The sequence below is a fragment of the Borostomias antarcticus genome, assembly GCF_949987555.1.
Source record: "Borostomias antarcticus genome assembly, chromosome: 15".
Taxonomy (NCBI): domain Eukaryota; kingdom Metazoa; phylum Chordata; class Actinopteri; order Stomiiformes; family Stomiidae; genus Borostomias; species Borostomias antarcticus.
The window spans coordinates 16032884-16093831 of NC_140248.1; the positions used below are offsets into that span (position 1 = coordinate 16032884).

Below are 60948 nucleotides of genomic sequence, written 5' to 3' on the forward strand. Positions count from 1 at the left end.
TCATACTGAGACTGAGGTATCTCTTATGAAAAAGTCATATCACCAATAAGCACCGATTTTATGGAGGCTTCACTACTTGAACGTTTTTAAGAAGTTGTGATGTCATCCAGCAAAGCACAGCCAGCTCAACCACAATGGTTGGTTTTCTAATTCCATTTCAAACTGATAAAGCTTGCACCAGCATTAAACAAGGTAAAATAATTACAATAGAAACAATTTAAAGATGACTATTGTTCATAAAATAAATCAATATAGAAAGCAAACCATACTAAAATGTCTTATTTACTGCCATTATAGGGTTATATTCATTTATTTATCCAGATATTATTGACTATCATTGTAATCTGGATGCGAAGTTCAAACGGCATGACTACGGAGGCCTACTGTGGCATCAGTCCAAAAAGACGCTATATACTCATAATTGCTAATTTCTTAATGAACATATACAGTATGAGGAATTTATTGGATTTAATGTGTTATGGCAGCATTTTTTTTATATTCCAAAGAGTTCAAGCGCACAACACGCGCATGTAGGACCTTGCAACCCCCGTAAGAGGCGCAGCCAATAATGATTTAGGACCCATCGATTTAAGATTGAGATTAAGTATAGCATAGTGATTTGCTTTAGATAAGCGAACACAACTATCAGAAATAGTCTGGTTCCAAATCAGACGGGCTGTAGTGTGTGGCCCTTTAGCTCACCGATTACGCACGTCCTGATTTTCGGCCACTAACGTGTCTATAGTGAAATACATAAGTTAGTTTTTTATCAAATAAAGGTTATTTTATAACACAATTGATACATGCCGACAGTATCTTCACAATCCCGTTGAAATATTTGAACTATAATGTGAAATATTAAAGAATATCTGACATTTCGCAGACAGGCCGCAGGCTTGCAGATGAGTGATATGACGCACACACACGCGCGCGCGTGCACACACAAACACACATACACAAACGCATGGACACGCGCTTACGCACACACGCACGCACGCACGCGCGCACACACACTCACACACATACACGCACACACACACACACACACACACACACACACACACACACACACACACACACACAGTTATCCATCCAGTGGCACCTCGAGGAAATCACGTTTCCAAGGTCAAGTGCCTTAGATGGTTCGAATGAACTGGTAGCCTACAGGCAAAATGGGTCACATCTTTTGCGTTAACCTCAAAGAGTTTGGAGATGTCCGTGCGTATCTTTTTGGATTAATTAAATATGTAAATAGGATGGTCTAATCTGTGTTTATGATGTAGAGGAATAGTTTCAAAAACTTTACGGATTAGATTTTTAAAAAGCCTATAGTCTGCCCCGCAAAACGCGCGTCTGATCAATATGAGCAACAAAGCTCTCAGATTAAGTTCTATGGGCTCCTGCGCCGAAGTTGGATTGGAAAACATCATGTTTAACTAACTCTGCAACTCTGTTATTAATCAAACATCGGTATTGTGCCATAATCAAGATATGTGTCTTCTTTGATAAGCTATGGGTGGGCATGGGCGTTATCTTGGCCCATCTGAAATAGTCTATAACAATAAAGGATGGCATTCATTTTCTTAAACATGGTTCCAAAAATCAGACCAGATGGGCAGTTTTTCTTTCATCAGTGGAACTAATTCTGCTGTCTTTTATATTTTTAGCTAATGGTATTGGCTAAACGCTGGCTAGCTCTGTGCAAAGCAGATGTTAATGTAGCATATCAATTTAATTCAACAGACACCAGACACTGTGTATGCATATTAACATGAAATGCATTAGGATAGCCTATAGGCCTAGATATCCTCCAGAAATTCATATTTGGGGTCACTCTGACAAAAGAAAAAAGACGCCTTGTTGCAATTGGGGGCCTATTTCGGTTTCGGACATGTTTCGGGCCAACAAGTGCTGTATGGTAAGGAATTTTGGCATTGTCCGAAGAAATGGACAAGGCAGTTAAAATGTGTTTTGAGGTTTGAATGCCATGTCCTCTTATTCTAAGAATTGGCCTAATGAAATGTACTGTGCGCGCTATAGGTCGGCTGTTGGCTATATATCCCCAGATGTTCAAGGGAATTGAGCAATATTTTGTCTAAATTCGGAATTCTATGAAGGTTCTTGACCATCGTCTAGCTAGATAATATCTTGAAATACTGATGTAGAAGGATAGCACATTCATCCTAGTTGAAGATAAAACTCTAAAACAATTTGGGGGTGAAGGTAGGCGCCGATATAGAGAAGAATGACAGATGGGCAACTTCGCACGTCACGATAGTGAGCAGCGCGTCTTTTTTGTCGAATGTATCGTTAACTGACTAAGAAGACGAATTTGTTAGTCCAGAGTTGGAACGTATCCTTTGACTTGACGTTAGGATTAATAGAACATCTGACATGATTGAATGGATAAAGTTTTAGATTGGACTGTGTTGCCTATTTGAGACGAAATTCTTAATAATTGGAATGGAACTCAGTGCAACATTTTTTTCTATTATCACCACATGCTTAAGCCTTACACTCTTGTTAAGTTTCGTTTATTGTGAATAACTGACACTACTCCTATTTTAAATTGGCTTATAGATACTATATGAGCACCCGCCCCTTTCTACTTTTCCTAATTTCTTACCTGCTGTCCAAAGCGTGTCCTCCTCGGCGACAGCGGTCAACAGCCTTCCCGGTTTTTCCCCGGCAAAGCCTCGAGTTTTTAATATTTTCCCTTACTTTGTTTCATTTCTCACTTCCATCTTCTTTCATCTCATCAATAAACACACGCTGCAGCCTACCTTCATAGAGGACCTCAGTTCAAGTGTGCCCTCCCATTTTTTAACTATACGTTGAATATTTTGGGCAGGCACGCCTTTTCACTTACGATTGGAACAGGACGCACAGTCTTGAGCGGTGTAGGTTGGATCATAAATCGGTCAACATTATTATGCCCCAATCGTAGAGCTGCTCACCCTTCCTACGGAGCACAGTGGGACGTTGAAACTAACTCCATTGTGGCTCCGAAATAGTAAATGTTCCTCCTACGCAAACAGGGGATTTGTTTGATCCAATATGGACAGTAGAAGACAATAGTTTCCAAATCAATTTTCACTCTCAATATTTAAATGTTCATTCATGCACAATGTGTATGCTTAGCTTATATTGTCTCCATGGCTCCATCCGTTTTTGATTGCATTACCTACAGTAGGTTAGCCTATTAAATCACGCTCAGATAGCCTACTATAGAGTAAATAGTAGCTAGTTGAAGCCATGACTCTCAGGATATACTGTTAAACCAGAATGCACTTTCCATTAGACTGTCTTGATCAGAAGGGCAGTCAACTGTGAACTGCATATATAATGCATGTCTCTGTACGTCCTATTGGTCAAAGTCGTTGTCAGTAACGCTCCCCATTGGTTTTGCAGCTTCCTATTGGATGAGGTACCTGCCTATCATTTTTTGGACCAACAAGCTAGATTGCCTGCCGCGTCTTTTACTTTCTACGCATTTCTATTTTCTCATTTATTTATTTTTTAACGTCCCGAGCTGACCTCAAGCCAACAGAAAAAAATGGTGACGATTTAGCGGGCCAATCAGAATGAGTAAAGCGATATTGAATTTTTTTTGTTCTCCAATGCGTTCACAGATATCGTCTGACTGGCATAGAATAAAGCAATAGGGTCGCGTGGGATCCCCCCCTCCCCCCTTTCGCCTTCATGCCCCCTCCCTGTCTAGACAGTGACAGGTGTGTGTGTGTGTGTGTGTGTGTGCGTGTGTGTGTGCGTGCGTGCGTGCGTGCGTGTGTGTGTGCGTGCGTGCGTGCGCTTGTCTGATGTCTAGACTGGAATAATCAGCGGCAAAACTGATTTTAATGTTTAGATTATATCGCCAAAATATAAAAACCTTTAGAGTGTAGCCACACGAGGTCATTTACAGTGTAAAGTGGGATGATACAGTATCTGGAATTCAGGTCAAACGAGTTTACGCAATAACAGGCCAAATGTGAATATGAATATGCCCTAGGTCTATTTGATTATCAAACTGGGACCGTGTGAACTATTGTAGATCTACTTCTAATAAAACGCTCATATTCTCTTTAGCTTTAACTCGAATACAGCCAGTGTCACGCTAATGAAACGTCATTCTCGTGGTGAACGACAGTATAGCCTACAGTTCACCTAAACCGGATTTTGTGAGAGCTGTTTGGTTGATTACGCGCGCCATCTGCTGGAAATTCGCACAGACCTTCATCGCAGGTTCAAGGGAGGACACACTCCGTCACCACATTAACCTACATTATACGTCAGCAAATAGGCCGAATGTTTGATCCCTGACATTAAACCAATTTGATATCGGCCTAATTCTGATGTTTAACCTGCCCTAGTGACTTTCTATTTTAATTATTTAACCTATGTTTTTTGAAAAAGTTTTTTTTTTAAATGAAAGTAATGAAATAGCTGCTCTTTCAGTGACCCCTAAAGCCTCTAACCCAAAGTAACTTAATCATTTTACATTGTTGCATATTAATATGCCTGTGTGTAGAGAATTGGCCATAGAATGTCTTGCACTGGCTCTGGCCCACATCTTATCGCCTTCCTGCAATGACTTCACAAAAGGTCTTGTTTACAGTTGCTGGGGAAACATCCATACCCAACCGGCACATGGCGCATTCTATTGGCGTTGTTAAAGTGGAAAGCTCCGTAGGCTGTCTGGCAGTGGCTATTTAGAGGACACGAAGAAACACCATAGCTCATACGTAGGCTACAGGAAAGGTTGACGGTCGGTGGAATATTCAGGAATTTGTTTTTACTCGGCATAATAATCCAATACCTGTGAGTTCCATTTAGGCTCCCTGTTGGTTTCATTTAGCTTAAATACTAGGCTACTACTACTACTACTACTACTACTACTACTACTACTACTACTACTACTACTACTACTACATTACTACTACTACTACTACTACTACTACTACTACTACTACTACTACTAATAATAATAATAATAATAATAATAATTATTATTATTATTATAATTATAATAACAATAATAGTAGGCTAATCAATAATTTGTTTTTATTTATAAATCACTTTTCATTGCTAAAACAATCTCAAAATAGGCCTAACGTTAGGCTACAAATGCACATGATGTACAAATGTTTGGCCTAAGTCATTTCAGCTCTCATTCCCAGTGTGCCTGAAGTCATGTATGGGCCCATGTGGCCTACAATGAGCATGTGATCCGTTCTTCCCTCAGATGGCCAACCCAGAAGCCACAGACAATGTCCTCATAACAGAGACTGAAGACCTGTCGTCCCGCTCTGCCCGCCCCTACATGGACCCCTATGAACGCTCTGTAAGATACATGGAAAGTCACAACATTCTTCAGATCTTCCAGGTAGGCTTCCCAGAATCCTCTACTGACCTTAGAATGTTGTTGTCATGTAGTTGTCATGTAGTATCTCTTGGTAGCCTGCTTAAATACCACAGGCAGGCACCATCTTGCCATTTTGAACTGATAGGCTATCTATTGGAACAGATTGAATCGGAATAATTGCAGTTTAAGTAGCCTAACAAATAGAATGAAAGTCACATGATAATCATGTTTGCGCTTATCTTTCCACAGGAGATAACAGAGAATCTGGTTTTTGACAGGCCTGAGGATCCCCTTCAGTTTATGTTAGAGCAGGTGAGATGACTGGGGTTGTGTTTTTGAGACCTTTATATTGCATACCTCTCCCAACCTCTTGGAGATGGACTAATAACCCTGTCAGCCATTGACTTCCTACGTACTAAATGCACGCTGTAGACCTCCAGCATGTCTTCTCCTCTTTTTTTATATAGCCTACAGTCATAGTGTCATGGACTGAGCTCATTAATAGTTCAATCTGCTGTGGCATCATACTGTATACTGTGAATAGTTCTGCAGTACAGTAAAGGGTATTGAACTCTTTTTTTTTTTTGCCACACCTCTCAAAACACTACAATACAGTTATATACAGTAGTGTTACAGCGGACTCTATTAAGTGGCGTAGTTGACCGTTAGCCGTGGGAGGATCTGTTCTGAGGCTGAGTGGGGCAGACGGGGCTTCTCTTGTCAAGGCCTGGGGGACATCACGTGTTCTTGGCAGACACACACCCAACTCATGGACAGGAAGCTGGATCTTCTGGGCAGACACACACCCAACTGAGGCTTGCTCTTCGTCCAACTGTTCCTGCGACAGTCGCCCTCCCGGGTACGGTCTGCTCTGGCCAACGCTGCCATCACTGACCGCCGTGCTCTGGCTAGAGAGGCCGATAGAGACTTCCTGACTGGTCAACAACGCTGTTTCCTTCCCCCGCTGACTGGAGACACAACGGTCAACGCCACCACCGCAGCTCCTGGTCAGCGGCAGGACACAAAGACATGTTACTGAACGGGCCTACCGGGCCCAGGCCGAGGGGCCCAAGAGCTCAGGGGCCCTTTGTATTTCTTGTCGCATAGTCAAAAGGCTTAGTCGTTCATTCAATAACAGAGCCTCAAAAATTCTGCTGAAAAACTGAAGCAATAGCCTAAACATTTACTTTGAAGACGTCACAAGAAAGAAACCATCATGATACCTGTAGTTTTTAAGTGAGTGTTTATAGTATTTTAGAGGGGCTGAGTACTCCATGCAATACGTGCCCTTCAACTCTTTTGATGAAAAATCCAAAAAGTAAGTCCTCCCCACAGAGTTGAGGTCCCTCGAGTCAAAACCGAGCGTACCTTCAGCTTGGAGGTCCTTGGCCTCTGGCTCCCCATTCCACACTTCCATTTCCTGCTGGAGAGCCGTGATGTCACAGCGTTCGTGGACCAGAAGCCCCTCTGGTTCGCCACGTCTAAGGTGACTGAACCATGGTCCTCCCGCCAGCAGCGACAGCGGGGGTCGTCCACTTGGGACTGGACTACACATGCATGGCAGCAGAGCGGGGGTCGTCCACTTTGGACTGGACTACACATGCATGGCAGCAGATCAGACCACCGGACCCAGTGTGCAGGTTCAACGGACGGCTGTCGCCGGGCTGCAGTTCTGCTGGTCTCACACTACAGGAGTTCTGGGCCCATTTATCCCCAATTCACCCTTCTCGACAATCGGAGGAGAAATCTTGTCTGGAACGTTGGTCGGTACCGATGTTCGGCCCAGATGATCTTGTAATGTGAGGGGTTTACAGATCCAATTTTAAACCTCCTGATCAGCTCACAAACCCATTGAGGTGGCCCCGATAATATCAAACATGTTTGATATTTAGATTATTTCGTCATTACTTTACAAGTGAGATGGCGAGACCAGTGGTTCGTTGCTCACTCGGGCACGATAATATCCTGTAGTGTGTGATGAGCCGTTGTTTTCAAATCTTCTCGTGTGTGCTTGTTTGAGATAAGATTCTCCTTATATGCGTGATGCAACCCAATTTTGAAATTGGTTAGGATTTTAAATATCCTGTAGTGTGAACCCGGCGTTAGAAGATACAGATTTCGATGACTCTAGCACCAGCGAGGACGACAGGTTAGCCCTGGACCGCTGCCCCCACCTGATGGAGGGGCAGTATGTCCCATGCTGTCCACTGTCTCTCTCACCCAGACACCTGATGGAGGGGCAGTATGTCCCATGCTGTCCACTGTCTCTATCACCCAGACACCTGATGGAGGGGCAGTATGTCCCATGCTGTCCACTGTCTCTCTCACCCAGACACCTGATGGAGGGACAGTATGTCCCATGCTGTCTGTCCACTGTCTCTCTCACCCAGACACCTGATGGAGGGGCACTATGTCCCATGCTGTTTGTCCACTGTCTCTCTCACCCAGACACCTGATGGAGGGGCAGTATGTCCCATGCTGTCCACTGTCTCTCTCACCCAGACACCTGATGGAGGGGCAGTATGTCCCATGCTGTCTGTCCACTGTCTCTCTCACCCAGACACCTGATGGAGGGGCAGTATGTCCCATGCTGTCCACTGTCTCTCTCACCCAGACACCTGATGGAGGGGCACTATGTCCCATGCTGTTTGTCCACTGTCTCTCTCACCCAGACACCTGATGGAGGGGCACTATGTCCCATGCTGTTTGTCCACTGTCTCTCTCACCCAGACACCTGATGGAGGGGCAGTATGTCCCATGCTGTTTGTCCACTGTCTCTCTCACCCAGACACCTGATGGAGGGGCACTATGTCCCATGCTGTCTGTCCACTGTCTCTCTCACCCAGATACCTGATGGAGGGGCAGTATGTCCCATGCTGTCTGTCCACTGTCTCTCTCACCCAGACAGAAGGCCTGTCTGGCTTGGGCTCAGGAAGGACGAGAGACTGGTCAGTCTGCATGGACAGCCAGCGCTTCAAAGTCCACCGCTACGCCAAAGCCCCCCTAGCGCAGTTCGCGGTGCACGAAAGGAGGTTCGACCACGTGGATCCGGTGGGCCCCCCTCCCATGGTTTCAGCTACTTCAGTCACGGGGGGGGGGGGGGGCTACCTACCCTCCCAACAAGCCCCCCTCGGCTCTTCCTACCCACCCACCCCCACCCCACTCCCTCCTGCTCCACAGAACCATACTGACCGGGCCGGCCGCGCCCCACTCCAAGTTAATTTGTCCTATTAGCGTGAAACAGGGGTGGGGGGGGGGTGCTTGCCATCCACACTGTTTTATGTTTTATGTTGATTGTGTTCCCAGTTCTGGAGTTGTTGTGTTGGCAGAGTAAAGATACGCGGTGTGTAGAAGTATAGTGATTCCAAAGTGTAATATTTGTATTTATTTTTTCCCCTGCACAGGTGCAGATGAAAATCCGTGAGAGAGAGGAACTGAGGAATAAAGCTGGAGAGAGTAGGCATTATGTTGCATCCCTCAGAAGATAATAGCACCTGCCATCTTGAGTAAATTTGTATTCTTGCAGATACATCGGCATAATCGATGTAGATGTACAAGGGATATACTACAAGCAAAATAAAAGGTTTCGCAAAATCATTCATGCAACATTCAGTGTGAAGCAAACGAGGCCAGCAGTCTGGATGAAATCCAATGTCTTTGACCGTTCAGGTCTCTTTTTTTTGCAAAGACAGGGGTTTGTCTTGCTATTCAATAAACATTCCAAACTGACTAAACAGGTTTCACAATCTCATATTACCTCAACAAAACACTGGTCCTGGGAAACTCTTTCTTTATTTGCTCATGGAAGAACACACACACCAGGCTACCAAGAGGTAAGTCTTCATCAACAATTCATGTTTTTATTTATATTTAAATGAACTTAGTAAACTGTTAAAAGGGTCAATATGGGTAAATATATGAATGCTATGTAGATTTTACTGACATACAAATGTGAAGAGGTCATGGCTCATGTGGTTTTGTCTGCCTATAGCCTAATAATCAGGATTGCCTGTGAAAGTATATCTTCTGTAGAACAATAATTACTTTATTGGTTATTGACAATTCACACTTAAGTTTTTCTGTTTTTCTTTTTCTGATTCCATAAACTATGTTCTTTAAGCTGTCTTCTCTGCCTGAAAAAAATAGGCTACCTTTTAACCTGACACCGTTTGAATTTGATCTGCACCTGGATGAGCAGAGCGGGGGTTCTGATAGTGCCCTATCACTAGCTCATAATACGTGCTGTTTGAGCTTATGGCTTATTTATTAGCCACCAAATCCTGGATGAACTTGATTTTGCTCAAGGAAGTGTAAGTGATATTCTTCATACATAGCCGAGACAATCATCACATCCCTCTCTGAAGATAGTAAATCATCACAGTCAATCATCACATCCTTTATGAAGGTATTAAATCATCAGAGTCAATCATCACATTCCGTCTATGAAGGTAGTAAATCATCAGAGTCAATCATCACATTCCGTCTATGAAGGTAGTAAATCATCAGAGTCAATCATCACATCCCTCTATGAAGGTAGTAAATCATCACAGTCATTGTCATCATAAGGTTTTCCCATAGATACTTTTTGAGTCACTTGCCATTGAATTGTAACTGTATGATATAAGAACAAATGTATCACACTTCAATGCATTTACAGTAAATGTTATTGATTCAAGGAACAACCATGACCCCTGATGTTGACAGGAAGGACTGCTGCTTTAGAGGCCTTCTGATCTGGGGCAACCTGCTCACTGCGGTAAGCACATAACGAGTGACTATACTCACAGGGCTCGACAGCTCTCTGGATCTGCCTCAAACGAGTCTGCCCTCTGTTTGCAGTGCTGTGGAGTGGCATTGATGGCCATGTGTATCTTCTTCATAACGGACCGTGAGGGATTGTACATCCTGGTATATGCAACAGGAAATGACAGCATCTGGAGAGGAGCCTGGATAGGCCTCTTCACTGGGTTTGCCCTTTTCTGCACGTCTGTCTTTGGACTGCATGCCATTGTCCTGTCCAAAAAAGGCAAATTACTGACTGTGAGTTTCTCTGCTATCATTGTTGATGGAAGTCATTTGATCAGTTCTATCAATCATGGCAGTTTGACATTTGAGTGATGGGAAACCTATATTCTGTTTGCTCATATATTCTGTTTGCTCATATTCAATGTCTCTTCCAGTACCTCATCCTGATGGTGATCATTTATGCATTTGAGGTGGCTTCAGCTATTACCGCTGCAACACACAAGGACTGGGTACTGTCAATCGTATTGTCTCATAAGTAATTCAGGTAGTGAGAAAATGTGGACACAGTCCTATCTGATTATCATCAGCATATGTTTTGCAAAGTTGGATGAAGAGAAACAAAATGAGAGTCAGGGGACAGAGCGCCTGGAAACACTCTGGAAACGTGTGTGTTGGTGTGTCTGCGTCCCCAGTTCGTCCCCAATCTCTTTCTGAAGCAAATGCTGCAAAACTACAACAAACCACTGCCTGAGGATCTTCCCAGCACTCAGGACCAGATCTACATAATCAGAGGGATAACAAGCACCTGGGACCGCATCATGCTTGAGGTAAACCTGCTTTGGGATTACAGGAACGTTTTACAGCAGCCATTTTGACATGTCAAAACAGGGTAAGCACAGATGTAATTAATAACACTAATTATGGCCCTGTTCCATTTAGGATGTAGGTCAGGGCCCTGATATTGTGCATGCTGGCTCACTGGAACGGCTGTGACACTCAAAATAGAACGGGGCCAAAATTAATTTGATCAATTACACCTGCATTTACCCTGCCTTGACATGTCAAAATGGCTGCTGTGAAAAGGGCCTATTAGATATCCTGGCAACTTTTACATTTCCTATCCCAGGTAGCGCTCATTTTGTTTAACACGGCAGGCTCTAACATTTTGTACATTAACAGTAACACATTCTCAAAACAACCACCCGTCAGCTGAAGTGTTGGGTAGTGTTAGCTATCAGGGGTGCGTTACCATGACAGTGTGGCTGAAGGATGTGTCTCTCAGCTCTGGTAGAGCGTCATGGTGTTTCCTCAGCTGTCAGTAGTGCAGCTGGGTTCCAGGGAAATAATGTCCTACTTTGTCTGTGAAAGTTTGGGGAAGGCCACCATAGTTTGCTCTCTCTCAGTCAGGGTGCTGTGGGGTGAACGGACCAGAGGACTGGGTGAAGTACGACTCGTCCTTCAGACAGCAGAACGCGGACGCTGACTACCCCTGGCCCAGACAGTGCTGCCAACAGGACGCCATGGGCGCCATCAGCCACCTTGAGGCCTGCAAGATTGGGCTGAAACCCCACCTGCATGTACAAGTAATTTCCCGCCCATGGTTTTGTTTGTCCTTCTTCATAATGTTGTGATACATATTCCTTCTTATTGGGAGATGATTCTCTAGATGTTGACTGTGGGAATGCAAGATAACTGCAGGCAAAGATTTGGCTAAAGTACCTGTACATCAATATGACAATAAGTACTGTTATCCCATTGCCAAGAGTCATATACATGCATGGGTAAAATGAATGGTTTACATGACAGTGTTAATTTATAATAATAATAATTATATAATAATAATAATAATAATAATAATAATAATAATAACAACAATCTTTCTCTCAGGGCTGTTATGATTACATAGCTGGTCCTTTGATTCAACATGGCTTTGGAGTTTCTTGGTTTGGATTTGCCATTTTATGTTGGACAGTAAGTATGTTCATGCAGCATCCTTATTACATGACCTTTATAAACTGAAACCAGAAATATTTGTTTGAACGCCACAATGCACATTTCCACAATGCTATCTAATTTACTGCAGTGACCTCCTGCAGCCTTTCAAAAACCTGTATAGAAACGTGTAGCCTATTTGTAGAGTCTGTACATAAACAATATGAAAGGTTTTAAGACATTTGCCATGCACTACGTTTTTTTAAGACAATTATTACTGTCATCCTTCAACTTTGCTGCAATGGGCTGATAAGCTTCTAGCCTTAGATGTGCTGATAAGATTCATACCAAAGATTAGTTGTAGAACTACAAATTAGGATGTTGGTATAATACTAGATCACTATAATGACACAATAGAGAGCTGGATAAATATGTCCCTTGTTTGTTTTCCCCCAGTTCTTTGTGATGCTTGGGGTGATTTTCCACTACACTCAGCTGGACCCCTGAACAGGACCACTACACTCAGCTGGACCCCTGAACAAGACCACTACACTCAGCTGGACCCCTGAACAAGACCACTACACTCAGCTGGACCCCTGAACAAGACCACTACACTCAGCTGGACCCCTGAACAAGACCACTACACTCAGCTGGACCCCTGAACAGGACCATTACACTCAGCTGGACCCCTGAACAGGACCACTACACTCAGCTGGACCCCTGAACAGGACCACCCACAGATGAAGCTTGGCTGTACATTCAAAGTATAGCACACTCTAATTTCAGAAAAGGGTCATGACATTTCTTTGTTTTAACATTTGTTTTATGATGTTTAAGATGTAAACTTAAGTAGGTCTCTCAAAAATGTTTTGCTAGTATGGTAGAAAATGTTCACAAAATACTTATAATGTGTGTAACTTTAATGGTAAGTCTTAAGTCTTACAGTGAATATACATAATGTGTCCAGTTTTGGTCATTACAATTTCAAGCATAGTGCTTAAATCCTCTCCAATGCTGACTTGTATTCTTGTATCCTCACCACAAGTGCCGGCCCAACAATTCTTCTTATTCTTTCCTCATAAAAAATCCACAGTGTCTCTGTACATATAAAGGTGTTTATAATAAAGTAATACAAATAGACTTGTTGTCTATGAGAATTAAAGTGACTTCCATACAGGGAATATATTACAGAGAACTACTGAAATAAGAGGTTAAAGCTGGTTAATGGCTATCTATAGATTAAAATTGGCTAGATAAATACTATTAGTAACCATATTACAATCAATAACAGATAGAGTTCTTCTGTATTCATTGTCACCATATCAGACACTCCAATGACGCTCATCACAGTGCCAATAGCTAATACATGTCAGTGTGCTCTCAGTGTATAAAATACAGATTCACTATACAAAGTATATATTGTTCAAATTATAAATAGGAACAAATCAGCTAGTATGAAAGACATCTCTTTTTAGAAATTCACTATTGAAGCAAAAAGCATCATGGCGGTTGTTTGTGTGATGCACATGTCTGGCAACTAACACTGACGAATGGCTTCATAGAATACTGTCTGGCATTCTTTAATACTTCATGGCTTTCTCTTAATACTTCAGGCTTTATTTAAATATTTCTAATGTCTAATATATTTGGGTCTGTCAATCACATTGCAAATATGTTCACTCTTTGGCTGAGCTAAATTCAAATATTAATATTTACTGAAACAATACCCAGTACTCCACAAGCCGCAGGCTGAGAATACTTAGTGTAGAACAGCAGGAACATTAAGAGGACATGTTGATAAGCTTTCCCCATCAGTTCCTTGTTTATCAAAATCCTAACCAAATGAGAATTTAAAATAGGTGCAATGTAGAAAAAAAATCCCAGAATAGTTACACTTAACATACTGTAGATACAACACATTATGAAGCACATCTCCAGTCTTGTTCACGTGACTACTACATGTCCAAGACCAAGAAGAATGCAAGTATATCAGAAAAATAGCAATGCAGACATTAACATTGATTCATTCGATCTGCCTGTGGCTCCTGTTGTCAAATATCATGGACCTCCTCTGAGGCTGGTAGAAGCAGCTGGTTGAGGTCTCAAGCCTCTGTCCACTTTTGGGGATAGTCATTTTGTTCCTCAGGGTAACCCCATCGGGGGTCCTGAGATTCTCCACCATCTCTTTGGAAAAGACGTGAAGAGCGGACGTTTCTGTCGGGCTCTTGATTGGCGAGAGGAGAAGCTTTCCGTCGTCCATGATGGGGAAGGGCGGGCTGAACAGGATGAGGCTCTGGGGTCTCTGCCGACTCCTGAAGGAGGGTCTCTGGAGGAGGGTGGGCCTGTCAGGTCGGGGCAAATCAAGGAAAGGCTCAACATTGGAGGTGCGCTTCCTCCTCAGCACGGGCAGGTCTGAAGTAGGCGTGGTTTTACAAGTCTCTGTAGTTTTATCTGTTATGGGCTGCTTTTGGGGTTTGGGGGCGGGCTCCTTATTCTCTAGCTCCTCCTCTAGATCTGCGATAGGCAAGAACAGAGGTACAGTCTCTGCTTTCTCCTCTCTAGTTTTAGCGAGGTCCTTTTCCTGTCCCTTGGCTCCATCAGAGCCCTTGTCATGCCTGGGCTGAGGTATGAGGCTGTACTGCACCTTGGGAGGGATGACAGGCACAGCTTTGGCCTGGCACGTCTTGATCATGAACGCCGTTCTGACGGACGACACGCTGACGGGGGCGGAGTTACGACGCATGGGGGCGTGGCGGTCATTCAGGAACACCTCCAGCTCCAATGACAGGCCGTTGAACTTCATTCCAGATGGGGTCAACGCTCCTCGCTGGGAAAATTCTGAAGAATTGTGGTTCTGCTGATTGGAAATGTCCCTAATGCAGCGATGTCCTAGATCCAGATTGAGGGAATTTGGCCGGTGTTTGGAGAAGCAGTTCTCTTCTGTTTTCTCTGAGTGAGACAACTCTGAGTGAGACATCTTTCTGTGAACCCTCTGAGAGGATGAGATGGTGTTCTTCTGCTTGGCTGTGCAGCTGGTTCCTCTGTGTGCCATCAGCCATGGAGTATCATCAGAGACTTGTGGGGCTTTGGAGGGTAGGAGTGAGCTTTTGGTCTCCATTCTACCACTGCTTGTTTGAGAGACGTTGCTTGATCTGTTGGTTTGTTTGTCGCATATAGAAAGATGTGGAGTGTTTCCCTCTTTAGAATTCATACTTTCTCCAACAGGACAGGGTGGAGACACCTCTAGTTTCTCAAACAGTTCCTTGAGAGTAGGGGAGTGGAGAGGACTGGTGACCCACTGTTTGGTGGAGCTGAAGTCCTCCCAGGGTTCTACCAGGTCCAGTTCCTCTGAGTTTACCCCACATCCATCCTCCTCCTCCTGGGTCGTCAGCTCCAAGGTGTGGGGTCTGGCCTCCAGACAGATTGATAGCCTCTCAATGTCTCCCATGACCTCAGCAGGTAAGTCCCTCTTCTCACTTCCAAAGATGACCTCTTTGATCCTTTGAGTTTTAGCCTTCCCTGATGACCCTTGACCTTGGTCCGCTCCAGACATGCTAGCGTCTGTGATGATGTCCGCTGACGGCTGGGCTTTTATGACTGGGCTCTGAAGAGCAAGAGGTAAAGCTTTTGTCTTTGTTGGGGGAGGAAGTGGGGGCCACGGTGCCATGGGGATGGGGTTTTCTGTGTCCAGAAGCTTCACTTTTGGGGAAACCTCAGGCAGACTGTTCTCTGGTTTACAGGTTGAATCAACAGAGCGAGGGACTAAATCTTTAATATCCGTGTTGACCTTCAAATCAATGCTGTTGTCAAATAAAAACGGTATGTCTGAGGTGTGCTTCGTAGCTATGTTTCCTTCAGTTGTAGCAGCAACATGATCGGTCAGAGCAGGCCTTGTAGGCATAAAAGGCTGTCCTTTATACAACAAAGAGTGAGTTGGAAGGCTGCTTCTCCTTTTAGATTGAGCACCTGGCTTTGGTTTAACATCTTCACAGGTGTTTTTGGTAGAGCAGAATACTGGTTTAAACTCCTCTTCCAGTAGGTCAATCTCAGGCTCAGTGATTTTCAGCTCCTGATGAAGGTCAGACCACAGTTCTTTCCCCGCGGGCAAAAACTCCCTGTCCTACCGAACACAAACCACAAAAAATGATTAAGAAAACTATTCTCACAGCATCTATCACATGATTTCACATTTGTGGTAAAGCACAAGTGCTGATTGGTCAATGGTTGAGGTATGAGTCTTACCAGTTGAGTGAGTGCTTCTGACGCATGGTCTGACGCAAGCTGTTTATCCAGTTGTTTACCAGGAGTCTGTTGTTGTTTATCCGCATGTCTGATGTCGGAGGTCTGGTTGCTGGAAGACTGAAAAACCTCCAGCCCACTGCTTCCCTCTCTCATCTCTCCTTCCCTGACTACATCTGAAAGAGAAAGATCTGTCATGAGTTTATCAAGAGGGATTCTGTAAAACAGAGGTCTAATGGCAGAAACATGCTTTGCATGGAGGAGACAGAAGTTACATCCACGATCATATACATTCACGTCTCACACACTTTGAATTGAACAGGTGAAAATGCACTACCCTCTAGCACATTTTTGGAGTCTGCCTCCCCGTGGCTCCTTGGCTCTTCTGGTCTCCCCTCCGTTTCCAGTGGAGGTCCGGAGCTGCTGTTACTGTAGATGCTGTGTTGGCTCCCGACGCTGGTCTCACCCAGCGCGGTCTCCCTGTAACCCGAGCAACCACTGCTGTCACTCTGCTCAGACTGGCTGGTCTCCCTGCTGTGCTTCAGCGCGCTTCCGGCCGCCGGTCTCTCCTTCCCTGGCGCCCTGCAGGGGGTGCTGTTGGAGCTGATGACCGCCGAGACACGCAGCGGCACGGACACGGCGAAAGGCTCCGAGATGTTGAGGGCCTTGCGCTGGTGCCGAGGCGAGGACTCCAGGGGGAAGAGACTTCCTGGGAAGGAGGGCCTGGAGGAGGAGCTGCTGTGGGCGGAGCCAGAGTACAACATCCTCCTGTTCTTTGGCGAGGTGGGCTGGCAGCTACTGAGGTCGTCGCCCTTGAAAACCTTCAGTTGCTCCGGCAGGGCCTTCGGCGCCGGCGCCCCCTGGAGGCCTGCTCTCTTCACGCCGGGGCTGCCGCCCCCCGTCGCCCCGCCTGGCTTCTTCACATCAAACTCCCACTTCTGCTCCTGTTCACTCAGATCGGACAGCACGTCGGATCCAAGGGTTCTGGATTTCACGCCTGGCACAAAGAAACCATTGGCTCCCCCTGCTGTGCCGAAGCTAGCTGCTTTCTCCTCATCTGTGTTAGAAGTCAGACAAGAAGCGAAAGATTAGATGAATATCTTCCCATCCTTGTTTATGAAGCAAATCCAACCAAAAGGAAGAGAGACATACTAAATACAGAACATCCGTCAGAAAAATAGCATGAGTGGTGTGTTTGTATTACATTTACAATGTAGTAATTTTGCAGACATTCTTATCTGATATATTGATATCTTTTTCATGCATTTAGCATCGATTCACCTGCTGGGACTGAGCACAAGGAGTCCATGCTTCTAGCTGGACGGATAGCTGCCTTTTCTGCAGATAAGAAATAATACAGTACATAATATAGTTCCTCACATACATGGTGCCTTTTAGTCTGCAGCTGTGCGGCAGGGTGTAGGGGTTCGGGGTGCGTCTCCGTGCGTTACCTGAGATGTTCTGTGCTCTCATGAACACACTCCCATTGCGGCTCAGTTTGCCCTTGGAATCAGTCACGGACTTGCCTAGGTTGAAGATGGACTTCCACTTCTTAGATTTTCCAGAAAACTTTCTTCTAACAGACAGGATAGGAGACAGTGTGACAGGAGACAATGAAACAGGAGACAATGTAACTGTGTGCATTAAAGAGACCACAAAAACAGGAAGAGCCCTGGGGCCTCATTTATCATTGTGGATACACCCTTTTTAATTTACACCTGATATATATATATATATATATCTCACAATATTTCGCATTGAGTTTTGGCATGATACATCACATTATTTGCCTAGAAAAGCAAGTACAAAAAAATCAGGTGTAAATGAAAAAGGGTGTATCCACAATGATAAATGAGGCCCCTGATCATTTTAAAGGACTAGTGCACTCAAATGCATTCAGTAAATTCTAACAAGGATAACTAGTGTGCCTTTTGATGCAGCCTTGTATATTATTGATTGACTCAATAAACAAAAATAAATCTCACTTGCTATCGCCTGCGTCTATGACGGTGTGGTAGAGGGTGGCGGTGCTGGCGTCGGGCAGGCTGTTCTCCCGCTGGCGCTCTCTCCGTGCCGGGTGGTTGGGGCTGAGGGAGCGCGCCTGGGCCTCCTCCAGACTCATCAGCTTCATCGCCCCCCCCGGACCACCGACGGGCAGCGTGGCGTACTTCTCCCCACACACCAGACCTGGCCCTGGAGGAACACACACCAGACCTGGAGGAACACACACCAGACCTGAACACACACCAGACCTGAAGGAACACACACCAGACCTGAGGAACACACACCAGACCTGAGGAACACACACCAGACCTGAAGGAACACACACCAGACCTGAGGAACACACACCAGACCTGAGGAACACACACCAGACCTGAGGAACACACACCAGACCTGAAGGAACACACACCAGACCTGAGGAACACACACCAGACCTGAAGGAACACACACCAGACCTGAAGGAACACACACCAGACCTGAAGGAACACACACCAGACCTGATGGAACACACACCAGACCTGGAGGAACACACACCAGACTTGAACACACACCAGACCTGGAGGAACACACACCAGACTTGAACACACACCAGACCTGATGGAACACACACCAGACCTGAGGAACACACACCAGACTTGAACACACACCAGACCTGAACACACACCAGACCTGAGGAACACACACCAGATCTGAGGAACACACACCAGACCTGAAGGAACACACACCAGACCTGAAGGAACACACACCAGACCTGGAGGAACACACACCAGACCTGAACACACACCAGACCTGAAGGAACACACACCAGACCTGGCCCTGCAGAACACACACTGCATGTACGGCTTTTCACCTCTACTCCCATCTGGAAGATATTTACATACTGTATTGTGGAACACTGGTAGTAAAAATAATGATTTTATGATGCTTCGTTTGCTACAGTATATGAATCAGGCAGCCACAGTTGGATGCTTTTGTAATAAAGAAAATACAGTATTTACAGCATCCGATATCTCAGTGATAATTATACAGATTACACTGTAATACAATCAACAGGAATAGATTAATAATTTAACATTTCATATTGTTCTCAGAATACCTTCTTTGGGTTTGAATTGGACGGCAGTGTGATTGAAGATGTGCTCTGTGTGATTCAGGATGAACTCAACCACGGACTGCTGGACCCGAACCTCCTGGAAAGCCATGTCCCCGTTACAGGAGGGCACCTCGATGTCTTTGGACCTGCCAAACAGAACACAGAGCCAGGACAAAACTGCTCATCATCTCAAATCACACCAAAGAAAGGTGACATAAGCACTGCAAATGTATTGTAAGCAGTAGTAGGCTTGTAGTAAACAAAATATCATATGATTCAAAGTGAAATATGTGGACAAACGGGAGTTTCTGTGATAACTATTGTCCTGTTATTGGACTGTGATTGAGGCAGGAATAGAGTATTTCTTACCTCAGTAAATTTGGAGCCCAGACCAAAGCCAGATTACGTGTGTGCATGTTTGTCTGAGGGCTAAGGGTGGCCAGATGGGACAAGTGCTTGCTAAGATACTCTAGAGTCCTGAGGAAACAAAGAAAACAAAACAAAAATTATTGATTCACTTTATTGACTTCTTCAAGCAACGGAGCAACAAGGCCAAATGTATGCTAGTTATATTCGTTAACTACTGGTTTACCTAAAATGGGGGACAGGTAGCTGTTTGATTACGCCCTGGATATGTTGTAGTTTCTCATGATCCCCTTGGACTGATAGGGCCTCCTGCACAGGATCAAAGTCAGACATTAGCCTGTTTACTTTAAAAGCTTAAAAAACAGTGCACACTGCGTTAACAAACATGACCAAAAAATGATGTGAAATGCTTGCTTTTAGATCTAATGGTCTCAAGCGATTATGGAATATCCGTGAGCAATTCAAGCTGAAATTCTGTAGAAACCTTGGCTTTCCCAGCAGTACTCACTGTGAATTTTGTGTACAGTTCATATGTGAGCAGAGGGTTGGGGAGCTCTCTGAAGTACAGCTTGCATAAGGAGCCAACACAGTGAATGTCCTGGAGGTACACTTCCTTTGTAAGGTCAGGGCACGACTCGGAGCTGAATTCCTGTCTACACACACACACACACACACACACACACACACGCACACACATGCACACACACATGCGCGCACACACATACATGGGCATTAGTATGGCTGAAGGTCTTGATATGCCTCTCACTGTTTTCATGCTGGGTTTAGGTTATAGTTTGCCTGCTGACTGGTTTTGTTGATATACTGTTAAATAAACAAAATGGTAATGGAATGTTCACGGTGGCCCCAAAAACATATTGCAGCATTACAGTGCTATGAAAGCAGAAATATGCACTATCTTCCATGAGTCTAAAACACAAACAAACAGTAACTCAATATTTCTTTACTCTGAGCTGATGCTTTCACAGGGCAGTTTTTTGTTGAACTAATTTCATCAAATACCTGAGTCTCTGGATATTGGAGGTGACTCCCGACAGTCTGTAAATCCCGTCCACAATGCCATGATTCTCAATGAACTCTGCACATGTCTTCAGAACTTGAGGCACTAAAGAACAAATGTGTGAAATGTAGGTTTAGCGATGAGCTCAACAGCACAAAACTCTCTAAGTTAGCTTTAGATTCTCTCAGCTAAACCATGTGCGTTTTTCAGCAGAATTTTGAAACAATGTTATGGAAACTAGTAGATGAGTGTTCATCTCAAGTGTTTCCTATTCATACAAAAGTGTCAGTGGCAACCTGATGTATGGCATCGCTGGAACACAGATACAGTGCATCATACTGCTCTATGATGTAACACTAATAAAACATATTATGTCTGAATGACATAGACATAATTCTTAAAGCAAAATTATATGTCCAACGTTGAAGGAAATTCTCAGCTGTTTTCTTTTGTACATGTAGCATTTAGGAAAGTACTAGAACATCATTTCAACTGCTGACATGAAGGAAAGAGTGCCAACTGGAAAAGCTCGATTCACATTAATATTATACACCATGTAGCGCAGTTTGAAAACCATACGGTAGGAAACTGAAGCTTGCAAATGCAAAAAAGAAAATCTCAAAACAGTGAGGTGGACAGCTCGGTGTACTGTACACCCATTGCTATTGATATAATTTAAGTCATATCCTTATTTCTTTTTTGATATCACACCATGCTTTGTTATGCTGAAGTATGCTTTCTGTTCCATTGGGCTGCTGATTCTGAGGAAGGTGGAATTTGACAGGAAGTTTAAAATGGTTTGTTTGTTTCAGAGGAAGGTTGACACACCCAATCCTTGCAGCTGGTATTACTTGTGACACTTCCTCTTATAGAAAATGGCTTTTGAAATGTTACCACCCAACTGTTCTATTGCTGTCTGAACTACAGTAGTCCCCAATGGGTTCTCACTGTTGAAATAAGTTAATCGGCAACGCTGTGTTTGAAAAGAAAATACAGTTGTTTTCTGCATTTCATGTCAGAGGTGTTACATGTACAGTACAGTAGGCCACGGCTACTGTAGGCCGAGACTAAGTATTTCTCCAGCATTAAGTGGAGATGATCTAGTGGAACCTTCACGGTGTGTTGTGAACTCCTCTCACCCTAAGCACTCGAGACTCATGGCCTATCTTTGCATTCCCACTTCACTACCAGGCAGTGGCATTTTACCTCCAGATACAGATGAGGCCCTTCCCAGAACTCTTTACAAAAGGATAAGGAACCATCTGGTCATGCCCTAGTGACAATGGATTGTTTCATATTTTAGACACACAATAACATGAATGGAGGATAGCCCCCCCCCCCCAGATAATTCAGATCTTTTGTATATACTTACATAACATGATGTTTTCCCCATTTTCAAAAAGAATAAAAGAAGATTGAGCACAGATAGCTATTATTGTCCAGTATGACATCACATCTGTCTATGCCCCGCCCCTCATTCGCTGCTAGAAATAGCCAGTGGAAACAAACCATTCCATTTTCTGAGGCTTTAAAGCTGCAGTATGTACGATTTTCATAAGATTTTTGAGCATTTAAATATTGATATATTGCTATGATAAATCGAAAGATAAGTGATTGAGCTCCTCTGTGAAAACAGCATCTGTCTAGACTGCTGTTTAGCTCTGTATAGTTATTATTATAATTTGGTGTCAAGTCAACACTATAGAGCAAAAAAACAAAAAACTTGTGAGCTTGTTTTCTTAGGTGAACTGCTAATGTCAATAACTTGCAAGAACCTTTAATACATTTTACATAATTCTTTCCTTTTGTGTTACCGCCATGTTTTTTCTTTCTTTTTTATTTATATTTTTCCCTTTTGTGTTGGTTTACATATACATATGCTGTTAATTAGTGTTCTGTAGTATTTCTATACTACTTGGTAATATGTGATTATATAAAAAGGAAATAAGGCACAAACTTCAATGTTTCTTGTTCTTACAGTGGCTGGAAACGTAATCTTTGTCAAGTACTGTGACGTTTGTAACATTGCCTATATTTTCCTAATAAAAACAGATAAAAAATAATAATAAAAAAAAACGTGTGAGCTGAGGGTCCCTCCTCCCATAGAGGCACAGCCACATCTGGCTCAAAGCATTCGCCTGTGTTGAGATCCAGTCAGCGATGAGACATTCTTCTATGGCCTTACAGTATGGGCACCCAAACCCACAAACTGTGAGACTGAAGTAGACTCAATTTAACTTGGCACACAGAATTTTCCCTCGTTGCTAGTTTGTAGCAGGCTCCTAGTGCAGAAGTTGCACACTGCAGCTTTAAATGTGTTGCCCAGCTTTGCTCTGGAGTTCTATGAATGAGAGTTTGTTCTCTTACATGAGGCTTGCTAAAGGATACACATTGTACACTTTCACTGACATACCTGTGGTCCAAATAGTGGTTTGCCTGAAGCAAGTTTTGAGCCATGGTTTACTTGCAAATTTGTGTTTGCTTGGAATGAAGGTCCTATGCCAGCCAGTAAATCGTTTTAGAATTCATTCAGTGATTGTAAAACACCACAGACACATTCTCTAAAGTCTATGTAATTATTTACTGTAAAATCGTTATAATTTTCATTTAAGGGGCACAGTCAAGCTTGTTTTTAGTTGATATTGCTTGGATTAAATGCTTAGATGCTGTTTAAGCCTTTTTAGAATCCGTGTCAGAGTAGCTCTTTCCCTACACGAAGACGGAACTGCGGAAATGGCGGATCATTGGATGTGCTTTCCCTTTGAAGTTTTTCTGCAATTCCATCTTCCGTGTAGGGAACACTGACAGTGATTTCTATCTAAAATGGACGACAAGACCAACAGTGAAAACCCTGTGTCTCCATCCCCGCCGGGTGGCGGCAAAAATCCTCCCCATAGACAAGTCATGAGGGAATTTTTAGCTCCTGACTCGAAGTCCAAAGTAATGGAGGTGAATGGGCAGCCGTGGTCGACGTCTCTGTGGCGCCCCCCTCGGGTCAGAGCCAGGGGACTTGGGGCTCTCCCGCCAGACCAAACCCTGTGTCCCACATGGGGAGCTGGCTCTGCTCAAGTTTATTTTGGCTCTATGCACGCGCTTGTGCGTGTGAGCAGCACATATTTATATCTTTACACCAAGAGCTTTCTGCCAGTCCAAACTGTGTCTCTGTGGCCTTCCCACGTTGAAATATGACAATTTCATGCTTGTAGCGCTCTCTGGTGGCTAGGTAGTGAAGCGCATGTGGACACCGGCCACCCACGGTCCACGGTTGATTTCTGCCATTATTATTATATCAAGTATCGATAGCTATAAGGACGATGACTTATCCAATAAAAAATTTTGCTAGCTAGCCAAGTTCAGATAAAAGCACAAATATAACATCCTTATACAAACTAGCTAACTATCGATAGCATCACCTTATGAAAGCAAGCTAAATGAATATAACCAAAAATAGCCTTGTCTAGTCATTAAAAAGCAATTAAAGTGAACTTAACATGAATGAAAAATGTGCATTGCCTTGCCTGTATGCCAGTGGTGCAAACTATGGGGAGTGGTTTTCCTTGTGTTGAAATGGGATGAAAACGAAAAAACAGACAAGTTTCATACTATCATCATGTTTCTTCAATGCCCTCTGGTGTCAATAGCATAAAAACTTAAAAGTGTGACAAACCACCATGTAAATCATTTAAGGTTCATAATTATAATCATGAAGACATTTCCCAAGTAAGTAGGCCCTACCCACAACAACACAAACTTTGTGGATGTAGTATTGCACTCTTGTATAATTGGTATTCTTGTATATTATCTTTTTGTATACTGATCAGTGCAATTCCCCTCCTCGGATCAGTAAAGTAGGCTACCTACCTACAGAAGGCCTGCCTACTCTAGCTACCTAGGTTATTACCATGTCATTACGTACAGTATTGTGTCAACCTCACATTGTTTAAGTTAAAGAAGACAGGGAAACATGAAAAAGCACACAAAAAGCATTGAAATTGTACTGTTACTCCATTACTTCACTCCAATTCTTAAAATGTAAACAAACAAACAAACAAACATATACTGTGCAGATACTAGGCCTACTGCACTGTGGATAAACACACATTAGGTTACATTGTCTTTCATTCAGTTACCTCCCTCTTTGAGTAACACTGCCCACCCAGAATGCTCAGACAGAGAACTCTGCACAGTGGTAAGGGGTGATTGACAAAAAAAGACTGGGCCACACCCTGGGTCTTTCTTTAAACTCAACGGAAGTATGGATTATTTAAATAGGTATAAAACAAAGTCCGACACTTTCACTGCAATTTAAAAAATTGACATCCTCACTCTTGTCAGTCTTGACCAGTATAGTGAGATACAAATTATTGTGAGAGGTGATCAAAGACAAAGTGAATTATGTTTGATGACTTTTAAAAAGTAGTTACAGGTCACGTCTGACAAGTCTATAGATATTAAATGTGAATGTTCATGTAATAATTGAATGTATCCTACCATTACAGTAATAGGCTACATTAAACAGAATAACGTGAGACCTTCCCACATCTGTTTGAAAGGTGAGCAAATGAAGGGAGGTAACAACATACAGTCTAAACATGTAAAGAAACACGTTTACCATCATGTCCTGAGTTCTGTAGATGTTCCATGAGGTCGCAGCCAAATGCATTCTCACTTCCTTTCTTTTTGGACCTCTGTTTGGCTCCTTTGTTCTTCATCTGGATCCAGTTAGTAGTCCAGAAGTTCAGAACAAACAAATCCTCAAATACACAACCATTGATCCAAGAGACCCTGGGAAAGGGGTAAAAAAGTAGGCCGAACGTCTAACACATACAAACCAGAATGTCTAATTCCCCCAAAGAGGACTCATCCGCTCACATCTTGACCAACCAGTGTGGGGGACTGCGAATTCCCTGAGCAAATAATAAAGTTGACGTCACTTTTTGTTAAGACTTTTTTGGTCCTTTATAAATTCCAATCTGTCTTGCAAAACTGTGATAGAAAAAACATTGTCAGTTGTAATTGTGAGAGCTGGAAATGTAGATTGGCAATGGCAGTCCACTGAAGTGATTTATCTCAGGAGGATTTGCAGAAACAGCATCAGAATTAGTCGGTTTCCTGTTGTCGTTTTGTTTTTTCTCCCTGTGCCTCTCCCCCTCCTCCTCCTCCTCTCTCCTCGTTCATAATCTCCCTGTTCTTCCCTCTCTGGATCTGAGGAAACGCGAGGCAGAGGAACACTATCTCTGTGTTTTTCCTTTTATCCGTCTTGTTTCACAGCTTTCCGATTTTCAATTTCTCCCTGTTTAGAATGTCATGGTAGTGGTGTCAGTGGCGTGGCATGGAGGTTTGAAATGTCAAGACGGTGTAAAGGGGAGGGGTGAGCGGCGAGGGGAGGGAGCTGAAGGCTACAGGACCTCTGCTGTACGGAATTACTGACCCCTTTTATCCACACTTTTTTTTTCAGCTATGGTCCTAACAGGAAATCTGCTCTCTGCCTTCCTGAATGCTCCCAAAGTACACAATTTCCTGTACAGAGAGCCTTGTTTGGAAAACAAAAACAGACTGGCCAGAAGGAAGAGGGAGTGGAGGGGAGAGTGAGACGAGTGCTTGAAGGGCCCAGATGGGAAAGAGGGAAGAAAAGGACACATGGTTCTTGTTACCAACCGCTAAGCAGTTTCATATTTTCCCCCCACACTGAACCAGGCTAAAGCTTCAACTACAATCATAGCATGTGGAAACAGCCAAAGACAGGTTTAAATGAAATGAATGTGAATTTTTTTTTTTTAAACTAAAAAAAAAAAAAGAAACTTGAAGAACAGTAAATTCTGGATTCAACATCTGTAGTAGCCATCTGATGAGGAAACACTCTTATCTCCACTCCACACACACACACACACACACACACACCGTATGTCTTTATTTCAACTGTGTGAACAAACAAGAAATCAGTTCACATAGGAGTCCATGTGAATTCACATGCCCATGGTGTTGATCAGGAGTCAAGCAGGGTCAGAGGTCAGACATGGCTGTCACTATTACTGCATGACTGTGCATCTGGCAGCCAAACTGTGTTGTGAATGAGGATGTGATATTTCTTATGTAATCTAATAACGCAGTACTGAACTGTGATTATAACCTCTAATTGTACTTTCAATCTCAGGGCACAGATGGGAAAGTATGGAGGCAAGAACCACAGCTGCACCAGACCTCCAACCATAAAGTGTGATCCCTGTATTCATAACAGCCCAGTTGTTTTTGGCTTGAAGCAGGTCCCCAGTCAAGCTTTGGGCATTATTCCAGGCTTGCTGTGCCATTGATCTCTCATCCAATACTGATGCAGGAGACAGCTGTTCCGACTGTAGCCCACCTCTTCATGGTTTCAGAGACATCTGACTTAGCCTACTGTAAGGAGAGTTATACTTTGGAAATCGATTCATCCCTGAATCAATTGAATTGCCTTGTTGCTGAAATGTGCTATACAAATAAAGCTTCCTTGCCTCTTCTCAACTCTGAATACTGTATTAAAGTTCGCTCTTCTTCTCGACAATCACTCTTTTCCTAATGATAATGTGGTATCCTCCTTGCTGGGATAGAATCTGAGTGTTTAAAAGTCAAAAGTTAGCGTTCGATGTCCTGGTCACCCTGGCCTCCAATGAACAAAGCTTTCTTTCTCCACCACAGGAAGAAGGGATGAGATCATTTTGTCCGTACAAAGCCTCGGACATCACACTCCTTCCCCCTTCTGATGTCCACAGGCCTGGACCAGCAGAACCGGGGCTCTCTGTCCAGACTACAAACACGTTTGGTCAAACGACAGTTTTGGGTTGTAGAGAAAGTGGGTGAGCAAGGGCCTCTTGTGAATTGCAGCCCAACACACGTTCAGAGATATAACAGAAGATTCTGCACAGGAAACTGATTCATGTACAAAAGAAAAACATTCTCAGACAGCTCAGTTAAAATAGTTTTATTACTCTTTTAAAAAACAACAACATAACTTTCATTGAAATCATAATTTGATGTGTAATTCCCCAATCCACCCAATGAAAATCAACGATCCACAGTGTGTTTTACATTTATCTCACAATCAGCAGGAAAATGCCCCAACAGATGGCGCTCTGAAACAATCATTATGGCATCCCTTTATATAATCAAAAATCATTCATCAGTTAGATCAAATCTGATCATGTAATAAATGTCACATACTGTACTGTATGAAATGCTACAGGTTTCACACTGCCTTTCCTGCTTACTAAAGGTACAGCCTTTAGAATATGTGTAAATACTATATTTCCTAAGCATGTAATAAAGCCTGTTGGTGTTTTCAAGCACAAACAGACCAAAAATACCAGAAAGATTAGTGTAGGCTCTGAACTGCCATTGACAAACGAGGGCAACTTCCTTCAGCTTTGAGGATCCACAAGCATTCAGGCCGGGGCTCTTATCAAAATAACATTGATACAAAGTACATTGTTTTTAAATGAAAATGTTTCGGTTAAGACTGCAGTTATTGCCACTGTAAGATGGATTTGATTGAGTCTCATGCTTAATGATCAGTTGAAAATCCTAAATGTATTTTGCAAACAGAGTAAGGCAACATAAATATAGTGTGTAGATCTCATGAGCATCAGTCACTACACATTATCAAAACAGCATGTGATGATCCGCATTCTTGATCCAAAATGTTCAACCTCTTACAAAACATTTAGAAAATGGAGTCATCAACACCATGCATGGTTGTAAAAAGATTTCATGAAAATTGCATTGCCATACCTTCACTATCTGGCTAAACAACATTTGGACCCTTAAATGCACGTTGGTGTATTTTGAGTCCAAGCTCTTTGAGAACATGACATATTACAACACCCATTCAGTCAAAAACAGGTTTCTGAGGTACTACAAAAAATCATGCTCCGTTTAAATGTATTTCTGAATGCATACACCATTTTTAAGACACAAATTATCAAACTTTAAAGCTACAGTATGTAGCTTCTTCAATATGAGCCTGCTATGACCAAGCTACAAACTAGCAACGAGGGAACATTCTGTCTGCTGAGGTAAATTCAGTCGGCTTCCTCCTGTGGGTCACGCCCACACACCCATAAAAGGTGCTTTCAGACTCTGGTACTTTTCCCCACGAACTAGGAACCTTTGGGGGTACTTGCTGTGTTCACACCACAGGATCCAGGGTTCACAGGGGCAGTTCTCAGTGAACTAAATTCCCCCCAGAAAATCTCCGTTGGCGAGGTAGTACTCTTGCCGGGAGCAGGTACTTTGTGGGTGGAGCGTCAACGCGGAACATTTCTGACTGGCTGAATAGGGAGCCTATTGGCAAAGTTTTATTTCAGCGGCGCCATGTTTAAATTCACTGCGCAAAAAAAGCTTCTGTGTTTGGCGATTGCAATGAACGGAATAAATCACAAACATATAAACATGAAACCGCTTTCCTAGTTCAATATTGTTTTAACTAAGACATCTGATGGAAAAAATAAAATCTCTCATGGACAGATCGACGTGTATAAGTCTGTGATCACAACCAAAACACTTCCATGTTTGACTGCTTAGAGCATCGCAGGGATTTCTCAAACTAAACTGAATAAATACCATGTGTAAACACGAAACTGCTTTCCTAGTTCAATCTTGTTGTAACTAAAACATCTTAGTTAGGAGCAAGGAGCTTTACCCCGCTGTGTGAACGCCATGTACACTGTCGCCATAAAGGGAATAGGGCCTTTTCCCCAGGGGGAAAAGTACCATGGGTTTTCTGGTCTGAAAGCGCCTGAAGCCATATGAGAATGCCCCATGTTGCTGAATGGATCTCAGCATGCATGCATGTTTTGAACCATGTGTGGCCACGCCTCTATGGGAGGAGCCACCCTCAGCAAAAAAGAAATTGTACACTCTGGTGTCGTCCCAACACAGAATTATAATAATAATAATTAGAATTGCTGTAGCAGATCCAAACAGTGGCCTACAAAGACACGGCTCTCACAGAGAAGCTCAATCGCGTATGCCTCTCAATTTATCATAGCAATATATAAATATTTAAATTCTTACATACTGCAGCTTTAACTTTCAAAGTTGGACAAGGCCAATGCAATTTGGTCTCAATCTAGTTCCCCTTTCTTTTTTATTTTTATTTTTGAGGCTCTTGAGCCCAAAATATCTCTTGGAAGCTATCAGTGTGCTAGAATCCATAAACAAAATGGTCTGAAGTGAAACCTTAATTGAATAACAATAGCCACTGACCCTATGGTAACTACTTAAAAACGTAATTGACCCATCACATAAGTGTTTTGTCAGTGTAGGACCTGTGGTTTGCCTATGTCCACGGTGACATTAATATAAAGAGGTGGCCTTTCCACTCGGAGTGCTCTGTAGGAACAGGTGTTCAGTCCATCTTTCCTCCAGACCTGGGGCGTCCGTCCAAGCAAACGCATTCTGTGAAGGAAACAACATCTCTCTCTTTAGATCCCCTTACATACAAGTGGTGGATATAATTCCAATAAAAAGGGACTCAAACATGTATGTATGTATAAAGGATGACTGACACGCTCACTGCAGGACATGTAGCAATGCACTGACCTGTCTTTGTTAATCTCGTTGCCACTGTCTCTTTTATGAAACACCATGGTGTAGCGTGCTATGTCTGGAGGCGGCCGCACTATCTTCATTTTCTGGATCTCCACTCTACAAAAGATACACATTTATCAGTGAACACAGAACAGAAATCAATCCCATTCAATATCTCACACAACACTGCAAATGGTTTAGTTCTGGTTCTGGTTGAAACGTTGATGTTGCAGAGACGAGGGTGTTTTGCAGTGTAGAGGGACCACCTGCTGTGATCTAAAACAGAGCAGCGCAGCTGTGCATGAACGTCAGCGCTGAAGGCCTTCAGGGGTCTAACCTGATGCGAAGGTCATCGTCCTCTCCACCCCAGCCCCAGTAGGTGTTGGAGAATCCATTCACCATGTGGAACTGCTCCTTCGTCATGGCTGTCACCCCTCCGAAGTAGCCTTTGTACCGCAGTCTGCAGAGACAAAAAAAGTGTTCATTTTCAAACTACCTTCCCAGGCACACAAATGTCTCATTCATAAACAGAGATCGTTTGCCAGAGAGAAGAGGGGTTTCATATCTACTAAACAATTGAGAGGCCCATTTTTAAACACACAAAGTCAACCGCGCCTATGTGAACACAATATTCAGACACACGGCCCAAAATACATTATTTTTAAATGACACTGTAATTACACGTCACATTTTAGTGCTATGTTAATGGTATGCACATACATTATCGCGACAGAGATTGTAAACAGACACATTGTATTTCACATATTAGGTATAGTAAGGTACTTGCTACTCCCAGTTTTTTTGTCTGACTATCGGAAAAAATGTTATGGAAAACGTTATGAGACTGTAAAGGAGATTGGATGTAGTCCCAGCCTTAGTTTACATGAGTTGCAAGCTCAGATACTTACTTGTATCCAGTGGCATTCCTGCCAACCACTAGGTGCTTCGGTTGCTGGTCACACTTGTACAGATTGTAGTCGTTCTCTGGAACCAGATCCACATCATGAAAAATAAAGCAGTCCCAGTCATGGTCCTTGAGAGCTTCCAGGTACCCAGCGTTCAGAAGCTTGGCCCTGTTAAACGTTGCATCTCCAGCCTGTAGGAACACAAAGTACCCAACGTTCAGAAGCTTGGCATTGTTAAACGTAGTAACACAGAAAACAACAAACAATTGTCTGCATCCCACTCAATGTCCATCCTCATCCACACTCTCCATGCATAAAACATGAAGGAGCAGAACAGAGCTGGCTTTTGGAATACTATTTCTCCGTGATCTCTGAACTGGTTTATTTGACCATTAAGGATTATGTTTGGGATGACAAAACCACTAGAACTGTGGCTAAATGCTGCTGAGAGGCAGCATATTATTATAAAGGTTTTGTTTATATTTTTGCATTTTTGTTAGCTAGACAGACAACCATCCCTTAAATTAATGAATCAGTGAATAATATAACTCAATAACTCATCTGCAACTGCTATAAAGCAGGCGTAATGAGGGCCGAGGGACCCAATGTGGAGAATCCCTTCCCCATTCCCCCATCCCAAATCAACTGTCGTCTGTACAGCAGAAAAACAGGCCCATCTGCCAACAACAACAACAACAACAACAACTGTAGATGCACTGAATTAGTAGTGATCTGAATGCAGCTGACTAACAATCCTATTGGCTTAGAAGCCATTCAATCAGAGTTGGTTTAACTCCATTGATTGAATGGCTTCTAAGCCAATAGGATTTGTCAACATTTGCATCATTAAATGGAATTATAGAAAGCCCTCATCGTTCTACTTAAGTAATAAACCACGAGAGGCCGTGTGTTATAGTGATTTTATAACAGCTAGGGGGCGTTGTTAGGCACGACACGAAACGGAGTGCCTAAAACCCCCTAGCTGTTATAAAATCACTATAACACACGGCCTCGAGTGGTTTATTGCTTTTATACTACGGTTACTACAGCTATTAGTGTAAAATAAACACACAGCAATGTAAAATATTAACATTTATTCAAAACGAAGCATCATTCCCTCAATTCCGCCGAGCAAAATAGTTCCCCTAACAAAAGGGTTGCCAAGCAACAACAACAACTACAATGCATCGGATCAAATGGGAGGCGCATTAATACTGAAAATGGAATGATATGCGGTCCCAGGTGTGTGTTACAAAGTATTAAAACACGGCTTCCAGCCAATCAGAATCAAGAACCAGAACTAATCGTATAATATTGGTTTAATAGTAGAACGATGAGGGCTTTCTAAAATTCCCTTTAATGATGCAAATGTTGGCAAATTATTAAGACCGTTAAGAGCCCCTCATTAATCTGTTTTAACCGTTAACTGATAAGGATAAAATAAACTATACAGGACAAGAACGTGTTGGAACCCCACTGCCCTTTACGTGGTTCAAAATATGATGAATCATGTTTTGATACAGTACAACTGCAATTTTGGGAGAAACTTTATACTACCTATCCTCAAAAGATTGTCAACTTGCTTGCCAGCAAGCATAACTCTGACGCACAATCAGGAATTGATTGACATTCTAAAACTGCCATTACAGCACATAGCCAGGGCGACTCAACAAGGCTCAATTTATTATATTTACTATTGTAGGCCTACAATTAAATAAGTATCCCTGTATTTAATCCAGAATGAAAATGTATCTAAATACAGGGCTTGATAGCCTAGTCCCAGAGCCATTACACATGGTTGTTGGGAGGATCTATGCTCTGTCTGACTGTCAGACTGTCAGCGGAGAACAGGCTACCTACTGTACTGTACCAAGCCACTCATATCCTGGCTATGCACAATTAGCCTCTCGTCAAAGCTAGAAGTCTCCAGAATGGTGCGCATACAGCTGACTTTCCATCATTTGAGTTTGTATTATTGATTAACCGGTTAGTCGATTAACCATTTACATCACTGCTCCCATTCCTTTCGACACACCTACTTCTCTGGGACGCAGCTACCCATAGTTACCCACAGTGAACGTGCTGTGTGTGTGGTTTGGTCAACTTCCTTCCTGAATTATCATGGTGGCCGTTTAGCTGAGCTGGATTGGCTGAAAACAGTTGAACTGAATCTTTGCTCTTTTGCTTTTCTTAAGTGCCCGGGTGTGTTTCTCAAAGAGTTTGAATTACATTTTGTGAACTGAATTTGAAAGCCTTCAGAATTGAGTCTTAAAGGAGTAGTAAAGGGAAAATGCATGTTTAGCCCTGTTTTAAGGTTACTTATGATCATATACAATGGTTCAGATCAAAACGTTGACAAAACTAGCTTTTGAGAAAGTCTGAGAATTGCTCTACCACCGTTTTGGTCATACAATGGATGTGGGTGGGCACCTTGAAAAATCATTCAAAAAACATGTTAAACTCTCAATTTCAAAGAAAATAACTCACCGAGGTGTTAGTTGGCGTTCTGACATATAATTCGCCATAAAGTACTGAACCATTGTATATGATCATAAGTAACCTTAAAACAGGGCTAAACATGCATTTTCCCTTTACTACTCCTTTAACCTCCAACCAACTTGAAATAAAAGTGAAAATAAAAGCGATTCAGTTCAATTACAAACCATTAGATTCATTTCAATTTGAGGATTACATTGAAAATGCTATAATTCAAATTCAATGAGTTGAGTTTGTGCTTCTCTGGGCCCGGAGCGGCGGCGGGTACCTGGTGGATGACATAGATGGCGTAGTGCAGCTGCTGGCGCTGGAGGAAGGGGTGCAGGTGGTGCAGCAGGTAGAGGAGGTGCTTCTCACGGCTGCGGTGGGGGATGAGGATAGCCACACTCTGCTGGGCGGCACAGTCGGGCGGCTGGTACTCGCCAGCTGACACTCCTCTGTTCTCCGTCTCCACTTCCTTGAGTGTTAAGGTCGGCTCAAAGGACAGCTTCAGAGCCCCTCCTAAACACACACACAGAATGGAGATAGAAAAATATGGCGCTAAGTAAGTAGCCTATGTTTTTAAGCGGTGCAGACGCTTCTATGCGTGACGTGTGTCCACGTTTCAGTTCGTAGCATGAGATTTACACCAATCAACCAGCAGAGGGCAGTAGAGACTACTCATAAACCTGCACCACTTACTTCCCCACCTGGGTGTGATTTTAACCTTACTTAGTATGATACACCTAAAAGGCACACATCTTTACTCAAAGTGTAATGTATAGGCCCTAATTAACTAAAAATCTAATTGGCCAAAAAATAAACAGACATAAGCTACATGTAATTAGACCTATGTGCAGGCTACATTTTGTTCTATCCACAAACCAAGTCTGGCATCACATACTGTAGCCCTCTTTGCCCTCCAGTTCAATGACGAAGGCACCCCCACTGTCTCCAGCTACAGGGATGGGACATCTGCATCCCATATGGGGTTCACAATTACAGGCTGTTTTCAATTAACAAGGAGACATTGTGTACAGGCTACATGCACATTGTTGAACCACGCTGCATGCATGCATACATGCAAATGACATGAACAAAAAACAAAGCTCAACTGTACTGCATTGAAAGCTACACTAAAGTTTTACAACCACATACATGAAATTATGTTTCTCAAAAACAGAGAACACTACACTTCAGCTAGGAGTCTGTGCTACTTACGAAGCAGTGGTGATTTTGGAGGACAGTCCTTTTTGGGTGGTGAGGAGTCAGGGAGAGGATCAGAGAAGACTTGTATTGCTCTCTCTGAATTCAGACCTCTCAGGACGTCTGCTTTACTCAGAGTGTGTGCAGAGACTGGGGCTTCCTGGGCTTTCACAGTTTCTCCAGCAAAGGTAGCGATCCAAACCAACACGGAGAGTGAGAGCAGCAACACAATCACATATTTGCCCCTCCGTGGGAACTTAGACACGGAAGAACACATCCACATGGTGGCTTGAGTAGTAACGTGAGAGGTATCAACATCAAACAATATGTGTGAGCTCTCGGTCTTGATCTTTGACATGTCTTCTTTAAGTCACTCAGTACCATTCACTACAGGGGACTTGATCCACTGCAGATGAATCATCCCATAGCGAAAAAACATGTCTGATGACTTTAACAACAACTGTCATTGCTTCCATCAAAAAAGAGAGGTCCTTTTACGATCATCGAAGTTCTTCCACTGCTCCAATCTAGTTCCAAGAGGGAGGTGGAGGTTTGATGAGTAAATAGCTTGATAGTTCCTTGTGCTGCAGCTACCTGTAAATGAAGAGACTGGAGATGTATTATACAATGGCAGACACAGTATCACGCCACACTGGCAGTCAACAGTCCTTTACCGAGGCTGTGCACTGAAGTGTTAAATTCTACACGTAGGCTACGCACCCCACTCCCTTCAAACAAAGGAGAGGAACAACTGTAGAATATTTTGTTTAAGGGGTCGGGATGGTTTTCTTTTCAAGACCTTCACCTGTTTGCGGTTTGGTTTCATGTTGTCACAGTTCCAAGCCATTGTCTTTAGGCACCCACTATTCAGCAAACCCCTGGATAGTAATCTCTGAGTTGTAACTGTATACCTGCCTTTGTGTGATTCGTGGCCAGTGGCTATGTAATTGGACACATTACACGCTCACGCTGCCACGTTGTTCTAAGCGTCACGTTTTCTCTTCAGAAAGCCAGCAAGCCCATGGATGTATTTAATAAATCGAGCTGGCATCATCCACAACAAAATGAGAAAGCAGCTATAATCTTGCCTAGTGTCTCCGTATGAAATGGCTTTTCGTGAGTGTTGGCCCTGTGAATGTCTCAATGGCAAGGGATTTCACTCTAGGCTTGAAAAGAACAAACACAATTTTCTAGACAATGCCAGCCAGCCAGCTAGCCTTCTATCTAGCCAACATAAATTCGGCTGGCTAGTTATAAAATCACCAGCTAATTTTGGTTATATTTCCGAGACCATGCAGGGACGAAAAAGTGCCATATCTTCTGCCTAACGTTACTAGACAACTAGTTTGCCTCACCATAGTACCGTACGCAAATAAAGGTACCGTAACTAGATAACTGCAAAGTAACGTTATTCCTGAGATATAGCACTAGCTTTCTACTGCAGAAGGAGTACGTTAACTAGCTACATGGAAACGAGTTATAAAGAAAATCCCATATCACTGCATATCTATCTAGCTTAGCCTATGAACAAGTTAAAACATGGAAGGCGATGTTTAAACGTTATAGCTAACTGGCTACCTTTTAACTTGTCTTTGCACTGATGATTGATGCTGTGTCGGTCAGCGCCACTCCTCCACTTCCGCAAACACTACAGTACGTGGACTCACGCGCGCGGTGATGCGCGTGGTTGGTGGTGATGGGGGGGAAAAGTTGGTGTCAGAATAAACATGTTTTGAATAATAATCCAGCCCTACAAGCAAACAGTGGAAATCTAATGGCATACACTCAGGCTCTGTAAATGTAAAACTGTAAATCAGGCTCTGGAAAAAGGTATTTTTTCTTCCTGCAAGAGACTGATTCATAGTCAACGCAAACAACGCAAGCTACGTTGTGAACGCAAGCTCCAACATGACTCGAGAGCTTGCGTTCTGTGTTTTGTTTTGTGGAAACGCAAGGAATTGCACTATTGCTTGCGTCAAGTGACAAATTTCGGCATGACACACGCAAAGACGCAACGAGATATTGCGTGGCCTTGCGAAGCTTGCGTTGTTTACGTCGACTATGAATCAGGCCTTAAACTAAAAGCAGGCTAACTAGAGATGGTGCTCAGAGAGCACAGACCTCCGCCCCTGAATGCATGTCGTGGCTCTGTGCACGGCAAAATTGAATGGGTTCTAAATTGACCCATACTACATCCACCGAATTTCACTGATGATTGATGCTGTGTCGGTCAGCGCCACTCCTCCACTTCCGCAAACACTACAGTACGTGGACTCACGCACGCGGTGATGCGCGTGGTTGGTGGTGATGGGGGGGGAAAAGTTGGTGTCAGAATAAACATGTTTTGAATAATAATCCAGCCCTACAAGCAAACAGTGGAAATCTAATGGCATACACTCAGGCTCTGTAAATGTAAAACTGTAAATCGTTCATAGTCAACGCAAACAACGCAAGCTACGTTGTGAACGCAAGCTCCAACATGACTCGAGAGCTTGCGTTCTGTGTTTTGTTTTGTGGAAACGCAAGGAATTGCACTATTGCTTGCGTCAAGTGACAAATTTCGGCATGACACACGCAAAGACGCAACGAGATATTGCGTGGCCTTGCGAAGCTTGCGTTGTTTACGTCGACTATGAATCAGGCCTTAAACTAAAAGTAGGCTAACTAGAGATGGTGCTCAGAGAGCACAGACCTCCGCCCCTGAATGCATGTCGTGGCTCTGTGCACGGCAAAATTGAATGGGTTCTAAATTGACCCATACTACATCCACCGAATTTCATGAAAAGCAGTCAGGTAGTTTTTGTGTAATCCTTGTCCAAAAAATGAATGGATCTGAATGGCCATGCATTCTGGGCTCTCTCCCCACGCACCCCAGTCCAAACTCTGTGTCTCTAGCACCCCCACACAGGGAGCTGGCTTCATTCTAGGTTTAGTTTTCATTAGTGGATCCAGCCCATGATTCTGATCTGCTAAAAATGAATGGAGGTGAATGGCCGGCCATGTTTGAGCTGCCTGTGGACCCAAACCGTGCTTCTGCTCCAAAATTGAATGGGTTCTAAGTTGGACCATACTACACCCTTCCATCAAGTTTCGTGAAAATCGGTCTACTAGTTTTTGCGTAATCCTGCTAACACACACACACACCACCGAAAACATTACCTCTCGCTGCCGCTGGGGTGGAGGTAATAATGTGTATTCAGCGATCAGCCACACCATTAAAACCGCCTTCCTGAAACAGGTTCTACTCGTCGCCAAAACAGCCCGTGGAGTTTTAAAAATCATGTGGAAATAATTCAGCCTCTAATATTTTAGTTTTTTTTTATAGCCCTGTAGCTAAAAAAAAAAAGAAAGAACAACCATAGTGTAATAACACAAGGCCCTTCTCCTCCAATTACTCAGTTTGGCCGGGCGGCCAGCTCTAGGAAGGGTCCTGGTGGTTCCCAACTTCTTCCATTTAAGAATGATGGAGATCACTGTGTTTTTCAGGACCATCAATGATTTTTTTACCATCAACATTTTTTGTACCCTTTCCCAGATGTCTCGGAGGTCTACGGCCAATTCCCTCGACTTCATGGCTTGGTTTTGCCTCTCACATGCACTGTCAACTGTGGGTTATTACTGTTTTACATACAGTACAGTAGACAGGTGTGTGCCTTTCCAAATCATGTCCAATCAATTGCATTTACTACAGGTGGTATTATCTTTCCGAGTAGACTGTTTGGACGATTCAGCTTACTTTTAGTAAATCTAATTGGAGAATTAGCACCAGACATGTTTGTAAAGGTCCAAATATCACGATGTATTGCTTTAAGACAATTACAAAGTCAGTCTACTATCACCTGAAGAATATATCAAGGATTAAAGGATTTATGTCTCAGCAGGATCTGGAAAAACTTGTCCATGCGTTAATCTTCAGTAGACTCGACTACTTTAACAGTGTGTTTACAGGTCTCTCTAAAAAATCAATCAGACAGCTGCTGCTCAAGTCCTCACCAAGACCAAGAAAGTGGATCACATCATTCCAGTTCTGAGGTCCTTACACTGGCTTCCTGCCTGTCAAAGAATTGACTTTAAAATACTGCTGTTGGTTTATAAAGCACTGAATGGTTTAAGGCCAAAATATATTCCTGATCTGCTGCTACGTTATGAACCATTCAGACCTCTCAGGTCGTCTGGCACAGGCCTACTTTCTGTCCCCAGAGTTAAAGGAGAAGGCTCTTTTTCGACAACCTGGACCTTATTTACGGCATATTATAAGACGTTTGACTCACCGAGATAACTTTGGTGTAATTCGGAGGCCCGTAGAAGAAATTTAATATCCAGCGCGAGCCAAGTAGCCTATATCCATGTAATGGCGGCGGACGGGGCACCGAGAATGCAGCTTCTAAAAAATGTATTTTCTGCCGCGAAACAGTTGTTTTCAAAGATCATATTACAGAGGCATGTGAAAACCACAACAAGCCCTCGCTCTATGGAAGCACAACTAGCGATTCATACAAATAGATTGATGAAAACAACCGTTTCGCGGCAGAAAATAATTTTTTTAGAAGCTGCATTCTCGGTGCCCCGTCCGCTGCCATTACATGGATATACTTGGCTTGCGCTGGATTTAAAATTTCTTCTACAGGCCTCCGAATTACATCAAAGTTATCCCAGCGAGTCAAACGTCTTATAATATGCCATAAATAAGGTCCAGGTTGTCGAAAAATAGCCTTCTCCTTTAAAACAAAACATGGAAAAGCAGTGTTCAGTTTTTATGCTCCACATATCTGGAACAAACTTCAAGAAAACTGCAGGTCTGCTGCAACTCTGTTCTTTGAAATCCTAAAGACTTTTCTTTTTGCCGCTGCTTTTTATTACATCAAATAATAATTCATTCATACACTGCACTGTAACTTTTATTCTTGTATTTTATTTTTCCTGCATTTTGTTTTAAACGTCCTTTTATTGCATTTTTTGTTTTATATGACCTTTTATGTGTTGCACTTAATATCTCATGTAAAGCACTTTGAATTGCCTTGTTGCTGAAATGTGCTTTACAAATGAACTTGCCTTGCCAAACTTGCCTAATAGTAGTAGTAGCAGCAGTAGCAGTAGTAGCAGCAGTGGTAGTAGTAGTAGTAGCAGCAGCAGCAGCAGTAGTAGTAGTGCTGTAGTAGTAGCAATAGTAGCAGTAGTAGTAGTGGTAGTAGTTGTAGTAGTAGTAGTCGTAGTAGTAGCAGTAGTAGTTGTGTAGTAGTAGTAGTAGTAGTAGTTGTAGTAGTAGTAGTAGTGGTTGTGTTGTAGTAGTAGTTGTAGTGGTAGTAGTAGCGGTAGTAGTAGTAGTAGTAGCGGTAGTAGTTGTAGTAGCAGTAGTTGTAGTAGTAGTACAGTAGTATTAGTGGTACTGTAGTAGTAGAAGTACAGTAGTAGTAGTAGTGCTAGTGGTAGTAGTAGTAGTTGTAATAGTAGTAGTGGTGGTAGTAGTAGTGGTCGTAGTAGTGGTGGTAGTAGTAGTAGTAGTGGTTGTGTAGCCTTATTGATCCCCGGGGGGGATTTGCACTGTTACAGCATCAAAGACAACAAAGTAACACAATAATTTACAGGAGATACAAAACATCACAAATACAGTATTCCGTAGATACAAATATATACACAAATCCAAATATACCAGAGGACACCTTCAGAGAGCTCATGCCTCGACGGTACCAACACAATATTAGGTAAGTGGTTTTAATATTGTGGCTTAAGTGATCAGAAAATGCAAATGACAGCAAAAGTAGTAAATTTAATCATCATGGAATTAATGGAAACATGACAAGAAACAATATCAAAGCAAGTGTAACATGATGAATTAATTACAGGTTGGTTATTTTGTTGTTTTATAGTGTAGAACTAATAGAAGATATAATACAGTAGCAGCCTAAGCCTACTGTGCCGGACAACCTATCACTGATATTTGGGACTTGGAATACATGTTGTTTTATCCATATGTTCTCCAGCATATCACATGTCTGCATTTTGTGGACAAAATTGAATAACAAGAGTGTAAATTAGATACTGTAAGTCAATAGATTAAAAAAAACAAAAAAACAAGTAACATATTCATGGTTTAAAAAAAAAAAAAAATCAAAGCTTGTCTTTGTCTCTCATCGTTCCTTTTCAACAGACACCAGGTGCCTACATACAGCCCTACTCACCCTCAGCAGACTTCCTTTTACTACTTTGTTGAGTTTCTCCTGGACTCCTCAAAGCTCAAGGATAAAGTTACAGTTCCACTCCCAAAGCTCACCCTTGGCTTATTTCCTTTGTGGCCTAAAAGGGAATCAGGGTTATTGCCATTGGTCTTGAGGCTGATGGACGAGGAGGGGGTTGAGGCAGAGGATCCACCCAGACTGCTGGACCTCTTTCTGGAGGCTGTGCTGTGTCTCAGGGTGGCTTTGGCTGCCACTTTAAACGCATGAGCCGCTGTGCTGCAGCGGACCTCCTCGGTAGTGTTCCTGGAGGGCTTGAACAGGATGATGTAGACCTTGTTGAAGAAGATACAGGCCAGTAACCCGAAGCTGGAGGCCAGGATGGCGATGACCTCCACCGCTGACACGAATTTGCCGTAGGTGCTGAAGTAGGCGGGGATGAAGGAGATCCAGACGATGAAGAAGATGAGCATGCTGAAGGTGATGAATTTAGCCTCTGTGAAGTTCTCTGGCAGTTTCCGTGATTTGAATGCGAAGAAGAAACAGATGGCGGCCAGCAAGCACGTGTAGCCAATCAGAAACCCCAGGGCCATCATGGAGCCCTCGTTGCAGGTGATGAAGATTATCTCATCGATGTCGTGGTTCCTATAGCTGGCAGGCGGGGCGTTGTAGAGCCAGACCACACATATCATTACTTGCACAAAAGTGCACAGGAAAACCAGCAGGAACTGCAGGTTCAACCCCCACCACTTGCGGTGGAGACTGGTGGGAATCTTTGCTTCGAACACCAAAAGAACACGGTTAGTTTTGACCAGAATGCAGGAGATACAGAGGACAAAGCTGATCCCAAATGCAGGCTGGCGTAAACGACAGGTCCAATCCTGGGGCTCGCCGATAAAGACCAGAGAGCTGGAGAAACAACAGACGAGGGAGAACAGCAGGAGGAAGGACAGCTCTCTGTTCGTCGCTTTCACAATTGGGGTGTTACGGAACCGGAGGAACACTCCCATGACAAAGGCTGTCAGGAGAACCCCCAGCACTGCGAACAGCGCCAAGGCGATCCCAAAAGGCTCAGTCCAAGAGAGGAACTCGATCTCCTTAAGGAAGCAAGACGTGTGATTTTCATTGGACCAAGAGTCATTAGGGCATTTGATGCAAACACTGGCATCTGTGTGGAAAGAGAAAAGTCAGGGTATTATTTAGGAAATGGGGCACAGGTCAAACTGAAGAATAGATTTGTTTTGTATGTTGATTATATTTTATTATATATTGTATTGGTTTGTATTCTGTTTATATAGATATAACAATTATATATACACAATATATATTACAATATTTTACCTTACCTTTGTGATTATTGTATTCTCCATCTGAGCACTCTGTGCATTCAAAGCAGCAGGTGGGCATGCTCTCTATAATCCCCTTCCTGGTGCCCGGTTCACAGTCTTCACTACAGTTAGAAAACGGCACCTAAAAGAATGGAAATAGGGAAAACATCACAGAGGAAAATCTGAATTAAACTTTGATACAAACTGAAAATGAAAAACCCAATTTCAGGAAGATATGATGGGGAAATAATACCCCTGTTTTTAACAGTTTACCTCTGTGATGTAGCCATTCCACAGAATCTTGGTTCTATCGATGAAAAGGTGCGCTCCTTTCTTGGCATGCATCTTATAGTAGCCAACCTCCTCAAAGACGACCGAGCCGTCCTCACTGGACCGATGCCAGTTGATAATGGTGTAGTTTCCTGACAGGTCAGCGCTCTCGTCAAACTGGACCTTCTCCCCCATGCTGTTGGTGAAGTTCAAATGCCTGAGCTGCTTGAGCACCTGTGATAGAGAATCATATTTTTGCGTTTAGTGACAAAAAGACCAATGGGAAATGTAAGCATGTGCTTAAAATGCATTTCCCCAGGGTTGTATTGCTACCCATCATGCAACACTTTACCTGCCATGCTTCAATTTTCTTTATATCTGCGCAGGAGTTGTTGGCGAACAGGCCTCGTCCAGGCGTGCAGGTGAGAATGTCCTGCAGGGCCCGGGCGATGGAATGAACCGCTACATACACGTTAAAGGAGATGCGAAGATGGGTGTAATCCAGGTAAGGGGTCGCCACACTCGTAATGTCCTCCTCACCAGTGCACAACGGCCTGAAACTAGTGCTCTCATTCTCACTGTCCGTGACTCTCTGGCTGTCCTCTAGATAGCAATTAAAAGTCTCCTCCCAAAACTCCCTGACAAACTGATTGTGGCTGGACTTCCCAGGATGGACTTGCTGTAGGAATTCCTTGAAGCCAGGTATGCTGCCTGCCCTGAGGGCAAAGCCTATAGTTCCTGCCACCACATCAAGGTACTCTGGCTTGGCAATGAGTGAGGAACTTGCCCAAGCCTCACTGGCCAACCAGATACGGTCAGTGATGTTTCGTTTGACCATTTCTTTGATTAGGGGCTCAATGTCAGGCCCACTGGCAAACACTACTATGACCTTAGCTGTTGAGTTCTCAATGCGGTCAACCAAGCCTTGGATTTGGTCCTCATCAAAATACTGAGAGATCAGCTCATTCAGATGGATGCAGATGTCTCGCTCTTCCATCTCCTTCTCAAACTTCTCAATCCCCGGACGTCCATACTCGTCGTCGGACGCCACGGCAATGACCCAGTTCCACTGGAAGTAGTGGATGATGTCAGCCATGGCGGTGGCCTGGTGCTCGTCCGTGGGGATGGTTCTCATGAAAGACTTGAACTGGTTCTTGTTGCTCAGGAGACGGCTGGACGAGGCATAGCTGATCTGCAGAACCAACGATAGAACAATTAGGCTACTGATCTGCAGAACCAACGATAGAACAATTACTGATCTGCAGAACCAACGATTAGAACAATTACTGATCTGCAGAACTAACAATAGAACAATTACTGATCTGCAGATTCAACGATAGAACAATTACTGAGCTGCAGAACTAACAATAGAACAATTACTGTTCTGCAGAACCAACGATTAGAACAATTACTGATCTGCAGAACCAACGATAGAACAATTACTGATCTGCAGAACCAATGATAGAACAGTTACTGCCAACCGCTAAATATTCACATCGAATCCTTTAGTTAACCAGGCAGGCATCATTGAGATTAAAATCTCTTTTTCAAGAGCGATCTGGCCAAGGCAGCAGAAACATAAGACAATACTTAGAGACATACTTTCACAGAAAGAATCAGTTGTAGGCCAAGTTATCAAACACAGTTGCACTGACCAAGAGAACTGGTTTCATAGTCTTTTAAAATGGATTTAAATTCACCCAGTGTAATCAATCCTGGCAACTTCATTACATTTGTATTGCTTGAGCTATACTCACAGCACCAAGCTGGACTGCTCAAGTGTTGCTGTAGGCTAGGTGATATCAATACACTGTCAATATAGGCTAGGTGATATAAATACACTGTCAATAAGCCGTTGTAACATCTATACTGCTAACCTGTGGGATGTAGAAGAGACCCAACAAATTGGCGACTGCAGTGGAGACTCCGGAGCCGGACGCCCCAACCACGGCGATGGTGGACGGGATGTGATCTGTACAGTTGCAGAACTCATCCAAGTTCAGGGAATCGATTTTATTTTGAGCCACAAAACTCAGGGTCGCCTCCAGGGCCTTGGACACAGTGTTGCAAGTGTCAAAGATCCTGTAGCCCAGCGTGATGTTAGGCAGGAGCGCACTGCTGTTGTTGATCTCCTCGATCGCAAAGATCATGGCCTGAAGCCACCGGAAACCACGTAGATTATACCTGCAAGACCAATAACATGGCATGAATTCAGAGGGCTAAAGGAATAGTTCGCCTAATTCGCTTAGCAGAATATACAGTAGTAATTCTAATCATAACTGACAATAAACATTACCGAACACACTCTGTAGACTCTGGGCGAGCCGCTAGGTCCTGGTCTTTAGAGGTGACGCCAAAGTGAAGCGGGAAAAGCCCCCCCAGGAGAATGTCCCCAGTCTTCTGGGCCCTCTGATACGGTCCGTAGGTTGAAATGACACAGCTGGACCCCAGAAGGACCAGGTAATACAGACACAATCTCATCATTTCTCTCTCAGGAAGGACTTGTCTATCTTGTCTAGATCTAGACTCTGTCTAGCTTCCTCCAGTGGCTCTGGCTGTTGGCTTGCTGTTGATTCCGACTCATACTGCCGTCTGGGTTTCGTCTGACAGGCAGGAATGTGAGAAGAGAAGACAGGAGGTTTGTACTTAATCTCAACAATGATCATCAAAGCAGTTCAATCAAAATGCTGCCACAGAACCCTGAAAATAAAAGACATAACATAATTAAGTTGAATTTGAAAGTGTTCTCAGTTATAAATATCCATGATACCTTCAAAATACTGTAGCTTACAGCATTAAACAAACATTGATATAAAATCCTGCCACCATACTAAAGCACAGTGAATCCCTTTAGAATACGAAAGCACAATATGCTCCTGCAGTCCTACTGTTCCATGGGTACAGAAGGAATGAGTTGGGTTTGGACTCATCTCCATCAACATGACCTCACCGGGAACAAGCTAAGAGCTGGCCGTTGGGATAGCGTGACCGAGGGCTGGGTCACACTCCACTGCCACTTCTTCCTGCGCGAGCTGTGTCATGCTGTGGCCAGTGACCCATGTCACCATGGAGAGCTGTGATAATGGTCCCGCTGGATCTGGCTAATTATCCTGGAAAAATGCTGGAACAGGACTGTGCTATTGAACAGGCCTCGTAGACACACTCTGGACAAAGCTACTGGGCCAATTATACCCAGACCTGACTACCACCATGACTCTGCCAAATCTGCATTCAAATAAAACTGAGCTATAGTTTGGGATGGAATATTTTGAATTATATATCGATGTTACCCAATTGTACAAATAATTGCCCAAAGATTCCTGAGAACACAACATATTCAAATCCCCATTCTCAACCCTTTGGCCCTTTGCACACCCTGTAAAAGTATGAGAAATATGCTACCAAATCACTGTGCACTCTTAGCAAATATGTTATTTTAACACATCCGTGTGTTTGATTAAGGACCATATAACACATGTTCCAAGAGTGAATTCTTAGAATTAAAAGCGTCAAAGATTTGACAAATGAGTCACGTCTCCACACAATTATGCAGTCATAAATCTAGAGATTACATTAAAAGCAACAGAGATAACCACAACATGCTTCTACTGTTGGCTTTTAAACAACCAATATTAAATTCTAATAAACCGATCTTCCACTGATATTCAAAACATTAACATTTTATTGCATCTTCATCGAACTGTGCCATTTACAAGTTATATAGCATAAAGATATACTGTAACAAGACACTTACCATAATTCTTCATGTTTAGCAGAAAGGAAATAAATATTCAAGCTCAACAGCTACCATAGACTCCGTTGTCTCAAATCATTTGACTGGTTTCAGCACCCGAGCAGTTTCATTAAACCCAAGTAATGATTAACTGGGAGAGGGCAGCCCATTTCCTTCAGCTCATTAAGCTCTCCCTTCACTCCTCCTTCCTGAAATTTGCTGTAAACCACAAACTGATTCTTCTACAGGAACACGTGGCATTCCTACAGATCACACATTTCTCTAATATAATACAGGACTTAATGGTCATCGTTTACTGATATGTTTGTGCCAAATGTAACATTACCATTTCAAAGAAGTACAGTACACAAAAATAGAACAAATATCTAATTTATTTTCAGACCACAGAAATGTCTTGCCCCTTTAATGAAACATCTCCCACAGTGCCTGATGCACATGTCTAAACAAATGATTGAATCATTGAATCAAATAGCTTACACATTGTCCAGAACATAACATGAAAATATGCAGAACATAACAGGATAAACACAAACTTAGACTTGTAATTTGCAATGGGAGAGTTTGAACAAATTTCTACACCACAAACTTGTTCTTTGTTAAATTGCTCTTGGTAGCAGTGTCTGCATGGGCTTGATATCCTATGACAAGTTTGGTAGGTAGGCCAAGTCCTTCCTTGTATTTCCATCTAAAAAGCATGAAATTATACAAAACTTGATTAATCAATCACAAAAGTAGAACAGTTTTGCTTTTCACAAGGTACTCATGTTAAAATCGGATTAATCTCTTCAGAGGTCAACCATCCAACCAAGGCCATAAGTAATAGCCGATATCCTGGAAGCATTGGATTGCACCATTATTTTTTCCCCAACACAGATTTCCCTGTCAGTATAATGAGCAAGTATTTTCATTACGTTGTCAAGCATATGTCCTCATCCAGGACATTACATTTTACAACATGATGGCTAACAGGCCACATCTGGCCCTAGCAGGGGCTAATAGACCTGGGCATTTCAAACCTCTACTGACTACACAAACTGCTAGTGATTGATGTGAGAGTACTGGCCAAGTACATTCTCACCAAGATCACAATAACTGACCCTGAAAATAATCTGTGTTAAGATCAATGACAAAATAAAATGATCAGTGACATGGATTTGATGATAAATACTTGTAGACTCACCCAATGTAAGTGACAGCATCTCTGTTCTCTGTGTTGGTTGTCCAGATGGCAATTTTGTCACCTTTGGCTCTGACGTTGATGACAGCGCCACAAACGTCCCTGCTGAAGGAGCCGAACCCCTCTCCCACAAGACACAGGAGCTGGCCAAACACCCAACAATCACAGCATTACTAAAAGGGCCATTTGTGTTTTAGAAGAAATTTAAAATCCAGCGCGAGCCAGTATATCCATGTAATGGCGGTGATGGGTCTTCTGTCTTGATGAATCGCTAGTTGTGCTTACATAGAGAGCATAGGCCTGTTGTGGTATTTCACAAGCCTCTGTAATATGATCTTTAGAAACGTCTTTAGACACGAAATAGCTTCCTCACTTGCTCCAGCACGCATGCGCACAGCGTGCTGGAGCAACGATTGCGCGCTGTGCGAATGCGTGCTGGAGCAAGTGAGGAAGCTATTTCGTTTCGAAGACGTTTCTAAAGATCATGGCATGTGAAAACCACAACAGTTAGGCTCTATGCAAGCACAACTAGCGATTCATCAAGACAGATTGATGAAAACAACCGTTTCGCGGCAGAAAATAGATTTTTAGAAACCGCATTCTCAGTGCCCCCACCACCGCCATTACATGGATATACTGGCTCGCCCTGGATTTTAAATTTCTTCTACAGGCCTCCGAACTACACCAAAGTGATCTCGGTGAGTCAAACGTCTTATAATATGTCGTAAATAAGGTCCAGGTTGTCAAAAACGAGCATTGTCCTTTAAGTGATAAATGTAGTGGTACTAAATAGTCATACATTGTATCAATAGTTGAAATTGATATGGAATAGGTCAAAAGACTAGACATGAAAAGATGAATGGATGGAGAAAATAAAAGAATGCTGGAGTGAGTGACACTGAAGAGTTTGGGAGCCATATGAGAACAGAACAAGTACTGTAGCTGAAATGAGGTGAACAGTAATGAAAGTTTAAATTGATATGGAATTTTAAGAAAGGTTAGAGATTCCTACTTGGATTGAGGGGATGAATGTAGAGAGATCCAAGGAGGGAGATATTATTTTGGGCATGCATGAACATGCCAGTGTTAATTTTTTTTTTTTTTTTAGGGGTATACGGCTCAAGATAAAAGGGTTACTGACATGACATTCACATTATAGATGGTCTCTAGCTCAAAGAAAAGTAGGACAGATGAAATACAGATAGACTACTCAAAACAAACACAACGGAGGCAACGTTGGGAAGTTATTCCAATAACCTTATACCTTGTGAGCAACAGACCATCTTTGTCGAGAGATGGATAGCAACCAAGCTACCTGTACATTTTCAGAGTTCTTCAAAATTGACAAGGTTCCAGACTGTCAAACTGAGTTATGCGGGGGAGACTTAGCAGTGGACCAGTTACTCACCGTATCCAACCAGAAGTGGTCCAGTTCAGTGTGCCTCTGTTGCTTTGACAGGGTTATCAGCCAGCGTCCGCCACCCTTGTTACTTCTGTCCTCCCACATGGGCTCAATGCCGTCCTAAGAACAGACAGCGTCAGCTCCACTTATAGTGTAACACAGGAGAACCAGAACACAGGAGCGTCAGCTCCACTTATAGGGTAACACAGGAGAACCATAACACAGGCGCGTCAGCTCCACTTATAGTGTAACACAGGAGAACCACAACACAGGAGCGCCCTCACCAACAGGACTGCCAGTGGGAGGCTATGCTATTTTTTCATCATATCACTGCAAATTACTATAATATTACAAATGACAAGATCTTCTCTACGCCATGCATCTAAATCACAACCTTGAACACAGAGTAGTCACAACCAGTGGAGAGGCTGCTGGCCAGCTGGATGTTGTTGTACAACCTATTAAACCAAGACATGAAAAAATACATGAATGAAATGCCACAACTGGGTCTCGTTTAACTCAACCATGTTTCAGCTGCACACTTGCATATATTAACCTTGTGAGAATTTGAGAATTTGTACATAAACGGGAGGTGGAAAAGGGAATTCTTACGCCCAGAAGTCTTCCACTGTGTCAAACTTTGTGATGAGTCTTAGATTGTCCTGCCACCTTCTGCTCTTATCATTCTTATAGAACCACATGGCCCATCTGAAACACAGAAAGAACCACATAGCCCATCTGAAACACAGGTAGAACCACATAGCCTATAGGGCTGGGTATCAATTCGAATTTCAAGAATCGATTCGATTCACAAGGTTCAGAATCGATTATCACGTTTCAATTCGATAGATTCGGTTAGTGTTACTAAAACCTGCTTTTTTGAGCTGTAACCTGAATTACATGACTGCCCAGTTATGCAACACATCAATACTATGGCTGGGTATCGATACATTAAGAATTGACCCTAAAGCAGTTACACGAATGTACTTTTTATTCAACTTAAATTAAAAAGTATAGATAAATAAAAGACTATCTGGAACGGATGAATAATGAATTAATGAATGATTGAATGATTTAATGAATGAATGAATGAATGATCGATTTTGGGATTCATGAATCGATTCGGAATCATTTGGTACAGAATCGATTCATCGATTTTTTTTTTTTTTAACCAAGCACTAATAGCCTATCTGAAACACAGGTTGAACCACATAGCCCATCTGAAACACAGGGAATAAATACAATACAACTAGGCTACTTCATTCACTCACACGCTACCCGAGTCAATCACGAGCCATACATAGGCTATCTTACTTCAATAATTTGATTAACCACTGATTAAATTATTGAAAATGTAGGAGTCTAAATGCATGTGCAAACACCTGTTTTGTAAGGGATGCTTTACATGCGGTCCCACAACAACCCGAACCTCTTTGACCTCCTTCTTTATGGCTCCTTTCCCTGGCTAAAAAGAACAAGAAACCATTGTTGATACAACAACGATCCAACATCAATGACGATAATGGTAAAATGGTAAAAAGCAATTATCAGTCTCACCAAGTGTTGCTCCACAGACGCCGCCATCTTGAAATTAAACTTAATTGGAGTGACGTGTGCTTTTAAGATCTTGCGGGTATGGCTAATTGATAGCGCCACCACGCTGATGTAGGCCTAACGGAAAGTGAGCTCGCGAGATTGGCATGAATTTATGAGGCTAAATAGGACATCTGTAGTTATGCTTGACCTGTCATACATGGTTTAGTTTGTAGATTAAATTAAATAAACTGGAAGAGAGTAACTTTGACTGCCAAGACAAAACTTTTGTTATGCAGTCTGACTGTGTAGGCTACTTCTAATGTTGGCCACAAGATGGCGCTGGATTACTAGTGAATCCCCATGAAGACCGCAGATCAGATTGCTAGATCCATTGAAAGGAGTGGACTACAACATTTTTGCTGCATTATCTTTATTATTATTTTATAAATATATATTGTATTATTTTATTATTATATTTATTACCTTTATTATTATTATTATTATTATTATTATTAATCACCTTTCTGCATTGTCCTTGTGGGGAAATATGCCAAAATAATATATTTAGAATATATGCTACTAAATTTTAATTTCTAGAGACAAAGATTAAAGGGAAAAAGAAGGTTGCACACTCTATTGGCTCCGCTCATTTAAGCCTATTACAAAGAACCCAACGTTTCAGAACTCAGTGCAGCATTCGTCAGAACAAAGAGAGTGGACCTGCTTTATCCTTTTATCGTGTGGACTTCCCTCCGTTGATCAGCACCACGACACATTCTCGGGTGGGGATTCTTTCCTCTCTAGCCAAATTAAAATGAGGAATGGGGAATCAGGGGTGTTGTGGACAGAATGTGATTATAGTTTGATACATTTAACTACACTAAACTCTTTGTTGTAGAGAAGAATCTTGTATATCCATGAAATAGCCTAAATGGGGGTGGTGACCAATCAAGATCTACACGTGGCTTCTAGTTGGACAACCCATAAATGCGGCCCAATGCCATTCAATAAGCTCTGGATCCCTCTGTCTGCTAGAACTGCACCATGCAGGCCTCATAGAGAAGAAAAATAATCAATCCTCAAAAATAGAGTCTTCTTCTATTCTGAATCTATGACCCATCAGTAATAAAGACCAACTATTAATATCATTCTCATTCACTTTCTAGCTATTTATGGAGAATTTGCAGAACACGACCACGTTTTACAAGTCTTTCTGATCCCTTCTTTTTCAGAAGTGACACATACATCTGAAATGTAACATAATCTGTAAAAAATTCAGTTTGTACTTCAGAGATGTGAAAGTTAACAGAAGAGGCCTCACGGGATGGGTTTTTGCCGGTGGATAGTGAAGACTGAATCCAGAATAGCCTAACACAGAGGGTCTGCACGTTAGCGCACAACAAAGAAGGTAGGTTTGCAAAACCTAATTACTATACACTTTGGCTGGTTATGAGGTGGATATTATTTCATATTCTCACTTGAGATCAGCATCCAAATAGCATGATTTAAATATGCTTTATATTGTTTGATTAAAGAGGGATAAAGTCAATGATTCGATGATGACGATTGATGAAAAAATAATATTTTGTGTCTGTCAGATTAAATAATAATCCATTATCTGTCCAAATTATAATTTAAAACTGTGACATACATACAAAATAAATATACTCTCAGATATTCATGCTGGCACAAAGTTTCAGGTTGAAGATGATTTGACAAAGTTCCCTGGTTTCACATGTATAAGTAAGTAAGTAAGTAAGTAAGTAAGTAAGTAAGCTTTATTTATATAGCGCTCTTCACAGCACGGATGCACAGAGTGCTTTACAGTAATAAATTAAAATGGCAATACAACACGAGACATAATTAAAACGACACAGAACAGAACAAAAACAACATTGCGAGCAGCAAGGCGTTATAGATGGCCGAAGGCCTGCCTGAACATGTGTGTTTTAAGAAGTTTTTCGAACATGAGTTCAGTGGATGGCTCTCTCAGGGCCTGGGGAAGAGCGTTCCAGAGTCTTGGCGCCACCGCCTCAAATGCTCTGTCACCCTGGGTTTTTAGTCTGGTCCGGGGCACCGCCAGGAGACCCTGGTCGGATGACCTCAGCGACCGACTCAGAGAGTGGGGGTGTAAAAGTATAATCGCCTGTGCTGTGCTGCACATTGCTGAGCATTTCCTGACCTCGCACACAGACAGTGCACAATTTATTTGTGTTGTGGGTCAAATGGACTCCTTCAAAAGTCAATGACCTACATCTAATGTACTCTCTTTTAGTAAGAGGATGTGTTTGACAGACCAATTTAAAGGCTATGATTTTATGTTTTAATTCATATGCATTCCACTACTCACATCTCGATTTTACCGCTCACTGTAAAAAGGATCTGGCCATAACTACTGTTGAGTAATGCGGCAAACTCTAGAATGATGGATGGATGTGGCGCTGTTGTTTTCAGGATGTCAGGTGCCAGGCTGCGGCTGTTTCTCCAGAGCCTGTCTCGCAGGAAGCCGCTCGAGCCTGAAGGGGAGGTCTCCAACTTCAGACGATGTTTGACCACCCTGGACCTGGTGGCTCTGGGCGTTGGCAGCACGCTGGGCGCAGGCGTGTACGTCCTGTCCGGAGAGGTGGCCAGGACCGTGGCTGGGCCCAGCATCATCATCTCCTTCCTGGTGGCAGCCATCGCCTCTGTCTTTGCAGGGTTGTGCTATGCTGAGTTTGGAGCTCGTGTCCCAAAGACGGGCTCTGCCTACCTCTACAGCTACGTGACCGTGGGGGAAGTGTGGGCGTTCATCACGGGATGGAACCTGCTGCTGTCCTATGTTATTGGTAAACAAGACTAGGGCCCCATAGACGGTCTGTACTATCAACAAACAATTGTATCGACTGCAACTCTATTAGGTTTGGGTTAAGGTTGGGGTATAGTTAGTTGAAGGTTCACTGATAGTAACAGTAGTTCAGCAGTGTCAAACCATCTTTAAGGTATGGGCTGCGACTATGCACATTTATCAGCACTACTACAATAATGAAACACAATTTTCACCTGTAGTGAGTATTGTCAGATTGATACAGTACCCAACCAATAGGATTTCTTCAAAGTTTTCTCAATTTCTACTCAGGAACCTCCAGTGTGGCCAGAGCGTGGAGTGGGACTTTTGATGACCTCATTGGAAATGTCATCGCTAACTCTTTGGGCAAAAACGCAGCTATGGATTTACCTGGCCTAGCTCCCTACCCAGACTTCTTTGCTGCTGGTCTCATTATGCTGTTAGCAGGCAAGTTTCACTTTGGCAAGATGTCCTGAAGAGATTTTTGATGGGTTGATGAGTAGATATCCTAAAAAAAGAGAGTTTTCATTTGAGCATCTGCTCTGTTTCTTTCTAGGGATCCTTGCATTCGGTGTAAAAGAATCAGCGGTTGTAAACAAGGTTTTCACTGCTATAAACACGCTGGTGTTGGTTTTTGTTGTCATTGCTGGCTTCATAAAAGGGGACATTGACAACTGGTACATTAGTGAAGACACTATCCTGAATGGAACAGTGTACTTTGAGTATGAAACTTCGTTTTTTTTTCTTCAAATTTCTATTCTTAGAGCTACAGTATGCTTAGAATGTATCTTCCAATTATAATAATTTACAGTAGACACGTCGGTGATCAAATGATGTGGAACTGATGTGGAACTGTGTCACATCTGAACCAGGAACTTCTCATCTGAACTGAATGAAACCACAAACTCTGGCGTCGGAGGATTCTTCCCTTTCGGCTTTGAGGGAACTCTGGCAGGTGCTGCAACCTGCTTCTACGCTTTTGTGGGATTTGACTGCATTGCCACAACAGGTAATTAGACTAACCGACTGCCACAGGCATCTAACATCTCTGATGCAAAAAGAGGCGTTTCATTTCAAAATGGTCAGTTATTGCAGATTCAATGCAAACAAACTGTGATATTTCATCCCTTTAGGGGAGGAGGTGAAGAACCCCCAGAAGTCCATCCCGGTGGGCATCGTGGCATCGCTGCTCATCTGCTTCCTGGCGTACTTCGGCGTCTCCGCGGCGCTGACGCTCATGATGCCGTACTACCTGCTGAGCGTCCACAGCCCGCTACCCATGGCCTTCACCTACATCGGCTGGGGCCCTGCCAAGTACGCCGTGGCCGTGGGCTCCCTGTGCGCTCTTTCGACCAGGTAAGGCGTGGAACACCAGGACCGTCAAGATGGTCAGTTAGTACGGAAAAATTAGAGATTTAAAGAAAACAATAAGCCACATTCAAAACATACCAACCTGTGATATGGGATTATTTCAGGTCGCACTTGTAAATGAGCCCCTGGGTCTCAATGTGATTTTACCTGTTTAAATAAAGGCTTAAATAAAAAAATATTTCAAACACAATGCATGACTGTTCTTTGAGTTCATACAATATTTTGCCAGTTGATCCCACAGAGAGAAAACGTTTGAGTATATAATGGTTTCTGTAAGTGGTGTAAGTGATCAACTGAACTTAATGTGGAACTATTTTACCAGTAGCCGGTTAATTAACAGCCATACTGTTTTGGTCCCACAGTCTCCTGGGATCCATGTTCCCAATGCCACGGGTCCTCTTCGCCATGGCCAGGGACGGCCTGCTCTTCAAGCCCCTCAGTAGCATGAGTGAACGGCAGAGTCCTGTCATAGCCACGCTGTCCTCAGGGGTCGTGGCAGGTGAAACCGCTATGTTGACGTGGTTAGATAACTTCCTCTGCTGGGCTGGATCACTATTCATGTGGCACTGTAGTAATGTTATGTTATGTTTATGCGTTTGCAGCAATCATGGCTCTGTTATTTGACCTGAAGGCCCTGGTAGACATGATGTCAATTGGAACCCTGTTTGCCTACACTCTGGTTGCAATATGTATTCTCATATTAAGGTTGGTACAGTTGATCTAAAAAGCTGAAATATGTGCATAAGGTATACGATCACGCAAAAGGTATTCAAGATAACAAACTATTATTTGCGCGCGTGTGTGCGCGTGTGTGTGCGCGCGTGTGTGTGCACGTGTGTGTGTGTGCGCGTGTGTGTGCGTGTTCGTGTGTGTCTGTGTGCGCGTGCGTGTGTGTGTGCATGCGTGCGTGTGTGTGCGTGTGTTCATCAAGGTACCGTGCAGATGTTGGTGAAGAGGACAGTTACAGTGACAAGCCTGAATCTTTCTCTCTGATGGGGCTCCTGAGTCCTCCATCTCATCCCACCACCAGAACCTCTACCAACGTTTCCACGGTTACAGTCTTCATTAGTGAGTTATTCTCTTCATGCCTCCCTTTCATGTTCCTTGTCTCATCCCTACAGCCCTGCTCAGTACTGTATAGTAACTGAATCACATGCTGTTTGAGCTGTTTGTAGGAAAAACACTAATATATATTCAAACGTGTAGCCTAATGTAACATGTACTGTATGCAGTCGTTGCCCAAGCTGTAATTTTAGGGAAACAAATGGATAAAAAACTCTGTTTTACTCTCTTCTTGTCCTCCAGCCATTTTAGCTGTTATTCTGAGTGTGATCATGACCAAGGCTACGGACTCCCTGCTGAGCCAGGAGTGGGGGAGTCTTCTGTGTGTCTCTGTCATCCTGCTACTCGTGGCCCTCATGGTCCTCGTCATCTGGAGACAGCCCCAGAGTACAGCTAAAGCTGCCTTCATGGTATGTCATGGTACTTGTACTAAAGTAATTCCCCAGTGTACAGAATTCTGTTAAAAATGTATTATAACAAAAATGTTTTTGTTTTGTTCTATTTTTTCTCTTGGAAAAAAAAGTATGGGTCATACAGGGTGAGTGTCTTTGTTGAAAGCAAGATCACGCCAGCTCTTTTTAGGGGACTTGCTGAGATCAAACCACTCTTACGTTTTATTAGTGTGCTTGATGACAAATTAGTGCGCTCTGTGAAATTAGCGGTGTTAGAACAGAAAACTACCAGCTACAGTAGCTGTCTTTCTGTCTGTCTGTCTGTCTGTCTGTCTGTCTGTCTGTCTGTCTGTCTGTCTGTCTGTCTGTCTGTCTGTCTGTCTGTCTGTCTCAACATCTAGTATTTGTTAATGTCATTGTTCCCCACCCGGCGACAGCCGAAGTTTGGTTTGGCCAGTGTCACGTCGTCCGTCCGTCCGTCCGTCTGTGAGTGAGTCAGTCAGTCAGTCAGTCAGTCAGTCAGTCAGTCAGTCAGTCAGTCTGTCAGTCCCCCCGTAGTACCAGAACCCACCACAAAAGGGGCGCCATTCCAATACATTTTTCCATTGACAAGTACATTTAGATATTTACATCAAAAACTATGCTTGGTGTCTCAGTATAGTCTCAGACAAGTTTACTCAGGAAACCATGTACTTTCTACATCCGTAGAGTAGAGCTTGAGGTGTTTAGTAACGCCAGATATGTCTGTATTTCAACATTCATTATAGGACTTTTGACCATATAGGTGCATAGACTTGTTTGCCCACTAGATGGAGAAGTTATTGTATTACATTACATTTCATTACATTACAGTCATTTAGCAGACGCTTTTATCCAAAGTGACTAACAATAATTGCATTTAACGTAGGAAAAGCCAATGTACTACTACTTGCCAGAACTCATGAGTGCATCTCCTTTCTAAAACAAGTGACTAAGAGCATAATCTAGTGCTGAAGGCAAAGTGCAAGAATAGCAATCTACTGAAATATACAATAGGTGCTTAAGAGGGAGGATTGTTGTAGTACTTCTTGAAGAGATGAGTTTTGAGTCTGCAACGAAAGATGAGCAGCGACTCTGCTGTCCTGACGTCAGTGGGCAGTTCATTCCACCACTGCGGGGCCAGGACAGAGAAGAGCCATGACCGTGTCGATCGACTGCAGGGGCCTGTCGCCCTGAGGTAGTAGAGCATAGCGGTCGGGAGGGGGTGTAGGGTTTGACCATGGCCTGGAGGTAGGAGGGGGCTGTTCCTTTCATTGCCCTGTAGGCTAGTGTCAGAGTTTTAAACTGGAAGCAAGCCGCTACAGGGAGCCAGAGTTAGGGAATGGAGAAGGGAAGTTGTGTGGTAGAACTTGGGGTGGTTGAACACCAGGCGAGCAGCAGCTTTCTGGACAAGTTCCAGGGGTTTAATGGCTGACGTCAGGGCCCCAGCAAGGAGGGAGTTGCAGTAGTCCAGGCGGGAGATGACCAGTCCCTGGATGATCACCTGCACCGTTTCATCAGTGAGGAAAGGGCGAATCCTTTCTGATGTTGTAGAGCATGAATCAGGAGCGTGTGACGGATGTGATATGTGTAGAGAACGACAGTTGGTCGTCCAGGGTCACACCCAGATTCCTCGCAGTCCGAGTCGGCATCATCACTGTGTCTTCAGTGGTGATGTGGGCAGCCCTTCCCCAGGAGGAACAGCTCAGTCTTGTCCAGATTGAGCTTGAGGTGATGTGTCGCCATCCATTCCGAGATGTCAGCCAAGCACCCAGCTATGTGTGTCTCCACTTGTGTATCAGAAGGGGGAAATGACAGGACCAGTTGGGTGTCATCGGCATAGCAGTGATAGGAGAAGCCATGCGAGCGAATGACAGAGCCCAGAGATGTAGTGTAGAGGGAAAAAAGGAGAGGACCCAGGACAGACCCTTGTGGAACCCCTGTAATCAGACTACACGGTTCCAACATCGACCCTCTCCATGTCACCTTGTAGGAGCGACCCATCAGGTAGGATGCAAACAAGGAGCGTGCAGAGCTAGTGACGCCTTTCTCCTTGAGGGTGGAGAGGAGGATCTGGTGGTCTACTGTATCAACTGTACTCTTGTACTCTCATTCACTCTACCATGGTTTGTAGAGAGCTTACTTTGGTCAATCATTGATACACATGATGTGACATTAGTAGCACTAGATATCTTGTACTTTAACATTCATTATAGGACTTTCTACCATACAGGTGCATGAACTTGTTTAACAACTAGCGAATGTTGCGTCCAAGGGTCACGCCTCTTGATTCCAGATTGCCGGCATGCTATATAAAATCACACATCATGCTCTTTCTTTGGTTCATTATAAACAAACAAAGCCAGAAAACTGAGGGGTCTTCTATAGGGCAATATAGTGGGATCTCTGTATAAAATCGCCTAATGAGAAGCAGGGGGCTGGATACCACAAGGGAACCTGCATAATGGGTGGGGGACAACATGTTTACATGTGTACAGTACTTGTATTCATTTCAATTTCTTTCTGTTTTGCAAAAAATCCATATTCACCTTTTTGGGCTACTGTTTCTCTTTCATCCTCCTTTCACTCAGTCCACCTTCTCTCTGCTCCAACCATCTAATCATCTCTGACTTTCCTTATCCGTTATTCCATATCAATTTCAACAATAAATACTATTTATGACTATTACATACCGGTAAAGCTACAGTATAGTATATCTCAACTTAATATCTAGGCCGCTTTCAGCAGGCACATCTCTTTTCTGCAGAAAAGTGACATTTTCTAGTTTTAATGTGATGTTATTGCAGGTTCCTTTTCTACCCATACTTCCTGTTTTGAGCACTTTTATCAACGTGTACCTCATGGTTCAGCTGGGAGCAGACACCTGGATCCGCTATGCTGTTTGGATGGCAGTGGGTATGGAGACGACAGTGACATTATCACACCCCAAAAAATTTAAAACAAAACATTTAAAACACAATCAGTAGTATTTTAGGAATGATAAGTAACATTGCATTTCATTACCACAGGGCTACTCATCTATTTTTGCTACGGAGTTCGTCATAGTGTGCAGAAGCAAAGGCTACAGCATGCACACAATCACGTCAACATACAAAACACCAACGCAAATATGCAGCACCACTTTGTGACTGAGGAGCATTCCTGTGGCCCTGAAAACTGACTGAAATTATCAATGGAAATGTTAATCACTGATTCTGTCTAATTTGTTCAGATTTTCATTGTATTTGAAGATAAAGGTGGATTATTTGAATTAACTGCTCAGGGGTATCATGTGGAGTAGAATTCTGTCTGTGAATTGTGACAGGAAGTTTAGTACTATTATTATCCATCATCTAAGTAAGAATCATATTGAGTAATGGTGTTGATTTTATTGAGTAATTGTGGTTGTGCATGTTTATTTCTATTATGTGAATTTCAGATTATGTGAAATTTAGGATGATTTCCAATAGAGGTCAGTCTTGCAATAACATGTCATCAACATCAACAGACAGTATAATGAATAAACATCACTAATTGTAAGATATTATTTTTGAATTATTTTTAATATTTATGATGATCCATGGTCCCATTATGATTTCTATGGTGATGGATGACTGTAGATTGTTATGCTTTCTATTGATTACAGAAGAGATTACTGGAGCCGAACACAACCCTTTTATGTACTGTAACTAACACAGTCATCACATAAGTCATTTCATTGCTCCATATTGTAACAGCATTTTACTTCAAAATTACTGAATTGTATTAAAGATCATTACATAATTTTAATTCCAAGTCTCTTTGTGACAGCAAAGAGCAGTGATGTGCATCCTTAGTTTTGGTTATTATGGGACTTGGTAGGTGAGATGAGATGAGGTGAGGTGAGATGAGATGAGATGAGATGAGGTGAGGTGAGATGAGATGATATAAGATGAGGTGAGATAAGATGAGGTGAGATGAGGTGAGGTGAGGTGAGATGAGTGAGGTGAGATGAGTGAGGTGAGATGAGTGAGGTGAGGTGAGGTGAGGTGAGGTGAGGTGAGGTGAGGTGAGGTGAGGTGAGGTGAGGTGAGGTGAGGTGAGATGAGGAGATGAGATGAGATGAGATAAGGTGAGGTGAGGTGAGGTGAGATGAGATGAGATAAAGTGAGATGAGGTGAGGTAAAGGCGGGTTAAGGTAAATTAATCTCTCTCTTTTTTTTCTTCAGCTCACTACCAGTCCTGTCTATCTGTAGCCCCGAGAGACCATCCTGATCTTGCAAGCTCACTTTCAATCTGTGGAGGGAAACAGAAAGTGAGCTCCTGAGATCAGGATGGCCTCAGGAGGCTAGTCTATCCCCACATGTAACAAGCTTGCCAGCTGGTGCGTCCATTAGCCCATAAACAAAGCAAAGGTCGACCTAATGCAATCTGACGCTTAGGAAATTGGCTCCCCCTTCTTTATGGCGCCCTAGGCATCTGCAGCATGTCAATACGAATGACCTGGAGGTAGTCTGGGCCCATTCATTGTGCATGTTAGACCCAGTCAAGGTGAGGTTGCGTCCGCCAGATGACAGTTTGGAGTAGGCGGGCTCTAGATTGTCTGGGGCCAATCACTTTGCATTTTACGTGTCTAAAGCGGGTCTAGGGCGAGTTGCATTCGCCGGATGACAGTTTTGAGTAGGTGGGCTCTATCTGAATCTGATAGTGAATGGAATTCTACTCCCCGAGGAGAGCCTAGTGGCGCGAGTCGAG

The 60948-nt window shown here is 43.1% G+C and overlaps 8 protein-coding genes across 8 annotated transcripts in view; 3 read left to right on the forward strand and 5 right to left on the reverse strand.

Moving 5' to 3' along the window:
- The window catches only part of zbtb20 (zinc finger and BTB domain containing 20), a gene marked incomplete at its 3' end in the record, with an annotated part of 24443 nt that extends 21560 nt beyond the window's left edge, over nt 1–2883 (reverse strand). Inside the window, exon 1 of the mRNA XM_084449544.1 lies at nt 2627–2883. The remainder of the gene's footprint in view (nt 1–2626) is intronic.
- Nucleotides 2884–4690: 1807 nt separating this feature from the next.
- On the forward strand, nt 4691–8862 carry tex55 (testis expressed 55). Its single transcript, XM_084449366.1, has 4 exons — nt 4691–4818; nt 5243–5383; nt 5612–5674; nt 8767–8862. Exons 2-4 carry the CDS (start codon nt 5243–5245, stop codon nt 8848–8850), a joined length of 288 nt encoding a protein of 95 aa, XP_084305492.1. The 5' UTR covers nt 4691–4818; the 3' UTR covers nt 8851–8862.
- A 1036-nt stretch (nt 8863–9898) lies between these two features.
- LOC311319085 (uroplakin-1b-like) lies at nt 9899–12598 on the forward strand. Its single transcript, XM_084450536.1, has 7 exons — nt 9899–10118; nt 10202–10402; nt 10543–10617; nt 10801–10935; nt 11512–11691; nt 11996–12079; nt 12497–12598. The coding sequence occupies exons 1-7, from the start codon at nt 10023–10025 to the stop codon at nt 12545–12547; spliced, it is 822 nt and encodes a 273-aa protein (XP_084306662.1). The 5' UTR covers nt 9899–10022; the 3' UTR covers nt 12548–12598.
- Nucleotides 12599–12967: 369 nt separating this feature from the next.
- arhgap31 (Rho GTPase activating protein 31) lies at nt 12968–25586 on the reverse strand. The gene is made up of 12 exons (XM_084450291.1): nt 25370–25586; nt 20760–20862; nt 20248–20392; nt 19966–20048; nt 19743–19850; nt 19377–19519; nt 18265–18472; nt 17731–17855; nt 17561–17617; nt 16617–17336; nt 16283–16455; nt 12968–16160 (listed from the first exon to the last, which is right to left on the reverse strand). Exons 1-12 carry the CDS (start codon nt 25467–25469, stop codon nt 14064–14066), a joined length of 4062 nt encoding a protein of 1353 aa, XP_084306417.1. The 5' UTR covers nt 25470–25586; the 3' UTR covers nt 12968–14063.
- A 2206-nt stretch (nt 25587–27792) lies between these two features.
- Nucleotides 27793–36548, reverse strand: b4galt4 (UDP-Gal:betaGlcNAc beta 1,4- galactosyltransferase, polypeptide 4). Its single transcript, XM_084449335.1, has 7 exons — nt 36486–36548; nt 34923–35501; nt 33991–34223; nt 31230–31417; nt 30659–30781; nt 30334–30438; nt 27793–30189 (listed from the first exon to the last, which is right to left on the reverse strand). The coding sequence occupies exons 2-7, from the start codon at nt 35263–35265 to the stop codon at nt 30048–30050; spliced, it is 1134 nt and encodes a 377-aa protein (XP_084305461.1). The 5' UTR covers nt 35266–35501; nt 36486–36548; the 3' UTR covers nt 27793–30047.
- A 4558-nt stretch (nt 36549–41106) lies between these two features.
- On the reverse strand, nt 41107–45162 carry casr (calcium-sensing receptor; the record flags this gene model as incomplete). The annotated part of the gene is made up of 6 exons (XM_084449476.1): nt 41107–42248; nt 42427–42550; nt 42682–42912; nt 43031–43870; nt 44556–44862; nt 44975–45162. The coding sequence occupies 6 exons, from the start codon at nt 45160–45162 to the stop codon at nt 41107–41109; spliced, it is 2832 nt and encodes a 943-aa protein (XP_084305602.1).
- Nucleotides 45163–47005: 1843 nt separating this feature from the next.
- On the reverse strand, nt 47006–50595 carry eif4e1b (eukaryotic translation initiation factor 4E family member 1B; the record flags this gene model as incomplete). The annotated part of the gene is made up of 7 exons (XM_084450292.1): nt 47006–47117; nt 47613–47752; nt 49018–49131; nt 49406–49469; nt 49624–49719; nt 50394–50476; nt 50569–50595. 7 exons carry the CDS (start codon nt 50593–50595, stop codon nt 47006–47008), a joined length of 636 nt encoding a protein of 211 aa, XP_084306418.1.
- Nucleotides 50596–53002: 2407 nt separating this feature from the next.
- On the forward strand, nt 53003–59395 carry LOC311318860 (cationic amino acid transporter 2; the record flags this gene model as incomplete). The annotated part of the gene is made up of 11 exons (XM_084450293.1): nt 53003–53372; nt 53663–53818; nt 53928–54084; nt 54244–54380; nt 54505–54727; nt 55105–55241; nt 55345–55447; nt 55674–55810; nt 56048–56214; nt 59022–59130; nt 59244–59395. The coding sequence occupies 11 exons, from the start codon at nt 53003–53005 to the stop codon at nt 59393–59395; spliced, it is 1848 nt and encodes a 615-aa protein (XP_084306419.1).
- Nucleotides 59396–60948: the final 1553 nt, after the last annotated feature.

Bases quoted from the DNA above. Each gene is read 5' to 3' on its own strand.
- arhgap31 (XM_084450291.1), bottom strand. From the start codon at position 25,469: ATGAAGAACAAAGGAGCCAAACAGAGGTCCAAAAAGAAAGGAAGTGAG. The intron at 17,856-18,264 runs GTGAGATTTATT...CCTGTCTGTTAG, and splicing joins ATAGACGCAGGCGATAGCAA to AAGAAAGTTTTCTGGAAAAT. The intron at 16,161-16,282 runs GTAAGACTCATA...TGTGTTCGGTAG, and splicing joins CAGAAGCACTCACTCAACTG to GACAGGGAGTTTTTGCCCGC.
- b4galt4 (XM_084449335.1), bottom strand. From the start codon at position 35,265: ATGTCAAAGATCAAGACCGAGAGCTCACACATATTGTTTGATGTTGAT. The intron at 31,418-33,990 runs GTACCCGCCGCC...GTGTTCCTACAG, and splicing joins CCATCTATGTCATCCACCAG to GCTGGAGATGCAACGTTTAA. The intron at 30,439-30,658 runs GTTAGACCCCTG...TATCTTTTGTAG, and splicing joins GACGATGACCTTCGCATCAG to AGTGGAGATCCAGAAAATGA.
- tex55 (XM_084449366.1), top strand. From the start codon at position 5,243: ATGGCCAACCCAGAAGCCACAGACAATGTCCTCATAACAGAGACTGAA. The intron at 5,384-5,611 runs GTAGGCTTCCCA...ATCTTTCCACAG, and splicing joins ACATTCTTCAGATCTTCCAG to GAGATAACAGAGAATCTGGT. The intron at 5,675-8,766 runs GTGAGATGACTG...TCCCCTGCACAG, and splicing joins TTCAGTTTATGTTAGAGCAG to GTGCAGATGAAAATCCGTGA.
- LOC311319085 (XM_084450536.1), top strand. From the start codon at position 10,023: ATGTTATTGATTCAAGGAACAACCATGACCCCTGATGTTGACAGGAAG. The intron at 10,403-10,542 runs GTGAGTTTCTCT...TGTCTCTTCCAG, and splicing joins AAAAAGGCAAATTACTGACT to TACCTCATCCTGATGGTGAT. The intron at 12,080-12,496 runs GTAAGTATGTTC...GTTTTCCCCCAG, and splicing joins TTGCCATTTTATGTTGGACA to TTCTTTGTGATGCTTGGGGT.